The 71,339-nt window shown below is 36.0% G+C and overlaps 9 protein-coding genes and 1 pseudogene across 10 annotated transcripts; 5 read left to right on the top strand and 5 right to left on the bottom strand.

Moving 5' to 3' along the window:
* Window positions 1-5,129: 5,129 nt before the first annotated feature.
* Window positions 5,130-5,977, bottom strand: LOC141664703 (uncharacterized). The gene is made up of 2 exons (XM_074470657.1): window positions 5,754-5,977; window positions 5,130-5,517 (listed from the first exon to the last, which is right to left on the bottom strand). The coding sequence occupies exons 1-2, from the start codon at window positions 5,975-5,977 to the stop codon at window positions 5,130-5,132; spliced, it is 612 nt and encodes a 203-aa protein (XP_074326758.1).
* Window positions 5,978-34,312: 28,335 nt separating this feature from the next.
* On the top strand, window positions 34,313-36,461 carry LOC141664702 (BEL1-like homeodomain protein 11; annotated as a pseudogene).
* Window positions 36,462-36,993: 532 nt separating this feature from the next.
* On the bottom strand, window positions 36,994-38,439 carry LOC141664701 (protein FAR1-RELATED SEQUENCE 5-like). Its single transcript, XM_074470656.1, has 2 exons — window positions 38,095-38,439; window positions 36,994-37,863 (listed from the first exon to the last, which is right to left on the bottom strand). Exons 1-2 carry the CDS (start codon window positions 38,437-38,439, stop codon window positions 36,994-36,996), a joined length of 1,215 nt encoding a protein of 404 aa, XP_074326757.1.
* Window positions 38,440-38,448: 9 nt separating this feature from the next.
* LOC141664700 (protein FAR1-RELATED SEQUENCE 5-like) lies at window positions 38,449-39,384 on the bottom strand. Its single transcript, XM_074470655.1, has one exon. It carries the CDS (start codon window positions 39,382-39,384, stop codon window positions 38,449-38,451), a length of 936 nt encoding a protein of 311 aa, XP_074326756.1.
* A 6,105-nt stretch (window positions 39,385-45,489) lies between these two features.
* On the bottom strand, window positions 45,490-46,740 carry LOC141666510 (putative fasciclin-like arabinogalactan protein 20). Its single transcript, XM_074472558.1, has one exon. The coding sequence runs from the start codon at window positions 46,680-46,682 to the stop codon at window positions 45,630-45,632; it is 1,053 nt and encodes a 350-aa protein (XP_074328659.1). The 5' UTR covers window positions 46,683-46,740; the 3' UTR covers window positions 45,490-45,629.
* A 204-nt stretch (window positions 46,741-46,944) lies between these two features.
* LOC141666509 (ABC transporter G family member 7) lies at window positions 46,945-53,215 on the top strand. 2 transcript variants are annotated; one of them, XM_074472556.1, is made up of 12 exons: window positions 46,945-47,245; window positions 47,469-47,659; window positions 48,183-48,333; window positions 48,626-48,758; window positions 49,328-49,529; window positions 50,080-50,356; window positions 50,975-51,106; window positions 51,220-51,440; window positions 51,935-52,147; window positions 52,243-52,327; window positions 52,553-52,790; window positions 52,933-53,215. In XM_074472556.1, exons 1-12 carry the CDS (start codon window positions 47,012-47,014, stop codon window positions 52,941-52,943), a joined length of 2,088 nt encoding a protein of 695 aa, XP_074328657.1. In that variant the 5' UTR covers window positions 46,945-47,011; the 3' UTR covers window positions 52,944-53,215. The 2 variants fall into 2 exon arrangements, with proteins under 2 accessions (XP_074328657.1, XP_074328656.1); XM_074472555.1 differs by having other exon boundaries at window positions 52,553-53,215.
* A 3,587-nt stretch (window positions 53,216-56,802) lies between these two features.
* LOC141667129 (uncharacterized) lies at window positions 56,803-57,471 on the top strand. The gene has a single exon (XM_074473500.1). It carries the CDS (start codon window positions 56,901-56,903, stop codon window positions 57,342-57,344), a length of 444 nt encoding a protein of 147 aa, XP_074329601.1. The 5' UTR covers window positions 56,803-56,900; the 3' UTR covers window positions 57,345-57,471.
* A 1,133-nt stretch (window positions 57,472-58,604) lies between these two features.
* On the top strand, window positions 58,605-60,098 carry LOC141668522 (putative ribose-5-phosphate isomerase 2). Its single transcript, XM_074475421.1, has one exon. The coding sequence runs from the start codon at window positions 59,011-59,013 to the stop codon at window positions 59,794-59,796; it is 786 nt and encodes a 261-aa protein (XP_074331522.1). The 5' UTR covers window positions 58,605-59,010; the 3' UTR covers window positions 59,797-60,098.
* A 1,289-nt stretch (window positions 60,099-61,387) lies between these two features.
* LOC141663972 (sulfhydryl oxidase 2-like) lies at window positions 61,388-69,584 on the top strand. The gene is made up of 11 exons (XM_074469820.1): window positions 61,388-61,774; window positions 63,504-63,528; window positions 63,610-63,702; window positions 65,441-65,613; window positions 66,272-66,341; window positions 66,442-66,510; window positions 66,584-66,657; window positions 66,743-66,899; window positions 67,288-67,328; window positions 68,081-68,227; window positions 68,298-69,584. Exons 1-11 carry the CDS (start codon window positions 61,518-61,520, stop codon window positions 68,770-68,772), a joined length of 1,581 nt encoding a protein of 526 aa, XP_074325921.1. The 5' UTR covers window positions 61,388-61,517; the 3' UTR covers window positions 68,773-69,584.
* A 627-nt stretch (window positions 69,585-70,211) lies between these two features.
* LOC141664699 (uncharacterized) lies at window positions 70,212-70,736 on the bottom strand. The gene has a single exon (XM_074470654.1). The coding sequence runs from the start codon at window positions 70,734-70,736 to the stop codon at window positions 70,212-70,214; it is 525 nt and encodes a 174-aa protein (XP_074326755.1).
* Between the last annotated feature and the right edge of the window lie 603 nt (window positions 70,737-71,339).

The following is a 71,339-nucleotide window of genomic DNA, read 5'->3' as shown; positions in this document are numbered from 1 at the left end:
TCTCTCAAATCATAATCCTCGATCATGGCAGACTCGAGTTCTGACTCTAAGGATCATGTCCCTATAAGCGCTAGGATGAAAAGAGGAAAATTAAATCACAAAAGAACTCCAATTCTCAATACTATATCGACCATTGAAGATTGGTCTGATGATGAGATTGTCCCCACAACCAGCCAACAGCCCTCACGCGTAATTGTTCTCGATGAGGACGCGTCTCCTGCTCAAGAAACATCTCCAGCCAGGGACGCGTCTCCTGTTGAGGATGCGCCCTCACCTCATAGTGAGGGTGAATTTGGGAAGAGAATCCCTCAGCCTGACAAGTACCCCGTCTCCCCTCAACAGTCTGTCTCCCTATTGGAGCATTGGGAGTCAAGCGATGTAGAGCTCGATTTCGATTAGAAAGAGCTAGAAGACCTCCGTGAGACTGAGAAGAATGTTTGGAGGAAGAGGGAAAATAAATCGGCCTGTGTTGGCATGAAATCTACTGTAACAGATTTGGAGATTGGTTGGACGATGAAGTATTATGACATGGAAGGCATCTGGGCGCGTCCTCTTAGGATGATGAGACCCCACATCTTTAACATGGAGAATCTAAGGATCCCAAGAATGGTCCTCACTCCAAAGCTCATTTCCCTGGGTATGGGCGCGCCCTTGCACCCGTACATCAAGAAAATTCTGAAGTAGTATGATGTGGCTCCAGTCCAACTGTCCCCAAACTCATACAAACTAGCATAGGCCTTGTACATTATGTATCATAATTTAAGGTTGGGCGTGCCCTCCATGAAAGAATTCAGCTATTTCTTCAGTATTAGGAAGTCCATCCAAGGCTACCACTTCTTGGTTGTTAACAAATGGTTGAACAATAAAGGGTTTAATAAGGGCAAGATCAGCCATGAACGAGACTGGAAGGAGCCATTTTTCTACATCTATGATGTCAAAAGGGCTCGCGTTCGTTTTAACTTAGAGCCAAGTAAGTGCGACGTCTAGGACGCGTCCCCTTCTACATGACGCGTCTTCTCTTTTGTTATCCTTCCCTTTTTCCCTTTTGTAACCCTTATCTTTCTTCCATAGATAAAAGAACTCAGAAAGAGCTGACAGGAAGAAAGAAAAGGAGGGCAGAGAAGGTGTTGAAGTATGTTGAGAAGCATTTTAACCTTAAGGATATGATTATGGAGGCCAATCTCAAAAAGATTGGGGCTTTATCTGCAAGGGTTGGTTCCATTTGTAAATACCGTGAAAGGCATATGTCATAGCCTATTTGTTTATTCGAGGATTTTACTCAACTCAAATAAAAATGTAACAAGTAAATAGTGGATCTACCGTCAAAGAGATCTCTCAAAATAACATCTGTCAAAGGATTCAGAAACAATGTTCATCTACAGACTTGAGGAATTAATTCACTGGAAGAAGTTCAAGAAATTGATCAAGTCTCAGTGATATAAATCAAGATTGTGGATTTAATCAAGTGTCAGAGATCTTGTCAGGGTATCAGATAATTATAGGGTTTTAATCTGAAGAAAATCAAGTTATCAAAGTCAAGACATGAAGAAATGTCACGGAAGTTAGTCACTCATGAACCAGACAGTACATCGAGTGTCAACATTGAAGTGGTGGAATTGATTCATAATTTTCAGTGATTTTCAGAAGATTTTCAGAAGAGTGGTTGTTGTTCAAGAGTAGTATTAATTCTCTATTATTTAATTAAGTCATATAATTTAATTAAGAAAATAAATTATATCTCCAAAGATTAATTTATTGATTAATTGAATTAATTGATTAATTAATTCTGAATTAATATTATGAATTTTCAGATATGATTTTGAATTTATATTCAATATTAATTCAGCATGGCAATCAATTGAACCAGTATGACAATCAATTGTCATACTGAAAGTCATACTAGTTCAAATGGATTGTCATACCGAAAGTTCTACCAGCTATGGGATTGTCTTGCTAGTTCAAATGATTGTCTCACTGATTGTCTTGCTAGTTCAAATGATTGTCTCACCGATTCTCTTGCTAGTTCAACAGATTGTAATGCCGATTGTCTTGCTAGTTCAACAGATTGTCTCACTGATTGTCTTGCCAGTTCATTTGATCTCTGTTGATTGAATTATTAAAAGACAACAGCAACAGACATTCAACACACAGTGAATACACTTCATCTACTCAAGAACATAAGCAGCAGCCGCAGAAAATAAAAATACAACATTTCATCTCTTCACTACTGCAATTCAAGATCATATATTTCTAGCAATTAAAGTTAAATCTAAACCACTAGAAATCATTCTCTTGTTCTTGTGTAACTATCTAGCGGATCAAAATCCCTAGAACTTAATCTCAAATTGCTTCTAGCATTTGATCTTTTTATTACAAAAATAGAAAAAGTTAATGTTGAATTTATTCTAGATTTGTGATAATTTATTTGAGATTAATCCCTTGTAAACGATACCGTTGTTGTAACACCTTTCAAGTTTAATAATAGTTTCATTTAACTTAAATTTTGGTCAACCTTTTTATTCCGCATTAAATTCGATTAAACGGTATAGTTTGTATCCAACCCCCCCCCCTCTACAAACTTATTGGGACCTAACATACCGTGATTTTTACAATGGAAAACATGTCCTAACTGCTTCTGAGATAGCTAGAGGGCTCAACGCAACAGAATTTGTCCAACTGGACATTAGTAGACAAGTGGATTTAGAGCAAGGTAAGAATCATTAAGACGCGTCCTTCGTTTATGACGCGCCATGCATATGTTCGCCCTTTCTCTTAAATGCATAACTTTAACTTAATCTAACCTGCAGATGTTTCCCACATCCATGTTTTTGCTTTGGGTGCGCCTTACTATTAGGACGCGTCTTCTTATAATATTCATGACTGATGTTGTTAGTTTGTTACTTACTTTCCTCATAATCCATGTTATAGTTGATGTGTCCTTCAGGCCTTTACATGCACTTTACTTGACATATATATATGTATTGACAATTTATAAAAAAAATTCTCGGCGCGTCTTACTATCAGGACGCATCCTGGCATCCCATATAATATTATTGCATTACATAGTTTTCAAAAGGTATGTCATACCACACAGGACGCGTCTACATTACTTGGATAATAATTTTCCCATGTTTATGTCACATATATGACTTCTCTCCCAAAAGGATTTGCTATTGGGGCCATCAAAAAGCTGAGAGCCATAAAGCAAACTCCTGTTAAGCCTGATCCAAAGGTTAGAGACCCCATGCCTGCTGTCACTCCTCCCCCTCCACCAAGAATCATTGATACCACAATCTCAGACATCCCTGATAAGGAGGACACGCCCTCAAAGTGTCAGAAAATAGTGTCAGATGAGCAATCCTTTGTTCTCAGATATCTGGGAACGTCCTCGGCTGGAGACTTCACTGAAGATGAAGTTCGAGGGTGGACTTTCAGGACAGAAGAACAAACAGAGCAAGCCATGGTGAGAGCCGCAGTCGAGCTCCACTTGCATGCTAGACAAAGTGTAAACATGGCCGCTAGACTCAGGGCGCGTTTTGCTGTTACTGACACTGCTAAAAACTAGGCCGAAGACAAGATCAAACTTCTGGAAAAGAACATTACTTTGCTTATCCACGAGAAAGATGCTGAAATCAAGCGACTACAGGAAGACAGGACGCGTCTTGAGGGTGAGAAGGCACTGCTGGAAGGTAATGTTACCTCTGTGGAGAAGGCCATGGAGAGTGTTGTAGCCTTAAATTCCACCATGCAACTGGAGCTGGACACTTTAAACGATGACAGGTTACATGGATGGAAGGAAGAGAAAAAATTGGTTTACCAGAATGGCTTTGCAGCTGGGTTTGAAGAGTGGTTTTCTGGGTTCATAGCCAATGACCCAGAATACACTTTTTCCAAGTTTGATGAATACACCCAAAAGTGGATAAATGATTTCAAAATCAGGGCTGCAGATTCCATCAAAAACAAGAGAATCATCCTTGGCCTGGAAGAAGATGACGCGTCCCCGGCACCTTCTCCACTTCAGACTCAGCCTCCTCCTCCAGACAACCAAGACAAGCCCCAGGACGCGCCTCCTGCTTAGGGCGCGTCTTATGTCTATTCATGCAGTTTTTATCTGAACTACTTTAAGGGTGTGGGCCCTTTCAAGAATTGCAAATTGTAATGATTATCTCTGGACTTCGTTTGTTTGCACTTTTCATGAGATTTCTCTCCTTTAATTACCTTTATGCATGTTATGCTTATTTTCTTAATCTTGTTATGTCATGCATATGGGAGCGTCTTACGCTGAGGACGTGTTGCCTTTTCAATCTTACTATTCTCCCCTTCCTCATTACAAGCTAATAAGATTTTATGCAAGGGCGCGTCCTCGCTTCTGGACACATCTTCCTTATTAATTCATTTCCAACACCATAGACCGTAGGGCGTGTCCTTATACTTGGGTACGTCTAGATTATTCCATTTACTTAGGCTATTTTGAACTTTCTGGATGGTATATTCTTCTCTTAGCATGATAACATGTCATATATTTTTGCATTTAGGCAAAGCACAATATAGATGGGCGCGTTCTAGTTTCCTGACGCGTCTATCTTTTATTCCTGAAGATAATGATTTTGACATGTCAGGCTGGACGCGTCCTTAGTGAGGATGTGTCTTCATTTTTTGTTATAGAATGTTAAAATCAAAGAAACATAAAACTCAAGGAGCATCAACCAAGATCACTTAGGCGCGTCCTTAGACACAAGACGCGTCTTGCCTCCATCTTTACTTGAGTTTTATTTAGTTTCCCTTTTGCCAATCGTGTTCTTGTAAATGTAAGTAAAGGATTATTTATTAGGGCGCATCTTGTTATGAGGACGCGTCATATAACCAAGCAGATCCACAAGCAAACAACCATTGGAATTTTTCAAAGTTTTTATTAATAGTGCGCTCTGGTGTCAAAAGTGCACCAGTCCCACGGCTACTATGCTCTGTGGGGAATTTATTCGAAAAAATGATCTTTCAACTAGTTCTAAAGTAAGTAGTACATGCACTACCCCCCTAGGCTAGGAGGAATTTTATTGCTTCTAGTCTATAATCTGGGCACAACCCTAAGTATATAATAAAAAAGATATGTAAGGGGCCAAAGTCGCGCCTTACTGATAATACTTTCGGAGATGTTCTGCGTTCCACGCTCGCGGAACCAGCTTTCCTTCCAAATCCTCAAGGTGATAAGTCCCTTTCCACAAGATTGCTTTTATCTTGTATGGTCCTTCCCAATTAGCTCTAAACACTCCATGCTGGGGATTCTTAGTGTTTGGCATCACCTTCCTAAGCACCAAATCCCCTACCTTCAACAGTTGTCCCTTTTCCTTCTTGTTGTAATACCTTGCAGCACGCTGTTGATATACTACAAGCCTCAGCTGAGAATTTTCCCTTGTTTCTTCCAAAAGATCCAAATGAAGCCTTTGATTAACCTCTGCATCTTCCTCCGTGTAACGATCTCTACGAAGCGATCCTGAACCAACTTCCACGGGACCATAGCTTCATAGCCGTAAGTCAGCATAAACGGAGTTTCTTCCGTAGTAGATCATGGAGTAGTGTTGTAGGACCACATCACTTTTAAGAGTTCTTCAGACCAATTTCCCTTGCGCACTTCCAGTTTGGTCTTGAGAGTATGCTTTATTATTTTATTCACAGCCTCTGTCTTCCCATTGCTTTGAGGATGATAGACCGCTGCAAACTCCTTCTTGATTTTGAGATCCTCACATAACCATCACAACTCCTTGCTGTTAAAATGCTTTCCGTTGTCAGACACAAGCATGTAAGGGATTCCAAATCTACACATGATGGAGTTAAAGACAAAATCTCTGATTTTCTTTGCTCTGATAGTTGCCAATGGCATAGCTTCTGCCCATATAATAAAGTAATCAACCGCGACCACCGCATATTTGACATCCCCTTTAGCCTTGGGCAATTCTCCAATAAGATCTATTTCCCACATGGCAAATGATCAGGGGCTCACCATAGGTGTTAGGAGCGTTGCCGGCATAGATGAATAGTTTGTAAAGCGCTGACAGCGATCGCATGCTCTGACGAAATTCGCAGCATCTTCTTTCATCGTGGGCCAATAGTATCCTTGGCGTAAAACTTTCATTGTCAACGAGTTACCCCCCGAGTGATTACCACAAATTCCTTCATGTACCTCCCTTAGAATATAATTTCCTTCTTTTTTATCGACACATCTGAGCAGCGTTTGATTGAAGCCTCTCTTATACAGAACTTTATCGTATACCACATACCTTGCAGCCTGGTAGCGGAGTCGATGAGCCTTGAACTTATCCTTGGGGAGTGCTCCCTTGTGAATGTAGGCAAAAATGGGCGTCATCCATGTTTCCTTGGGAGCCTCATCTACTTGCATCGCCTCTACCTCCGGGATACTAAGAATTTCCTGGATTTCTAAAGGTATAGATCCCAACAACACATCCTCCTGCTAGGATCCCATTTTCGCCAGGGCATCTGCGTTGCTATTCTTCTCCCGCGGTACGCATTCCAGCCTAACCTCTTTCAATCTTTCAGTCAGGCGCTGCGTGCACCTTAGGTATAATTCCGTTCACGGTCCTCGAGCCTGAAACCCTCCATTGACCTGGTTTACCACCAGCTCCGAGTCGCTCTTTGCAATTAGATTCCGCACTCCCATTTCCAAAGTGATCTTGAGGCCATTGATCAATGCCTCATATTCCGCATCATTATTCGTTGCGTAAAATTTGAAATGGATTGCACTCATCAGATGATGGCCTTCCAGAGATACGAGCACTATGCCTACGCCTGCTCCTCCATTGTTAACCGCCCCATCCACATGCAAGATCCATCAGGTATATGGAAATTCCTCTAAATATTCCTCAGTATGAGGGGGATGCAACACTACCAAGTCAAACTGTCCCAATTCCACGGCCCATTTCAGCATTCTCCCCGATGATTCTGGCTTGTGAACGACTTGCCGCAGAGTGTATGTTGTACGAACTTCAATTCTATAAGCCTGGAAGTAGGGGCGAAGCTTCCTCAACGCGAGGATCAAGGCATAAACCAACTTCTCCATACTTGTATAGCGAGTTTCAACATCGTGCAATCACTTGCTCACATAATATATCGGTGACTGTTGCGCATCCTCTTCCCTTACCAGCACAGCGCTGATTGAATACTCAGAAACTGCAAGGTATAGGATTAGGGATTCTCCATCTAATGGTTTTGAAAACATAGGAGGGTTCCCCAGTTGTTCCTTGATCTTCCTAAAAGCTTCAGCACATTCTGGTGTCCATACAAAGTCCTTCCCTACCACTTTGATTTCCTTAAAGAATTCTTTGCACATGTCGGATGATTTAGAGACAAATCTGTTCAACATGGCGATCCTCCCAATTAGACTTTGCACCTGCTTCACATTGGTGGGAGATTTCATAACCAACAGTGTTTTAATCTTTGCAGGGTTAGCTTCAATTCCTCTGTGATTGACGATGAACCCCAGAAACTTTCCTGACTCTACTCCAAACACACACTTCTGCGGATTTAACCTCATGCGAAAGGTCCTTAGAATGTTGAACATTTCCATCAAATGCTTGACATGATCATTTGCCTTCTTGGATTTTACCAACATATCATCCACATATACCTCCATGGTTCTCCCAATCTAATTCTTGAACATCATGTTCACCAATCTTTGGTAGGTCGTGCCTGCGTTGATCAATCCAAATGGCATCTCTACGTAGCAGTATAGTCCTCTATCAATAATGAAGGATGTATGCTCCTGATCAGGACCGTACATGGGAATTTGGTTGTAATCGGAGTATGCATCCATAAATCTTAACAAGGCATGCCCTGCCATCGTGTCAACCAGCTGATCAATTCGTGGGAGCGGAAAGTTGTCCTTCGGTAAAGCCTTATTTAGATCTGTAAAATCTACACATGTCCTCCACTTCCCATTCGGTTTTTTCACAAGCACCGGATTCGCGAGCCACTCGGGGTAGTAAGATTTTTTAATCAACCCCACTTCCAACAACCGGTCCACTTCTTCCTTTAATGTTATCACCCTTTCCTCGCTCACCGGGCGACGCTTTTGTCGTATGCCCGTGTAATTAGGGAAGATGTTCAACCGATGACACATTACCCATGGGTCGATTCCCACCATGTCTGAATGACTCCATGCAAAGACATCGAGATTTTTAACCAAAAAACGGGTAAGTATTTCCCTCATTTCATCACTCAGCTGGGATCCCACCTTCAAAACCTTTCATGGGTCATCCTTGTCGACCGGAACAGATATTGTGTCTTCGACCGGCCCCGTTTTCTCGGCAGGCATAGGGATCGTGGGATCCAGATCAAAATCAAAGTCTCGGGGTTCCTCGACCTCCATTCTAGCATCCGAGGGCGCGTCCCCATGTGTGGGAGCATCTACCTCAGAATAAGGCATGGCTTTGTGCAATGCAGGTGTGGAGGGTGCGTCCTCCTTTCGAGGAGCATCAACCTCACTTCCATTTTCACTCTTCAAGGGCGCGTCCTCATTTCGAGGAGCGTCCACCTTGAGGCTACTTTCGAGACTTTGTAAAATCTCACTTCTGCCTTCCAACTTTTCTCCGTTAACCTCCCTTTGTGTGATCCCTTCTACATAGTTCACCACAACTTCTTCCACACTACGGATCCTCGAAGCATTCCTCAATATCAAAACAGGGGTCTCGGTAGCCTGAGTTTCTTCTTCCTCTGGACCTACCACAAAATAATGGGCATGAACCTCTCCACTTGGCTTTGTCTGAATGTCCTCTGCATCCTCAAATGGAAGACCTTTTCCCTCATATCTTCTTATACGAAACTCTTTAACAGCCTTGTGATAGCAGTCGCGTGATTCGTATTGCGACCCTCTCAGACTGCCCACTCTGTTAGGTGTTGGAAACTTTATTATCATCAAGTGATGTATCGAGGTTATCACCCTGAACGCTCGCAACCAAGGTCTTCCCATCAGCATGTTGTGCACGGAGTCCTGATCCAGCACTTTGAAGTCTATCATTTGAGTGACAGACAGAGCTCCTTCCCCAAGTGTAACTGGAAGCCTAACCGACCCCATAACTCTCACTGATTCCCCAGTGAAGTCATAGACGTGTGCATCTTCGAAATACATGTCGCTATCTGGGAAACCCAATTTTTTATACGTGCTGTAATACAGGATGTTAGCAGATCTCTCATTGTCCAAGAAAACTCGATGCACGTTCATTGCCCCAATAAGCATAGTAATCACCAGCGCATCATTATGGGGATGATGCACCCACATTGATTCTCTTTCCCTGAATGTAATATCAGCAGATTCCCCTTTAAATATTTTTGGAGGTCTGTCTTCCAAGCTATGAATGTTGGTGAGCGGCGGGTGTCGCGCCTCTCGTGCATTCCTTTTCAACGCTCGATTGCTATCGCCAACGAACAGATGTCCTCCGAAGATCACCCGAATACTTCCATCCCTTTGAAACTTAACCTCCGCCGCATTTTCGACATCCTTCGCAGGTCTTTCATCTTTTCCTTTATCATCATTTCCTCCGTGTCGCTTCACCTTATCAATCCACTCACCCAAATATCCGGCCTTGATCATTTTTTCAATTTCATCTTTTAGGTGACGACACTCGTGGGTGTCGTGGCCGGTAGACTCATGGTAGTCATAATGTTTTTTCTTGTCTCTACTCTGCCATGAGGTTAGATGGTCTGGTTTCTTGAATATTCCTCTATCCTTATTCACCTCGAAGATATGATCAATGGATGCTGCCGGCAGAGTGTAATTGTTTACCCTCCTTTCATAGTTTGACGGTGGGCTCCATTCTCTCCGCGTGTTCACATCTTTTACCCTATTAGGGCTTCAGGTACTCCGCCGGTAATCTGGGCTCGCATATATATATCTCCTCTTAGCTCGCACCTTGGAGTTATGAGTATTATTATTTTTCTTTATTTCGACGAGTGACTGTTCGATTGCTTTGAAGGACTTCGCCTGCGCAAGTACATCAGCTAATGACACAGGGTCCTTTTATTGCATGTGTATCCAGAAATCCGTTCCCACGCGCAGACCAGCTATAAGGAATATTTCCAGTGTCTCATCAGTTGCGCCCCTTACCAAAGTAGACTCTGCATTGAACCTTTTAAAGTATGAGGTCAAGCTTTCCCCTTCTTTCTGTTTCACATTGGCCAGCGTGGTAACTGGTGGCGTATACTTCATCGCAGCCTGGAACTGAGTTAGAAACAAGGTTTTCATCTGTTCCCAAGATGTGATCACCCCTGGACCAAGTTTTTGGAACCATTATTGAGCACCTTCTCTGAAGGTGGCTGCCAGGAGACGGCATCATGCCAAGACAGGTACTTGATATACATTCATCTCAATGTTGAAACGCACCAGGAATTCCACGGGGTCGGAGTTCCCATGAAAATGCAAGTCATTGGTTGTGTTCCTATATCCTGCAGGCAACTGCGCTTCCCTTACAACAGCAGCAAAAGGGGATGGAGCTTGCAAAGTCGTTGTTACCCTACCTCTTTCAAGGTGGTTGAGAAACCTCTTAAGATCATTCACATTGAACGTCCCTACCTCAGGAATGGTCTGGACATTGGGTTGTTCCCCTTGGTTACCCCTCGGGTGCACTGGTGGATCTTGCCGCCCCTCGCCCTGAGTCTGCGGCTGTGGTATGTTTCCATCTTGATTTTGAGCATTCCCTTGTGCATGAAGTTTGTTATTCCCAGTGGACTAACAATGAGATTTACAGAAGGGGGGTTGAATGTAAATCTCAAAACTTTTTCAAGTTTTGAGCAGTTTGTAAGGCTAAGTGTTTGAGTGATCAAATGTGTGTGAATTGCTTGGAGCTGATGCAGACAAATATATATTCAAACACAAATGTAATGAACACAAAGAACTTAAAAACTTTTCTGGTGGATTTGTTGTTCCACCAGAGATGTGTTATTTCAGAAAATCTGTGATTCAAAATTAAATCACAGCTGCTTCCTAGTACAAACTAGATGATTTTCTCTCTTGATATTTCTAAACAGCTCAGGGAAAATTCACATATAATTACTAGCTACTACTTGGTTTATATATCACCAAGTTTACAAGTGAAGACAAAGATAAAGTACAATAAGAAAATAGTTCTCCACTTGTTTCTATTCCATTTTTATCCAGTGTAATATGGAATTATCTGTTGACTTTCCATTTTGAACCAGACTAAAAATGGCTGCTTTTTCTGTTGTTCCTGAAATAGGCTATCACATCTCTGTCAATCCATGTGCCTCTGTCAGCTTTGTTAACTGTCACTATCAACTGCTATGAGACTGAGCATCCGTTGAAGCTTTCATCCGTTGATGGCTTTATCCGTTGATGCTCTAGCAGTTGAAGCTTTATCCGTTGAAGCACTTATCCGTTGATGGATATTATCCGTTGAAGCATTAGAGACATCCGTTGAAGCTTTGTTTCTTATCCGTTGAAGGTCTTCAATATCCGTTGACACTTTTTCGCTTATACAAAATTACAAGGCATGAAATATTTACAATTAGCCCTCCTATTTGTACATCCATTAGTAGTCAACATGACTGATTATTTCCTAACAACATCTAAGAATTACAGCTTGAAACTAGAGAGTAAAATATGCTACAATACCAAACTTATTGCTAAGTAAGGCTACTCCTTCAACGGATAGCCAAGATGGTCTTATCCGTTGAGGCTACAAACACTAGATTTCTACTTAAGTGTTTTGCTTAACTTATCATCAAACTAATACACATATTCCTAACAATCTCCCCCTATTTATGTCTACTAGAACTGTAGGCATAAATTTGGGTTTAGCTTGATGATAACAAAACACTTAACAAATATATAAACTGTAACAAAGCAGAAATTCAAAAGTGCTACAAAAGTGTATATGCTGAGATGAAGTTGAAGAAATACATTGTTTCCAAGGGTGCTCCTTTAGCCTGAGCAAATTACTTTCTTTTCCTTTGATCCCTGGTTTTCTTTCCTAACCTCCTGTCATTCTCCTCTATTTGAAGTTGAAGTTGTCTGTAGAATTCAGCTTCATCTTCTTCATTGATATCTAACTTAGACTGCATATCCTTGAGAGTTTCATTACTGGCAATCTTTAGCTGATCTTCAATTCTGAAAAATCTTCTGACTCCTTTGTTGTCTCTGAACTCCATCAACCAATGAGGTGATTTGTGAATTGTAATACCTCTCTCTTGAATGAGTAAAGTTCTAGGCAAGGCATTGGGCTCCCACCAAGTTTTCCTTATGTTGGCAATCTTATTGAGAATCTCAGTCCTGGCAGTCCTGGTAAAGCCAGAATCCTTTTGTATGGCTGAGTAGACTCTAATCAAGGTAGAGCAGCCTTCATTCAGAATTCTGTGAAGAGGCCATGTTCTTTCCCCAGCTCCTTTGTATTTGAACACTAGTCTTTCTAGTAGCTGTCTGTAGGCAGTTATTCCCCTTACATCCTCCAGCTCATCCAGATAGAGTTCAATGTCTGAAAATTCTTTTATGTCACAGATGTGAACATAATCATCTTTAGAGGTTTGAGGTTTAGGCTTAGGCTTCTGTGTGAATTTGATTGAGGCTTTAGAGGGTGTTGATTTGATTCTTCTTTTCTGCTTCTTTGATGGTGTAAAAGAGGTTAGGAAGGTGGGCAATTTGATGGTGCCCCAATCAATTGGTTCCTCCTTAGGAATGATTGGTTCACCATGAATGTTTATGAAGGGGTCAGGCACAATGGGTTCAGGAATAGAGGGTAGTGGTTTGGATATTGATTGGTTTTCTTCAGTCTCATCTACCATCTTTCTCTTTGCATTGACCTTCTTTCTATTCCCTTTCTGCCATTCTTCCTTACTTCTTTCCTCCATCTTAGTACCAACCATGTCCCCCATAGCTCTATCTTCACCTTTGTCTTCAATTTCTTTCTGTTCTTCAGCCTGACTTAACTTTAGCTATTTTTCAAGCTTTGCTTGTGCTCTTTTGTTAGCCTTTAGCTGTTTGGCTTCTTCCTTCAACCTCTTGGTTTCTTCCCTCTTGGCTATTGAGAATTTGGGATGTCCTTGCATCACATAGATGCTCTTTCCCTCTCTAAAGATAACAGCCATGTTCCTCCTTACAGCCTCATCCATGTTCTCTTTGAGCTTTATGATACTTCTACCCAAAAGCTTGTCTTCATCAGGCTTTGGAAGAGGAAAATCCACTCCTTTCATTTGAGCAAGGCTTAGAGGGTTCTTTATAGAGTCCTTGTTGAAGCTGTTGTTGGGCTTGAGAACCATAGGTTGCAGATCTTTGGAAGAAGTTTCTCCATCCTTATGCCTCCCTACTGGCTTGAGTTCCATAATAATTGATTCCACTTTTGTGCTATGCTTCACAGATTGTGATTGAGAAGTTGTATAACCAAATATTAGTTGCATCTTTTCATCAATCTTCTTCCTTTGCTCTTTGACTTGCAATTCAGCTGCTGCTATCTGGATTAGATCAATTCCATCTAGCTTTCCTTTGACTTAAATTGGTGGAGAAGTTGTGATGACAGGAACTAGCACTTGAGAAATCTGAACTGTTGTAGATGGCTCTCCTTCCCCTTCCCCTTTATTCTCCCCCTTTTTGTTATCATCAAGGGTAGGGGTCAATCCTTGTGCTTTTTCCAGCTGCATGAGTAGATTTGTTTGAGTTTGTTGATTCTGAAGAATGGTGACCATAGAGTCTTCAATGATTTGAACCCTATCTTCCAATCTGGCCAGCCTCTTGTCAGCATCAGATGCTTTCCTCAGTCTCCCCAACAAATCTTGCATAGTACCATAGGGTATAACTGAATCCAATTTCTCAGCATTGTAGGATTTCAGATCAGCAATGTCCTGCTTGAGCTCATCCACACTTAGATTTTGCTGGTAATGCTGCAACTGCAAGAGATGCAGAGATTCCAGATGAGCTTGAAGAATTGCCTTGGTACCAGCATCTTGAGTCTCCTGAAAGGCCTTCTGAATTGTCATGACTTGTCTGACCAAAGTGACACCAAATTCTCCTGGTGTTGGTGATTTGGCCAGTGCCCATTCAGGAAGAGCAGGAGCAGAACTTGGGCCTTCTACTCCCCCTAAGTTCATGCTCTCATTCAAAGAATTAGAGTCATCATCATTAGAATTTACTCCAAATTCTTCAGATGGCTCACCAGCTTGAGAAGGCAGCCTGTTGACAGCAGCTTTGTCTCTGAGAAGAGATTCTGAAGTGTGTACAATGTGTAGTGTCTGTTCTGCCTCCACATTGCCCTGAGCAGCCAAAAATTGAAAGGCTGAAACAGGGTGAGTAAAAGTGTCAGCATCCAAGGAAATGTTATCAATGATAGCTTTATAATGTTGCTGAAATTGTCTTTCCTTATCTGCTTCATCCACTTTCATTAACTCACTAGCAATGGCTGGATCCACCCTTATAGCTTCTGTACCTGCCTTTCTCTCAATTTCTCTCTGTTCTTGCATCAGGGGCTCCCCCTGGCTCACACACACCCTCACACCCTCACCTTCACCTTCTAAGGTGGCACTCCTCTCACTTACTTTTGCCATGCTGGAAGAAATAGCATGCATTTGGTGACTCTCAACCTCTCCTTTTGCCTGGGAGCAACCCAGCCTCTCACTCAAAAAATCACTCCCTTCCCTCAAGCCTAAAAGTGATTGTACAGTTGCCATGTCCTCTACAGTTGGAATTGTTTCTGTTAAGTGTGTAGAGGCCATCAACGGATAGGGAGTATCCGTTGAAGTGGAAACTGATGGTATCAACGGATAACTGCTGTTAAGCTTATCCGTTGAAGAACAACCATTTGTCAACGGATGAGAGATATCCGTTGAAGAAGGAAAAGATGTAAATATAGAAAGTGACATAATTGTTGAATCTGTGTGGATTGATTTTAAGTGTGGTGACACAGATTCTGCAACTACATCTGAAAGAATTGGCTGATGATCCAACAAATCATCTAAAAGATGATGATCACCAGGTTTTGAGTGGGGCTCCTCCCTGAGTTTTAATGAGGGAGAATCAGGAATTGATGTGAATATCATATCCACATCCAGAGAGGGTGTTGGAGAGTTTGATGAATGGTATGTTTCTATATTGAGAGAATGGGGCTGTGATTCCACATTTGTTGGAATCACATCAAGCTGAATTTGAGAAGGCACAGATACAGGTGGATGTATCTGTGCTGTGTGTGTCCCTTGTGTGGAAACTAGGGTCTTGGCCTTCTACTTCCTTGAAAAGGCTTTAAATGGTGAATGTGTGGCTTCAGTGTCCCTCCCTCTTTTGTTCTGTGTCCCTGGTTGGGGACTATTTTCAATAGTTACAACCTTTTGGGAGGATGCAACTAGGGATGTGTTGGACTCCTTTTGAACCACCACAGTCTTTTGAGAGACTGTGGCTTGGCTGATTTGGGTACCACTCACCTCTCCCACCTTATCCTGGGGGGCTTTTTGATGTTCACCCCTCCCCTCACCACTCACACCCTGTTCACTCCCTTCAGGGTTTATGGTAGTTGTTACAACTGTTGTCTTTTGAGAAACAACAGAGGTAGGTTTCTTTGACTTGACTTTGGAAACTTTAGATTTGGTGGCTTTGGTAGGAGCCTGTTTGGACAAAGACACAGGTTCCATAGCCACACTAGAAGGCAAAGAAACATTGGGGTTGGAAATAGTAGGAGTTATAGAAACATTTACCTCACTTACCGGTGGTGCATTCATGATTGGCAAGTATACCAATGGCACCTGGCTGTTGAGGTTCATTCTCAAAAGGTCTGCAAGGACCCTTTTCTCTTGTGCCCAGCATTTGAGTTTATTATTCTCATTGGATATAACCAAACCTTCAGCAACATGGTTAGCCAATAACATAAAGAATCTAGCATAGTAGATGTTATGTGGTCTATTAGCTTTGTTACCTAATCTGGAACCTAATTCTAGCATAACATAGTTGCTAAAATTAAAGTACCTATCAGAAACTAGCATATAGAGCATATTAACAAGAGATGAAGTGATAGCATCAAAATTGCTAATCTTCCCAGAGAAAACCTTAATAAAGGTATCTTTAAGAAAACTCCATTCTTTCCTAAGGCCTTTCCTTCTAATACTACCTAAACTAGCAGAATCAAAAGCATAGCCTATGGAATCTAGCATTGCAGAGACATCTTTATCAGTATGTGGTGTCATGGCATTATTCTCAGGCAACTTAAAGCAAGATTGTATATCATCACAATTAATGCAATAGTCCTTACCTTTGAGAGAGAAGGCAATAGTCATATCTGTGGAGTTGAACTCTGCAGTTGTCCAAATTTCCTCAATCACTTCACAGTAGATGGTTGGGGCTTCCAGCATTGCATAGCTCAGTTTGCAGTTCTTGATGAAGTCCATCATCTTGTGATAATCAGAATGGGCTTCATTCTTTTCAACTAAGACTATGAAATTATTCTTTTCATAAACAAATCCTGTTTGAGACATAATTTTGACTACTGGTGCCATTGTTGTGAGTAGAGATTGCAGAGAAAAACTTGAGAATTAAGAGAGAAAGAGAATGATAATTGCAAGAAAGCGTAAAGTGAAAATAAGAATTCAATTGGGCTTTTATACTTTCTTGAATTAAAACATAAATAAAATAATTAAATGATACTTTTAAGTAAGTGACAGCCGTTCAGGAATAAATAAAACTGTAGAAATTCTGAAAACTACCGTAAATACAAATACATACAACACTGTATATCTGTATCAACGGTTGAGTAAAAGAATCAACGGCTGTGACTCACTGACGTGACACATCAACGGATAAGGTAAATAGTTATCTGTTGATGAACAACACCATTTTATCCGTTGAAGGATAAAATTACCAGAAATGTATTTGTCTTTCAACGGATGACGAATATCCGTTGATAGAGCAATTTTGGCTTTCAACGGATAGGGAATATCCGTTGACAGGATAAGTCTTGATTAAAGCCAACTTTGTTCTTGCAGCAAATTCATTTCAGGCTACAAGACAGATTACATAGATGACATAGATTATGAATAGTTAAGCATACCTAACTCACTTACTAATCTTGTGAATGTTGATTCATCAAGTGGCTTGGTAAATATGTCTGCAATCTGCTTTTCACTTGGAACAAAATGAAGTTCCACTGTACCTTTCATCACATGTTCCCTAATGAAGTGGTACTTGATATCAATGTGCTTGGTTCTTGAGTGCTGCACTGGATTTTCAGTAATGGCAATGGCACTTGTGTTGTCACAAAATATTGGAATTTTGTCAACAGTTATACCATAGTCAAATAACTGGTTCCTCATCCATAGTATTTGTGCACAGCAACTACCAGCTGCAATGTACTCAGCTTCAGCTGTTGATGTGGAAACAGAATTCTGCTTCTTGCTGAACCATGATACAAGCTTGTTCCCTAGAAATTGACAGGTGCCTGTTGTGCTTTTCCTGTCTATTTTGCAACCTGCATAATCTGCATCTGAGTAGCCAATTAGATCAAAACCAGACTCTCTAGGGTACCAAATTCCTAGATTTGGAGTCCCCTTGAGATATCTGAAAATTCTTTTAATAGCCACTAAGTGAGATTCTTTAGGGTCAGCTTGAAATCTAGCACAGAGACAAGTAGAAAACATAATATCAGGTCTACTAGCAGTTAAATATAAAAGTGAGCCAACCATACCTCTATAACTTGTAATATCCACAGACTTTTCAGCCTTGTTTAATTCAAGCTTAGTGGCAGTGGCCATGGGAGTTTTTGCAGGTGAACAATCCATTAAGTCAAACTTCTTTAAAAGATCATAAATATATTTAGTTTGACTAATAAAAATTCCACCACTAACTTGTCTAACTTGTAAACCAAGAAAGTAAGTTAGCTCTCCCATCATGCTCATTTCATATTTACTTTGCATTAATTTAGCAAACTTTTTACAAAGTTTATCATCTGTAGATCCAAATATAATATCATCTACATAAATTTGTACAAGTATCTTAGAGCCATTAACATTTCTAAAGAAGAGAGTTTTGTCAACAATACCTCTTGTGAAGTGATTATCTAGAAGGAACTTTGATAAAGTCTCATACCAGGCTCTAGGTGCTTGCTTTAGTCCATAGAGTGCTTTCAACAAATAATACACATGGTCTGGAAAATTTGGATCTTCAAAACCTGGAGGTTGGCTTACATAAACTTCTTCTTCCAATTCTCCATTTAGAAATGCACTCTTGACATCCATCTGATAGACTTTGAAATTGGCATTAGCTGCATAGGCTAGAAAGATTCTGATGGCTTCAAGTCTGGCAACTGGAGCAAATGTTTCATCAAAATCTATTCCCTCTTGTTGAGAGTAGCCTTTAGCAACCAATCTGGCTTTATTTCTTATGACAATGCCATTTTCATCCATCTTGTTTCTGAATACCCATTTTGTGTCAATAGAACTCTTGTTCTTTGGCTTGGGTACCAGCTTCCATACTTTGTTCCTCTCAAATTGGTTTAGCTCCTCTTGCATTGCTAAAATCCAATATGGATCCAAAAGAGCTTCTTCCACTCGCTTAGGTTCCTCCTGTGATAGAAAGCTACTATACAGACATTCATCTTGAGTAGCCCTTCTAGTTTGTACTTTTGATGTAGCATCACCAATGATTAGTTCAAAAGGGTGATTCTTGGTCCATTTCCTTTGAGGTGGTAGATTAGCCCTTGATGAGGTTGCCTCAGTATTGTCATGATGTGAGATAGAATGTTGATTTGTTGAAACTCCCCCTGAGTTGCTGATCCTTTGAAAGGAATTGGGAGTTCTATCAATTGATGAGGTGAATTGATTATCCGTTGACAGACTGTGATCAACGGATGCTTCGTTATGAACTTCAATGGATGATGCACTTTGTCTTTCAACGGATGCTGCATTGCTTCTTTCAACGGAAGCTGAATTATGACTTTCAACGGATGCAGCATTCTGTGCATTATCCAAAGGCAGACTCGGGTTTCTTCTTGAGATGCCTTCTTCATCATTCTCATCTTCACTATCATCACAATATATCTCAATATTGTCAAATTTGAGTCCTTCATGATGTCCCTCATCTGTTAGTCCATCAATCTTTTTATCATCAAACACAACATGTACAGATTCCATGACAATATTGGTTCTTAGATTGTAGACCCTATATGATTTTCTAGCAGAATAACCAATAAATATTCCTTCATCAGCCTTTGCATCAAACTTTCCTTTGTGATCAGATTGATTCCTTAAGATGTAGCATTTGCAACCAAAGACATGTAGAAAGTTTAAAGTTGGTTTTCTTCTCTTGAATAATTGATAGGGAGTCATGCATTTTGCTTGATTGATTAGAGAAATATTCTGAGTGTAACATGCACAGTTAACAGCCTCAGCCCAAAAATAAGTTGGGAGTTTTGACTCCTCAAGCATTGTCCTTGCAGCTTCAATTGGTGATTTGTTCTTCCTTTCCACCACACCATTTTGTTGTGGAGTTCTTGGAGTTGAGAACTCATGCATGATCCTATTTTCTTCACAGAACATCTTCATGGTTGAATTCTTGAACTCAGTTCCATTGTCACTCCTAATATTCCTTACTTTGAAATCAGGATGATTGTTGACTTGCTTGATATGATTGATGATGATTTCACTAGCTTCATCCTTTGATCCAAGAAAATAAACCCATGAAAACTTTGAGAAATCATCTACAATCACTAGGCAGTATCTTTTCCTTGAAATTGACAATACATTGACTGGTCCAAAAAGATCCATGTATAGAAGTTGCAGTGGTTCATCAATTGCAGATTCAAGCTTCTTACTGAATGATACTTTCTTTTGCTTTCCTTTCTGACAAGCATCACACAGTCCATCCCTTGTGAATTCCACTAGAGGCATTCCTCTAACTAAGTCCTTTTTGACTAGATCATTCATTGTCTTGAAATTCAAATGGGACAGCTTCTTGTGCCATAGCCAACTTTCAACTGGACTTGCTTTGCTGAGAAGACAAGTAATGGATTCTGCATCTGTAGAGTTGAAATCAGCTAAGTACACATTCCCTTTTCTAACTCCAGTTAGAACCACTTTATTGTCCTTTTTACTTGTGACAATACAGGCTTCAGAATTGAAGGAAATAGTATTCCCTCTGTCACATAGTTGACTGATGCTCAATAAATTGTGTTTGAGACCATCAACCAATGCAACCTCATCAATGATGACATTTTCTCTTGAAATCAAGCCATATCCCATAGTGAATCCTTTGCTGTTATCTCCAAAGGTTATGCTAGGGCCAGCTCTCTCCTTAAACTCTGTGAGCAGGGTGAAATCTCCTGTCATGTGTCTTGAACAACCACTGTCCAAGTACCATAGATTCCTTCTTTGTCCCTGCACATAACAAAGTCAATCATGTTGATTTTGGTACCCAAGTTTCCTTGGGTCCACCCTTGTTAGTCTTTTTCCTAGACTTCATTCCTCCTGCATCTTTTGACTTAGGTAACTTTGGGTCAACCTTGGTCTCAGATGTGGTTGGTTGAAGTGTAGGGTTAGTCACAGAATCATTTAACACATTTGATTGAATTTGATAAGGCATATGTTGTGCAAGCATGTTATTCCACATAGGCATACTGTATGGCATTTGAGGCATACTAAATACAGTAAAATAAGGATTGTTACTGTATGGCATGTTTGTAAAATGTGCATGGGGATTCTGGTGAGACATAACAGGCATAGCATGCAGAGATGACATAGACATGTTAGGTATGGAGGGATTTGAAGGCATGGGAGTATTTTTAACAGATTTGCAATTATCAGATAGGTGATTAACACTTTTACAATGCACACAGCTTTTTCTAGGAGCATACCTATCAGGTGTGTAATTGTTGTATTTATTAATCCCTACCTTCCCATTTCTTTTAGATTTTCTTTTAGTTTCCTTCTTATCCTCAACCAACTTAAGTCGATCTTTTAGCTGATCTAAAGTCATATATCCTATATTCACCTTACTAACATCTCTGGATGTGCTAGCTCCTTCTTTGACAAAGTTCTTGAGAGTTGAATCATTCTTTTTATTTAGATTTTTATTTTTAAAAGAACTTGCCTGTTTTAATTGATGAGCCTTCAACGGATGCTCCTTTTCTTCCTTCAACGGATAACTTTCATCATCCGTTGATTCCACATCCGTTGACAATCCATCAATTAATTCTAATTTCTTTTTGTTTTTCTTCCAGGCATCCTCACGGAATGATTCAATTCCCTGGACCTTTGCAATCTGAACACTGACATCTCTAGATGTTTTCCAGGCCTTGATTACCTCTTGCTCAATTTCTAACTGTTTAGAAAGAATTTCCACTTTCTTAACAGCTTCTGCTAGTTCACTCTCAACAGTCAGGCATTTAAGTTTTATCTTTTCAAGCTCAATTACCTGATCCTCTAACACAGCATTCCTATCACTTAAAAACACATTATTCTCCTTGATCCTAGTGTTTTCTTTTGCTAGAGATTTAAGGGAAACACGCAAATGATATAATTCATTGGTCATATCATTTAAGGCTTCATTGCATTTATGTTTAGAGAGCTGAGAGAGATCAGTAGTAGTTACCTGGTTGCTTGATGAACTAGTTTCATTTTCATCAGAATTAGCCATCAGGGCTAGGTTGACATATTCCACATCATCATCTTCGTTTGCCCCATCTGCTGCCCAATCATCTTGAGTGAGAAATGCTCTTTCCTTTTATTTGAGCAAATCAAAATACTTCTTTTTGTAATCAACTTGCTCAAATTTCTTTTTCTCAGAATTTGGCTTCCTACACTCACTTGCAAAGTGTCCACTAATGCCACAGTTGTAACATTTGAACTTTGATTTGTCCGCCATGTTTTTGTTTGGCTTAGTGAACTTGTGTTTTTCCTGAACTTCATCTTTGCAAACCTCCTGGACAGAAAGGCCAAATGTTCTTCAATATCATCAGATTCATCCTGACTGGAATTGTCTTCATCCTCAGCAACTTGCTCGTTACCCTTGCTTGATTCTGATTTGTTTGTACCAACTTTGAGACTTGGCATTGTCTTCTCCTCATTCCTGGCTTCCATCTTCTCACAGTCAGCTACAAGAGCAACTGTTCCTCCTTTTCTCTTTCCCTTTTCCAACAGCTCATCCTGCTCCATTTCAAGTTCATAAGTCTTCAAAATTCCATATAATCTTTCAAGTGTGAAGTTCTTATAATCTTGAGAGTTTCTCAAAGAGACAGTCATGGGCTTCCATTCCTTTGGCAGAGACCTAAGAAATTTTAAGTTGGAATCCTTGACTTGGTACACTCTACCATACAGCTTCAATCCATTCAACAGTTTCTGAAACCTGTTGAAGGTATCATTTAATGATTCACCTTCTTCAAAGTGAAAATATTCATACTGTTGAATAAGAAGCTGCATTTTGTTCTCTCCGACCTGCTCAGTACCTTCACAGATAATTTGTACAGTGTCTCAAACTTCCTTTGCAGTTTGGCAATTGATGACATTGTCAAACATATCTTGATCTAAGCCATTAAACAAAATGTTCATGGCTCTCTTATCCTTGCGGATTTCTTCCATGTCTTCAATAGTCCATTCTGCTCTTGGCTTGGGAATAGACTGTCTAACAGCAACTGTTGCAGTAGCAGCTGTGGCTACCTTGTGAGGGATGTGAGGACCATTTTCAATACAGTTGATGTAGCTTTCATCTTGAGAAAGAAGATGTAAATGCATCTTCACTTTCCAGTGATGATAATTATTCTTTTCCAAGACTGGAATCTTTACACCAATATCCTTCCTATTCATGATGGTAACAGGAGAGTTCTTCTGTGCACTCATGATATTAGCAGAATAGATCTTTAAACTCTTTATATGTTAAGAGCTTGCTCTGATACCAATTGTTATTCCCAGTGGACTAACAATGAGATTTACAGAAGGGGGGTTGAATGTAAATCTCAAAACTTTTTCAAGTTTTGAGCAGTTTGTAAGGCTAAGTGTTTGAGTGATCAAATGTGTGTGAATTGCTTGGAGCTGATGCAGACAGATATATATTCAAACACAAATGTAATGAACACAAAGAACTTAAAAACTTTTCTGGTGGATTTGTTGTTCCACCAGAGATGTGTTATTTCAGAAAATCTGTGATTCAAAATTAAATCACAGCTGCTTCCTAGTACAAACTAGATGATTTTCTCTCTTGATATTTCTAAACAGCTCAGGGAAAATTCACATCTAATTACTAGCTACTACTTGGTTTATATATCACCAAGTTTACAAGTGAAGACAAAGATAAAGTACAATAAGAAAATAGTTCTCCACTTGTTTCTATTCCATTTTTATCCAGTGTAATATGGAATTATCTGTTGACTTTCCTTTTGAACCAGACTAAAAATGGCTGCTTTTTCTGCTGTTCCTGAAATAGGCTACCACATCTCTGTCAATCCATGTGCCTCTGTCAGCTTTGTTAACTGTCACTATCAACTGCTATGAGACTGAGCATTCGTTGAAGCTTTCATCCGTTGATGGCTTTATCCGTTGATACTCTAGCAGTTGAAGCTTTATCCGTTGAAGCACTTATCCATTGATGGATATTATCCGTTGAAGCATTATAGACATCCGTTGAAGCTTTGTTTCTTATCCGTTGAAGGTCTTCAATATCCGTTGACACTTCTTCACTTATACAAAATTACAAGGCATGAAATATTTACAATTAGCCTTCCTATTTGTACATCCATTAGTAGTCAACATGACTGATTATTTCCTAACAACATCTAAAAATTACAGCTTGAAACTAGAGAGTGAAATGTGCTACAATACCAAACTTATTGCTAAGTAAGGCTACTCCTTCAACGGATAGCGAAGATGGTCTTATCCGTTGAGGCTACAAACACTAGATTTCTACTTAAGTGTTTTGCTTAACTTATCATCAAACTAATACACATATTCCTAACAAAGTTCCTCCTGACCGCGCTGTGGTATCTCATCATTGTTTTGCAACCTTTCTTGACCTCGTGCGTCATCCCGGTCATGAGGACGCGTTTTGGTTCCATTGCCCGTAACACTGTGGGAAGCTACAGGAACAATGACGAGGGGTTCCCCAATAGAGGGCGTGCCATCTCTTCTTTCATTGTATGGCGCCCTTCCATGATGGTATCCCATCATTTCTCGTCCATTCTCCTGATAGCCTCGGCCATAATTTCCAAACCTTCCTCGCGGAGGGGCACGCTCGTGCTCGCGGTGCCGCACCCTATCATCCCTTGGGTATGTAGGGCCACACGCGTTGTATCACGGGGCCTCGTCTCTTCAGCGTTTCTTTTTTTCTGTCATTCCACCAGCAGCATTCTCAAATCATCATCTCCCAACCTTATGCCAAGCCTTCTCTTCAAGGTCGAAAAATCTATTATTTCCTCATCTGGGTTCTGAATCTTCCGCACGACGACGCTCGTCCATCATACGCCCAGACCTATGTAGATGTGGTACATCCTGATTGACGGGACGAGGCCTCGCTCTACCGTCCGTGTCCTCATCGACAATCTCCACAATGGGTTCTACATCATCAGAATATTCCAAGCGCCGCGGAGTGATTCGCGGGTTTTCTCCGCTAGCCTGGGCATCTCCCTCAACTACGGGTGCTTTTTCCACGGCGTGGCCGTGACGGGGAAAACGACGACCCCTCCTCGTCTTGCGACGCTCCACCGTATTCAGCCTCGACTGAAAACTATTAAGTGTATCCCCATGCGGTACAACTGTTCTAGGATATGAGCGTTCCTGATGAGAACTGGAGGTGTTCCTCCCACATCTGGAGCTCTCGGGGGATCTGCTATGTTTCTGGGCACGTAGGGTTCATGGCGAGTGTAGCCTCTCTCGCCTTCTCCTTCAGATCTACTATCATTTCCATCATAAGAACTTCCATCATGATTATAAGACATCTTTTCCTCCCAAGATTACGATCTTAAACAACAGCCCCCCTTCTAGCGCCAATTTGTTGACGGGGGAATCTGGTAACAACAAAGATTGAGGTTTCTCGCCGGAATTAAGATCTATGACGGTGGTTCTTCGCCGGAAAATCTAGCAGTGTGTGGTAGTTTGTGGTTGTTTCAGACTGAGATTGATCAGAGTAAGTGTTGGCTCCCTTATCAGCTCTCAACTTTTTACCCCTCTCAATGTGCCTATGTACCCTTTATATAGGGATCAAGCCTGACGTTGTTCTTGGAGAACAACAAATCTAATGGGCTTAGACTTCTTATTCCTAGGCCTGGTAGAAGCCCATCCAGAATCCATCTTCCGCTAGCTTAGCAATGTCCAACTATGAGGCCCAAACGCAAAGGCCCAAGGCTCGTCCGTAATCGTAGAACTTCACGGATAATGCATCCTTCATAAAACCATCCTTCATAAAACACCCCCTCAAAGTTGGGCGCGTCCTGTATTTATTGACGCGTCCTCACCTTTTACAATGCAATACCGAGCTTGACAGTACTTAGTCCGCGTTTGACCCGTATTGATCTCATACCAAATTTTGGGTATAACATTATTGAACCGGACTAAAATAAAAGAAAATTTTGAAAGAAAATTTATTTGGTCGATATAATGTCATCAAGTTAAAACAAAATAATATATATTATTCATTTAGGTCTAAAACAAAATAATATACACCACGGGCTAAAATTAAATTAAACAAAAAATTAATTATATTTACCCGGATTTAGTTGATATAATGGGCCTCAAGCTAAAATAAAGATTTGATAACTCATGCTAAAATAAAATAATAAATACTACCGATCTGACTAAAAAATATATTATTGAACCGAGATAAAAAAAATTGAATGGTAATTTGCTGATGGGTATAATGTCAATATGCTAAAACAAAATAAAATATATATTTATTCATTTTAAAATATTATAATATTTTTTTTCTATCGTAGGGAACCCGCAGCCGCTACCCTTCGAGTGTGCACTGGGTAAACCCCACGGGTTCACACAGTAGCCTGCAAACCACGTGAACCAAGTTAAACCGCATTTAAGCGACAGACTCTGGCTAAGAGTGCCCACCCGAGCTATCTTAAAGTAAACATGAGGCATAATCATAAATTCTCCTCCCGTGTGATTCGAACCTGTGACCAAGAGGATAATTATCCCCTTTTAACCAAGTAAGCCAACCCTTGCGGGCAAATATTATACTCCCTCTGTCCCTCCCAATTGTTATCGTTTTTGGCAAATATTATACTCCATGTGTCCCTCCCAATTGTTATCCCATTTTTAACCAAATAAGTCAACACATTTTAAGATGAAGATAAAGTATAGTTATTTAACTTTTTTTAAAAATTTTATTTTTCTCAAAAAAAGTTTAAACATTCTATTTTCATTCAGAAAAAGAAACTTTTTAAAAAAAATTATAGAACTATACTTTCGATTCATCTTAAATTACGTGTCGGACACTCTCCTATAAACGATAACAATTGGAAGGGACGGAGGGAGTAATATTTACCTAGAGTTAAAATGAAATTTAAAACAACTAATGGTATTAGCCGGATCTGTCAGATATAACGACCTGGGGTTAAAAAAGAATAATATATATTATTGAACTTCTCTAAAACCAGAAATAAATTCAAATTAAAGATAATTCTTATATTATTGATTCAAGATAAAATAAAATCAAAGAATCTAACTAATTTGATGGTAGGTATAATATAGGCTTAAAAGAGTAGGATAACTAGGATCCAAACTAGCCGAAATATTAAAATTTGATAGTTGATTTGTATGTACAATATATGAGTTTATATAGTTATGGGTTTTCTTTAATTTCTATCATATACATATTATTTTAATAAAACGAAAATAGGGATGATTCATTTGTTAGTATAATAGAGTCAGACTAAAATAATGAATATGTACTATTCAAATAAATAAATTTTTTAAAACTAAATTATCACTTCCTTATACACCTATGTATGTATTTATAATTATTATAAAATTATATTATAATTTCAAATAAATATTATTTATAATTTTTCTTCAAATTAAATTCAAAAAATTATATAATATTAAAAAAAACCGTGCATCGCACGGGTTTTAGGGTAGTACTATCTATACAATAATATTATAAGCGAAACATGGTTTCGTTTGGTCGGTTAATTAACACCTTCTAAAAAAGTATGATACTACCTTCCAAAATAAAGTTTAAACAAATATAATTTTATTAAAAAATTAAATCAAGTATCTAATATAACTACAAACTCTATGAATTATTATCCAACTTAATATCTAATTATACTATAACTTCTTTCTTATCTCTTTTGTAGGAAACCAAGCATTTTCAAAATTAATTTTGATAATTCAAATTATAATATAACAATATAATTAATAAATCAAGAAAAAAAATAAAAAAAATTGAAAAATTAATATCAACCTAACGCTTATCATTTTTCATTAAAAAATAAAAATAAAATTCTACGTTACATGTACGCTGACTCAATGTATGGATCTCCCTCTCAACAAAAACACTTTTCTTTCATCCTGACTAAAAATATATATATATAATTAATTTAAAAAATGCCATATAGACAAACTTTAAATCCATTCGTCAAAGTTCCCAGAGTCGGCACACTTCACGTTGTTGTCACATTACTAACTACTAAAAACCTACTCCATTGGTCATTTATATCAAAAAACATATTTGGATCTCAATATTAATAAATAAATTTGAAAAAAAAAATAAGATTAATTAAATATATTAAAATTAATATCATAAATTTCAAAAACTTATTTATTTTGTTTTATAATTTACCATTTATAATAAAAAGTAAATATAATAATAATAGTAACATGATAAGAAATATTAAAATTAAATCATACATCGCACATGTTATTTGCTATTTTAAACGTAATAGATTATTTTGGTTAATACTTCCTAAAACATAGTCAATACGACTTTCAAAAATATTATTAATATTAAAAATAAGAAAAAATATGTATCCTTGACTCTTCTAAAATTAATTCAAAATATAATTCTCTCCGAGTCGGAGATCAAATAATCCCATAATCAATTAATTCTTAATAGTTAATACACATTAGATGAATACAAATACTAATTTAAATTAAAAATACATGAAATTGCAAAAAAAAATATAAAACTTGTATTCTCTTAAGGTCTTATATATGCCAACATGAAATAGGATTCCTTATGTTGAAATAGGAGTTTTTTATGTTTAAGAAACACCTATAACTAAAAAATGGATGTTTTCGAAATAGAAAGAAAATTTGAATTTATGATTTATACACTAAAATTTTAGTTATAAGAATTTATTGTGTAAGTATTAAAATATGAGTAGTCATGTCACATTTTTACTACTTTTCGATTTTAATAATATAGTATTCATATGTGATTGTATTATTAAATTTTAAAAGAAATATATGAGAATCGTTATATTCAGTATGAACAATATTCTAAATTTTAATATTTTAAATATCCAAATTTGAACTCATCAAAAGTATAATATTATATTTAATTTAATTATCTTTTGTAATTTTTTTATTTTTTTAAAAAATATTATATAAATAATAATAGTATGTTATAATCAGCTCGTGCATCGCATGGGCTATAGGCTAGTATTATAATAAACGAAATTGTAAAAGTTTAGTAGTCGGTCGGTGGTTACTTGCTGAAATTACTTGATTACCCTCAACTAATTATTCTTGGATAATTTAAATTCTAATGGGTTAATTGTATAACTACCCAACTTAACTATTGGGCTTTTAAATATACGGCCCATCTTTTCTCATATTGCAAGCGTACGGTTTATGGTTTCTTCTTTTTAAAAATACATCTGTTGCTTCTTCTCAGCTTCTCTCTCAACAGCTTCTCTCTCAACAGCTTCTCTCTCAACGCTCGCTCTTCTGCGCTTAATTGGCCTCGCAGGGACAGTTTGATATTGATTTCGAGTTGAATTGGATGGCGACAAGCGGCAACGGACAGCGACAAGTGGCAACGACGGAGATTTGTAAGCGAATTTATGTGTTTAATGTATGTATATATGAAGAATTGAAATTGATATAGAGATAATAAATTGAGATGATAAATTTTGTTGTAGAAGAGCAGTGTGTATATATGCTTATTTGTTTATATTCGGTATTTATATATTCATGATTGTAGTATATGTTGATTTTTTAGAGTTGTGCTTGAATTGAATATACAATCACCGACAAAAGCATATGATTAGGAACAAATACATATAAACATTCATAAAAGTTGCAAATAAGATAGCAAAAGTTGCAGCTGGTAAAGAGTAGTTGAATAAATACTAATAAAATTCAGTTACGTATCGATCTTATGCAGTCATGAGTGTTTGTTTGAGTGTAGTTTTGTATTTTGGCAAGTGAATGCGTATTTTTGATATGATGTTTGTTATTTTATGATGTTTTTCATGCTTTATTAGATTAAGTATTTACTATTTTGTGACATTCCGTAGAGGAGGTCCCGTAGAGGCTCACATTTTTGAATATTTGTTATGTTTATGAGTAGTAGGTTTATAAGTACCTTTGGCTGAGATATGCTCCCGATCCCACATGTATTTCTACACCGATTTATTCTAGTATATGTTGCATATACTCTAGGTACTTGCACACACGAGACCATTCTGAAATATGTGAATGATATGTTGAGGATCTTGGTCAGTTGGTATATAAAAGTCGTGATACATTGCAGGGCACTTTGAAAAAATGGACGAAAGAACCATGGCAGAATTGACTCTCTCTCAGTGCATTAGTGGGATACTCATTTGGGATATTGCAAATCCTATATATTTCAGGGTAGTAAGGCATCTACAAAGGCCATTTAACATGAATTTGGATATTATAGAAATTCAAATTCATTTTAACAATAATCTCCGAAGAGCTCTAAGAATCCACAAATGCTGGATAAATTTCACATTCTGGATGACTTTTACACCTTCAGATGAGGGTTTTAGATCTAGATTTAGGTTTCACGTAATGGATTATCTTGATCAATTAGGAGTTATTTCAATTACTAATGTAATTAGGGCAGCTCGATATTTTTATGCTAGATATGAAAGACATGTTGTACAAGTTGTGCAAAAAGAATCAATACAATTTGTGCTTTATTGAATTTCAATATTGAATTTGCTGATTTTGTTCATTTACTGAATTATTATGAATAGAGTCGATATGATATTTATTAATTTCATTATATTACGTGGAACTGGCCCCGCAGGGGCACCTATATCAATACTCAGATTAAAATATATATATAAGTTACAAGAGTTGCAACCATGTTTGCAATCTTTGTAACAAATGTTACAGAAGTTGCAAACATGGTTGCAGAAATGGCAAATACTATTTATACATCAATATTATCTGTAACTGAGACAATTGTCAAATTTCGATTTTATATTTGGTTGCAGAAAAATGGAAAACATTGATGTTATAGTCCAACACAACAATGAATGGGATGAAAACAGAAACTACATCAACTTTGAGGTATGTGGATTATTGATTTCCAATGATTGTAACAACCACAACTTGGTCGCAATGATATACAATGAGCTGAAGTTGGAATCTGGTTTAGTTGGGATTAGAATAGAGTATCAAGCACGAGATGGATATCCTCCTTTTAAGATAACAGATGATGGTCAACTCATGTTCTATATAGAGCTAAAAAAAGAAATTTGATTTCACAAAGTTCCCTTTATGCCTAACCAATGAAATGAAAAGCATCCAACCATTTTCTACAACAAGTGATGAGGTGTGTTTTGAGGCTACACAATCAGAAGATGTTGCTTCAAATATCATTAATGAGCAGTCTGTTGGTACTGTTTCGGATGTGGTTGCGGACTATGTTGAGTTTACAGAACTGATTGTTGGGCAGATTGTTGTAGTTGATGAAGTTGTGGACAACTGCATTGAACAAAACCAGTTGAACAGGGAGGTGGCCATCAGCAACAAAAATCATAAGTACATAGCATTTTGATCAGATTTATATTGATAAAGAGAAACTGAAGATTGTTTTGGCCCACTATGAAATTGATAACAACTTCCAATATTTTGTGCAGAAGTCTTGTAAAAAAGAGTATTTCGTTTCTTGTGTTGACAAAAGTTACAACTGGATGTTACGAGCATCAAGGAATGGAAAAACAAGTTGTTTTATTATCCAAAAGTTACATGATATCCATACATATGATTTTGAAATTAGGTTTAAAGACCAACGACAAGCAAGCTCATCATTCATAGCGGATATGATTAAAAGCAAGTTTTCAAATATTAAAACAAAGTACACGGTTATGGATATCATGAGGGACATGAAGGACGATCATAAATTACAAGTCAACTATGGAAAAGCTTGGAGATCTAAAGAAAAAGCTTTGGAACTGATGAGAGGAACTGTAACTGAATCATATTATGAACTATTCCCTTATCTATACATATTGCATACTTCAAATCCAGGATCAGTAGTGATCGTAAAATAAGATGAAGATGGATCTTTTAGGTACAGTTTTATGGCACTGTATGCCTCGATGAAAGGCTGGATAAATTGCATATATGTGGTCATTGTCGATGGCACGTTCTTGAAATCGGCACATGGAGGTACATTATTGGTTGCAACAACTCAAGATGCAGGGGGTAGAATATTTCCTTTGGCATTTTCCGTAGTGGACTCAGAAAATGATTTGGCATAGGAATGGTTCTTTGACAAGTTCAGGCAAGCTTATAATGTAAGAGAAGACATGAAAATAATCTCTGATCATCATGAAAGCATCATAAAGGTAGCAAGCAAAGTATATCCTGAAGTACCACATGGATTTAACATCTTTCATCTCTTTAGCAACATAAAAAGTAAGTTTAAGAAGAACTCAAACAAGATAAAGGATGATTTCTTTAATGCTGCCAATGCATACATTGTCAATAAATTTGAGTACCACATGAACCGACTTGTAAAGATTGACGGCAGGATTCGACCATTTTTAGAGCAAGTTGGGTATGACAAATGGTCAAGGGTTTTCTCAATAAATAATAGATACTCGAACTTAACATCTAACGTTGCAGAATTTTTGAATGTTGTAATCACAGAGATAAGGGAGTTGCCGATATGCACAATGTTAGAGTCTTTGCGTGCTTTTGTATAAAAGTGGAGTTGGACTAACAGGAAAATAGAAAATGACACCTCAACAAAATTGACAAACAAGTATGAGCAGATACTAAAGAACAATTACTTCTACTCAGCAAATATGAAGGTACTTATGTGACTATTTTAATATTTCTACTTTAACTAGTTCTATAAGTTGCAAACATGGTTGCAACCATGTTTGCAGGAGTTGCAAAAAAGGTTGCAACCTTTGTTGTTCAAATGAAATTAAAAAAAACACACATTATATTCTTCATTGAAATGATGTCTAATCAATAGGTGAACCCATCAAATGAATCGGTGTTCGAAATTTGTAATGTTGACAAAAAATGGACAATCAATTTGGTCACCAAAAGTTGTACATGCAATAGGTGATTCTCAATATTATTTTAATTAAATATCATAAATACATGTTCTTCGTTTATCTTTATATTATATATATGTTGTTTTAAAACAGGTTTTAGATGGATCAACTTCCATGTGTACATGCAATTGCTGTCTTGCAGAAAGTAAATCACGATCCTTATGATTACTGTTCATCATATTACACTAAACAAACAATGGTTGCTGCTTATAAAGAATTGGTGTATCATGTTGGCAAGAAAGACACATGAAAAGTACCAGAAGAGATCAATGTAAGGATAATGTACCCACCGAAAGGTAGAATCAGTTCAGGGAGACCCAAAAAGATAAGGCACAAGGCTGCATGGGAGACAAATATGCCAACTCAACAATTCAACTGCAGGAAATGTGGTCAATGTGGACATAATAGAAGAACCTATAGAAACCCATCATCTAAATAAAAAAACTTAGTTCTTTACAAAGCAAGTTGCAAATATTGTTGCAAATACCTTTGCAAATTTTAAATTGCTAAATTGATTAAGATAAAAATACTAATGGAGCCGATATGACTTGTATTTACAAATTTTCAAGTTCTTTTAACTCTGAGTAGAATTACATGTTCATTAAGTTGCAAAAAGGTTGCGTATTTTTTTAAATGGAAAAACTATATGTCGGATATAGCATATGTGGTTTGCAACTTCTGCAACCATGGTTGCAACTTCTGCAAACTATGGTTGCAACTTCTGCAAACAAGATTGTAATATGACTTAGTTGACAATTTTTTTTTTTGAAATCTTACTATTAAGATGGTTGCCCCTGCGGGGCCTATTGTACATAAAATCATCAAGTGTTTTAATAATGAATATATATTAAATAAATTATTGTACTCTATTTAAAATCATAAAATCTCAAAATAATGAACATTATCAACATTGATAATTGCATAAAGTTTTAATTATCGAATTCATCAAACCAAAAGAAATACAAAGTACTGTCAGCAACCTTGATTCTCTACTACCTAATGTCATTAAATAAAGAATACAAGTCATTCTTTCACATCCTTTGTCTCCACATCTTTCGTCTTTCTCTTTCTCTCATATGCCTTTGTTGATGGAGGCTTTTTTGATGGAGCCTCTATTGGTGGAGCCTTTGAAGTGTTATCTGACTCACTCTCATAGCCGTATATTTGTTTTGACATTCCATATGAATAAAACAATAGGGAAAGCCTGATGCTCACATCTAGTGCACCTTTAGAAAAGTCCGCATAGTAGCATAATACTCGGCATATGAAGTTGTTCTCAGCCCTAGCATAACGCTTCTTGTCAACTGAACCAAAACACCTAAGCCCGGTGATAAGAGCAAATTCTTTGATACCAAAACACAGCTTCATTCCGCCAACACCAATCCAAATCTCAAGAGGGTTCGGCTGCTTTATTTGCCTAAGTAAAAGATTGTGGATGAGCTGGTATTGTATCTTGAATGATGATAGTCAGGTAAAATTTCCAAAGCGGAAGCAAAAAGAGATAACTGGTGTGATGATAATGTGTCCCATATATCTGTAATAAGTTTGTACTTTTTGTTGGTACTGACCTTCGCTATTTTGTGATCTTTAACTGGAATAACATAATCCATCCCCTGTAGTTGAAAACAAGACATGTGTCAGCAATATGTAAGCCTTTACAAATATTTAATTAAAAGCTACAACCATGTTTGCAACCTTTGCAAGCATTTCTGTAGAAGTTGCAAACATGGTTGCAACCATGTTTGCAGAAGTTGCAAACATGGTTTAAAGGTTGGAACTGATATAAATTGCAAACATGGTTTAAAGGTTGGAACTGATATAAATAGATAGTTTTTATGAGTGCCCCTGTGGGGCCTACAAAGATAACACAAGAAAGGAAAAATAGGAATAGGTAAGTACCTCATTAACAGGAATTGGATCATCGTGAATGGCTAACTTGGACCTCTTATCTTTGACTACGGTCTTAGATTTTTGAGTTATCTTGTATTTTGAAGGCGTAGTTATATTGGATGTTGAGCCCGGGGAAGCCTCATCAATGGAAACCTGATCACTTTGGATAGTTGGCCTAACCTTCTTAGTATTCAAGGTTGCCTTAAATTTTTTTTATTTATCTTTTGCTTTGGTGGCAAATCTGATTTGGACGTCGAACTTGGGGTTGACGACAACCTTGTGTGAACCATGTTTACAACTGCCAAAATATATGTAACAATTATATGTTTAGACAAAAACTAAACAACACTGATGCACGTAGTAAATTCAAAGAATCTAGCAAACATAGTATGTATAAAACTGATGTACGCCCCTGCGGGGCCTAGAGTATGTAGTATAAAACTGATGAAGATCGGTAAATCAGGTGTAATTGTCGACTTATTACAAGCCTACATAATCTTTACAGACAAGCCTACATAATGACAACTAACAAAAAAATCACAAACAATATTACGGCTAATCTACAAACCGAGGTTGCTATTTTGTGCAATATGCAGACTATATTTTAACTAGGTATAATTTGTTTGGCATTAACTATAGTTCTACATAGAAACTGATACACATATATTATCTTCAAACTTTCCATGATTTATGTTCATCAGCACTTAACAACATTCCAATAAAACACAAACATTAGGGCAGTAAGTATAATGATAGTTAACAAAACAATTATAAATGAAATGAGCAACTACTTGAATAATCACAAAACAATTTCATAATCACAAACCTTCCAATACTTCAATCTATATTGTGTGTGTGTGTTAGAGGGAGAGTGAGAGAGGGAACGGGAGAAAGAGAAAAAAAATAGCAAAATAGAGATAGAGACAGAGAGAAAGAGAGCGAGAGAGAGATAGAGACAGAGAGAAAGAGAGCGAGAGAGAGAAAGAGATAGAGAACCCTAAAATTAATATAACTGTAGTATAGAAATGAAACTGTAAATAGGAGGTAGTAAAATTATAAATGAAAGTATAATATATATAAATATATATATATGAGAAAAAGGGATATAAGATTAACCTGAGATAAGCATAAATGATATATCAGGTTAAAATGACAAAACCACCCGCGTTGCACTCATCTTTTCAAAATAACTCCTTTTATTAAAAAGAAAAATAAAAAACACTGCATCTCCAGTTGTTTTAAAACTCTGCATATCGAATTATATGGAACAGGGTCTTATATGATTGATGTAGGGGATTCAAAATATCTGAAACCAACTCAGTCCCTTCTTGAAGAAGCTATTAGTGTTGGTGGAAAATTAGTCCAAGTGAGCAATGAGGAATATATCAAAAAAATTATCTCCCACTGACAAAAAAGGGTCCATGGGGGTTTCTTCTGAACTAAGATCAGACTTGCTCAACAATGTGTTATCCTCGCGGAAACCACAACTTGAAGCTAAACTATGAAAACTCATTTCTTTGTTGGAGGAGGTTTGTGTTGAAGCACCAAGAAACTACCGATTTTTATTTATTATATATTTTAACATAAGTTTATTTAGAATGTTAGTTTTTAACATAAGTTCGTGCGTTTAATGATTCTGTCATTTAAGTTGTTTCTTTACTAGTTGCTTTTTCTTGTGGTATTTTACAGGTTGAGAGGACATTTGAGCAATATTATCATCATATGGAAGAGGTGGTTTCTTCATTTGAGGTGATAGCTGGTTTAGGTTCAGGCAAGTCAAGACATGATGATAATATGTATATCATCAAGACATGATGATACACTGCTCTTGCACTTCAAGCAATGTCAAGACATTTTTGCAGCTTAAAAGATGCCATCATTTATCAAATCTGTGTTATAAGAAGAAAACATATGCCAAAACTCAACTCGAGTTTGTCATAACTTTGCTTGAATGATCAAGAAAATCGTCTATCACTGCAACAGCTTGGAATGATTCATAGCACGCGCCAAACTTGGAGGCCAATAAGAGGATTGCCTGAAAATTCAGTCACAATCCTGCGGTCGTGGCTTTTCGAACATTTCCTCCATCCGTAAGTTGTTTCTACATTTCTTCTACTGATGTTAATACTTTATTAACCAACTAATATGTCTTTGGCATCATGTTTTGTTGCCCAAAACTCCTCTCACTTTGCCATTTAATCATTGTATGTGCTACTGGCGACCACCACCGCAAACTCTTTTTTCTTTTCTATTTTTGGTGCATTTTAACTAGCTATTGGATCATGTTTATCTTTTGGCTTTCGGAAGTCTAAATTTCTGTTAATTATTTTCTGTAGACAGAATACATAGATTAAAATGATATCTTCTGTTTATCTTCTTGAAAGTAATAGTTATGTATGATTTTCACTAGTTTGTAGAAGAGTTACTGGTTGCGCCATCCTAGGTTTAGAAACAAGATGCCTTATGTACCTGTCAATTTCTTCAAAACACTGCCATCAAAGACTGATATGCTTATTTCATAATCATATAAATATTTTAACAGCCTTATTAGTAGAGTGTAATTGAACATTTAGTTAACAAATAGATTTTGGAAGAACATCATATATATATCAAAAGATTACATGAACTAGTCAGTTTTTTTACAAGTACTCCGGTAGTGTCCTTTTTCACCACACAAACTACAGTTTCTTTTCTGTTTTAGATCTTGACTTTCCAGCATTCCAGTAGGAATACGTGATGCATTTCTTGGCCTACCTTTAGTCTTGCATTTGGCAGGATCACGAATAGTAAAATTTAAGATGGCTGATTGAGAACATTCCCCTGCAATATTAGTTTCAACATTGTCGCTCAACGGTGGTGACATTTGTATCTTTTCAATCTCTTCAATTTTTTTCCACCACTTATGTGCTTCTTTCACCACTGATTCATATAGGTCCTTCCAACATATTGCTTTTTCATATAGTTTGTTAAGATCACCTCGTAATGTCCAGGCTTCTAACGGTGTTACCACATTTGAATTACAAGTGTCACCATATTCAGCTTCAGCTTCATTGTGGCCAAAACCAGTAGATGAAGTTCTATATCTTACATTCAAGGTCCATCTTGGTAAAATATATTCATCTGGTATAACTTTTAAACGTAACTTATGTTTCATTATATATAATATATGCTTGCAAGGAATTCCCCAGGTCTCAAACTTGGCACAAGAGCACTTACAAAATTTTGTAGAAACGTCCACATTAACAATGTGTGCCCTTCCCTTCTCCTTGAAGTCTACCTCATATGTGGTAAGAACACCTTCTTTCACTCCCTTGTTATGTTGGCAGTGCAGAATTTGACTAAATTCATCCTTAAATATTTTAAAAATATTTCTAGAATAAACTCGTCCAGCATGAGCCTCTAAAGAATGCAACTCTGTGAAATCAAGAGTTGTTGTCATCGAAACCAAATCTTCCTTCTCTTCCGTATCACGTCGACTTTTTATTGCTTTCTCATACTGCTCAATAAATTATGATAAAGAAGTGTTGTTATTAACGTATCCATCAAAAAATGAATTAATGCTCTCACTTCTTTGAGAAGATTTCATACCCATGATAAAATTGAACAGGTGTATGGTTAGTTTTAGATTAGTTAAGCTATGCGTCAAAAATAAAATAACAATAAGACTATTATCTACAAAAAAAAATTAAATACCTGCAAAAAATGTGTTTCTCAAATACGCCTTCACCCAGTGACGTCTTTTTTCGTACATACTTTTAATCCATTTCCAAGACTTTATCATATTCTTTTGAGTCTCACTCAACTGCCCTTGATAAACTGGCTTGTATTTCTCACATAACATGATCCAGAATTTCTCGGATTCTTCAATAGATTTAGATTTCTTACACCAGTTATTATAATCTTCATTGAAAGTGGGATATGCACAATGTAGTGAAAGAATGTGTTCACACTCATGAAGTCCAAGATGCCATTTACAGTACCGATGATGTGTACGTGGAAACATCCTAGCAATGGCATTACAGATTGCAGAGTCCTGGTCAGTAATGATTACTTCAGGGGCCTGATTCCCCATGCACTTTAGTCATTGGTCAAATAACCAAATAAATGTTTCTTCTTGTTCATCTGAAAGTAATGCACAACCCAATAAGATAGACTGTTTATGATGGTTAACACCTGTGAAAGGTGCAAATGGCATTAAGAAGTTATTTGTCTTGTATATGACATCAAACACTATCACGTCACAAAATTTCATGTAAGATTTTCTGGCTCTAGCATCACACCAAAAAATACTTCTACAACTTTGTGTATCATCAAGTTGAATGGCATAATAAAATTCTGAATCCCTCGCTTTCCGCTCCAAAAAATTTTGTATCACAATCATGCACTCCTTACCAATGTTGTTCTTCCTTCTAATTTTCAAATAATCTGAACATTGTTGAGGTGTGATGATATCGGTACCACTACTATTTGTACTATTAATTATCTGAGATATCTTGGCAGGTCCAATACCACAACTACGATAATTGTCCATTAGTTTCTTGCACGCAGGTTCTTGATGAGACTTATTATGGGAACGCAATTTCTTTTTCTTGTTGGGACTATTCAGTAGGTCGTGTGAATGACTATTAATAAATTTCTTGATCTCCCAAGACCCAATTTTATTTAGAATAATTTCCATTAAAGCTTTACAACCACATCTACTTTCTCGCCGACGTTTTACATCTTTCTCATTATTCTCCTCCTTTTTTTTAAAACCCTCCATATTGCACATAAATGTTCTTCTTGTAATAACATCACTATTTCTAGACTTGTAGGTGGAGTATCTTCGAATTGCAAACCCGTCCGTCAAAGCAAAATGATTGTAAAAATTGTAGGCCTCTTCATGGGTCTGAAATTGTAAACCCTCACGAGATACATGTGATGCCTTTATACTATCTTCAACGTTGAAATCATCATCATCATGTATAATTTCTAAATCATCGAATGAATGCCTTGATGTTTGTTGATCACTGGTCATTCCTTTGTGAATTATTAAACAAGGATTATATGCTTGTATTGTATATATAAGTCACGTATAAAAGAAGGATAGTGTATATGAAAAAATGGGGCTAGTGTATTGTTTTTATGGAACGTGGGTTTTAAGGTTGTTACAAAACACATCATGCGGTGTCGTGTTAACCTGATATAATATGTATACTTACATCATCTTAATCTTATATCCCTTTTTCTCAATATATATTATTGATATTGAAGTAAACTTATTCTATCAATTTAATTCTATTTAATATTGAACTCTTTATTATTATTAATTGGAATTAAAGTCAACTTCTTCTATCAATTTTAAATTATAAATCATATTTAGTCTATATTATTCTAATTAATATTTCAGACTAAAATTAATTTAAGCAAGCTAAATATAATTAGTTGAATTTGGTTGATATAATGTGTCTCGGGTTAAGAAAAAAATAATAAATATTATTGATTCGGCTAAACAAATTATACTATTGAATTAGGATAAACAAAATAAAATATATTAGTCATCCAAGATAAAAAATATACAGTTGATCCAAACTAACACGAATTTATAATTAAAATATAATTTGACAAACTAAAACAAAATTATATAGACTAATTATCTAGGCTAAAATAAAATTATATTATTGACTTAGACATAAAAAATAAAAATAATTAGTTTGATTTAGTCGTATTTATAGGCCTCGTGTTAAAATAAAATAATGTAAACTACTGGTACGTGATAAATAAAATAAATATCAGATTAAATATAATTCATATCCTATTGATATGAACCAAAAATTAGCTTTAACTAAACATAATAATTATTATTTTTTAAATCTCGCATAAAATGATCAATAAAACAAGAATCAGTTTCAAATAGCTCTTATGATTTATCCATATCCCGTCTAAAATAATATTTTTGATAAGATTGATACTCTAAAACAACTATAAAATCGCTATAATAATATATATTTTTTCCCGGTAAGGAGGCTATTATCTTAAGTAGTTTTAACTGTTTTTAAAAAATTATGAACATATACTATGTATTAATATAATTATCATGAAGTAATATTATTTTAAAAAAGGGAAAATAAACAAAATAATGAACAAATTTAAGAATTCAATTCAATTTTTTAAAAAAATTATATAATATTAAAAAAGATTATGTATCCATAAATTGCACTTATTTTGAGCAAGTAAAATATAGTGACACACTAACTGTTATCTTAGTTTTGTATTTTTGACATCAAATGCTACTTAATAATTGTTTAAATTAAGACAACATATTAACTTGGTAAAAAATATAAAATTTATAAAAGTGTACTATTTTATTTAAGAAATAGGTTGAACAAATCATATAAAATGTATTTATTAGCTAATTTCTTTATTATCTCCTAATAATAATTAATCAATTTTAAATAAATTCTTTTCAAACCACTTTACTCATTAATAACTTTTTATCAGTAAAACCGGTAATCTCTCCTAAAAAGTAAAAAACACATGGGGTCCAGAGATGTCACATCAGCTCCTGAAAATTGCATTGACTCGAAACTTCTGGCCTGCATTTCTCATTATCACGTGATATTCACTACTACATGCATTGGAACTCCGATTCTGTTACTCATTTACGGGAGCTAGGTTGTTTGTTTCCACTTTCCTGTATGTAATTATTTATTTATATTCGGTGTTAAATTTAGTTGTTGTATGTAATGTCTAGAAACTTCTCTCTCACCTGTGTACTCAACATATCAATTAGGTTCAAACTGAGTGAAAAGGAAGCCTTTTTGCAAATAATTGAATGTATTGTTATATATGGTATGTATTATAGTTTTATTTATGGCAAAATATGAATATAAGCTGTGAGTTTCAATATCCCTTAGACATGCTTTCTCTTTTGTTGTTAGACAAAGCAAAATCAGTCCAATAATTCAAAAACATTCTAAAATATTAATATGCTTCTTATTCCATGTTTCATCTACAACAGCCAATACACTGGACATAATGCAAATATAAGAAGATTTGGACCGGAATTAAACCAGATCACAGGTTCAAGATTGGACTAAAAATTGTCTTATATTGTAGTATGTGTATAGATCCTTTGGCTTCTAATCCAATCTTTGACATTGAGAGTGAAAGTGTCCAACATATCTGCTCATTTAATCCATCACCTTGTATTTTTATCTTATAGGCATATAGCAAGTGCCAAATAGCATATGAACCAATAAACCAGCGTCCATCATAGTTGTATAAGGGCTATAAAAATGAAGAATATCAAACCAGTGATATAAGTTTCCTGGATGTAAATTGACCACGGAAACAAAAAATCTAATTGTTTTTTTCATAAAAGATAAACTAAGTGAATCATATGCAACATGAGCAGATTGACTTTAGTTTATAAATTTCAACAAGTTTCTTGAGCCTTTGACAATCATGACATTTCTTAGCCATTTCAATAGTGTTTTCCCTAACTATACAACCGATCACCAATCTGCCGCAAAAAAATGAACATTACATGTTTCCATTTATTTTATTATCGACCACGTGACTTTACTATTGACCTCACAATAAATCATATACACGTAATCCCTCGAAAAAAACCAAATATACTAAAGGCTAAGGCTACTAGATTCATGTAAATCAACATCATACTATAGGAACATCTAAGGCGCCAAAATTTCTGATCGCATGACCTGGAAATACAATACGTTCATCTAGTACATTGGTCACCATGTAAAATCTTCGACCGATACAACATGAATGTATTAAACTATTGATAATAGATTGAGTAAGAAATTGATCAACACTTGACATGCGAGATCAGTATCAGAGCTTCTAACCAACCAAAAGGAGCATGAAATCCTCAGATTCAAATTGTGTATGTCTTATAGAACCCATATAAGCTTTTATTTTGCTCATCTCGAAACACCCGTGCTAAGTCTTTGAGTAATTTTACCCTTTAAAGCATATATATATAAAAAGGCTATGCTTGAGAGAACTTGCTGCAACTTATGTGCCCGGCTACAAAAACACTCTCAATATGTACCCTTCATCAAGAAAACAATTCAGCAAACACCAAATACTCATAATCCCCAAAGAACCCCTTATGCCTAGGCATCATTCTGAGCATCAGTCAATTTAGTGATAAAGGCTATCTATTCCCTTATATTATTCTAACACAAGAAGGCCCTCTCCAGGATCTTATATTATTCTAACACTATCTAACAACCTGTGACAATGAAGTTTGTAAAATTACCAACAAATCTAATGGTGAAATTGTTCACTGTTTAAAGACAGAGTAATATACTATTATCTATGAAGCCAGCTTGGCTGATTCTTCAAACGGATCAATAAAATGTTTATACAGCAAGGCATCCAATGAAGAAAGCTGGTATATTGATAGCTTGAAGTAGAGGGAAAAGGTAGAATGGTTAGGACACATTTTCCCAGTATAAATGGCTGTTAAATATTTAGGGAAAAGGGTCCGCAAAATATACTTACAAGTTGTACACGTATTCCCTTTCTGGCGAAGTTACCCGAATTTCTCATTGTAGAAGCATTTGGTGGTATCAATTGCCTTCATTTCTGAGTGCAGAGGCATTGTTCCATTTTTTCAAATCTAGAATTACGTTTTTGAACATCAGATTGTTAAAGTCCTCACCTGCACTGCAAATTGTCTGCATACATAAAATTTCAGATACATGTAATAATGATATGCTTTACACAAATTAATAGGCCTCAGAGCTCATACCTATATTCACTTCCAACAACCTATTTATTTTTAAAGAGATGAGCATTTTATATGGGGGGATCGCAGTATGATGGCATTATGATCCTATCGGATGATTTTTCAACAATACATTGCGTGTGTGTGTCTATATATATAACGTTGGATCTTCGAATTTTCAACTTCAATCTTATGAAGATTAGGGAAGAATTGCTTCATATAAATGCAACTGTCGATTGGATATCAGCCCATAAGTGCAATATGAACAAAACCAAGAATGAGCAACCTCGATAGGCTTGCATCAAACAACTCACCCATGAATCCTGATACTCTTTGATTTTGTTTCTGCACGCTGCTTTTGTGCCTGACAACCTCGATTTAAGTTTCTGCAAATAAGTCTTGCATTCATGTAGAGATCTTCGAATTGACTTCCTTCCGTGAAACACAAAACACCCATAGGTTAACTAACTAACCATGATATCAAGTGTTTGAGTTTGAGAGCCTATTGCTCCCCTACTAGTAGATATCGTGGTTCATATCTTATTAGCTAAAGTTTACTAGGCTTCACAATTCACAGGAACCGCATGCAGTAGAAGAATCATCAAGAATAGCCTAATTGGTAGCTTCCTGGTTCTTTTTCCCTGTTACGGAGTCCCAACATGCCAGTAACCGAAGATCTATGTTACACGTTGAAATTCAAAATGACAACATTTGCACATTGCTTAATATATTTAGTAAATAGTCTACTAATGTCGTATATAATGTTGTCTTTAATATCAATTTGCTAGGGACTCTAAGAATCCCACTGAACTCAGTACACAAGCTGGTACTTCGCCTGAAAAGAAATTAGTTAAGTTATATCTCAAGCTGGAACTTCTACTAAAAAAGAAAGCTGCGAACCTAGTGTAGTGTACCTTCATTCTGAAAATATAAACCTATATGACAAATGGTCTGCTCCTGTATCTTATACTAGTGTAAGGTGTAAAAGCACCAGTACTTCAGTTCACCTAGCACACGAGACAGGGGTCTGTTAGTTTGGTTTACTGTTTAGTTTTCAAGATCATCGTGTCTGGGAAGGCAACTCCCACTTGCAGTTTGCTAGATCAATAAAAATTCCAGATAATTCTGTATATGAATATTTAAAGTCACTTGATACCCTACCTTATTTTTCTATGCCGACTATCAAGTTCAAGTGCATATTGGTTTCCCCTTGAGTTCACATAACTCAGGTCTCAATACTCACAAACTGACACTTGAGACTTGCACATTTCTGAAACAAAAAACTTAACAACCGTAACAAATCACAATGATGTCTATGTATTACAAGAAACTAGTCGAAATTAGAGACAGTAGATTATGTTGGTTCTTTGGTTCCTCGAATATTATACATAGTACCTACTACACCTGCTGGACACAACTCAACACATAAATATATAACAATTCCTAATATAAGTGCAGGCTGATACGCTGACCACTGTGCAAAATACAAGACTGCATGGTGAAATACTGAAATTTATGCTCACATCCTAGAGGAGAACAATTGGTATTTATATTGTGTTTTATGAATAGAGGCAAATGTGGAAGCTTATGAAGGTGACCGGTCAGATGCGAAATTAGTCTAGCTAGCATAGCCTAACAGTGGAGAGAGTGAGATAATAAGACTAATATAACTTAGGATCTTCCAGTTGCTTATAGTTGCATTAGATTGGCTGAACGAGTATCAAAGTCTTTTGGGTAATCAATTAAACAAACCAGGCTCCAAGCAATCTTAACATATCAACTATTCAAAAATCACGATCAAGTCAAAGATCAGAACACCATATAATTAAAAGAGCACCTTAACCCAAATATTTGCACATGAAAAACTATAGAGATATCAGATGGAAAAGGCAAGACAAAGGTGTAACCTCTGGATAGCCGAATAACTTTGTTGCAGTTAGCCTCTTCCTTGCCTGCTTCATTATCCTCACGCTCACTGTTGCAAATTGCAATTATTATCAAAAGAATATGACAAAACATCTTCAACAAACTCAAAGCCAGTCTCTTCTTATTGACCATCATTAAGTAATTCAAATTAGCTTATACAGCAGCAATGGAGCATATAACAATTCTTCATGCTCAAATTACATAACAAAATTACCATGTAGCAGAACTGTTAATTACCTCATAACAATCACACCCTTCATACTCTGGTCCTGATTATGAAATTGAATAAAAGTGTGCTTTTTTACCATTCCTCTCAAGCTGCATTGACTCAGTGCCCACCCCACCACTCTCCGTAGAAGTACACAAATTATAGGAAAAATGAATCAATGTAGAAACCAAAAGCAGAAGAACAGTAAACTATCGTATTGTAGTAAATAAAATAAGTTGAAACACGAAAGCAGATTCTCAGATTTCATAGAAATTTCACTGAACATAGCAGCTATACAGCCTAAGCATACAACATTAACATCAAAAACAACAAATCTACATGTTCATTATCAGTAATAGCAACTACAAATAAACTTCTTATGAACAAATCAAGGTTTAGCTTTGCTAGACGCAATCGAGGCCCTAGGGAACTTTTCATTGCCACCATTATCATCAGGATCACTTCCATCATGCTCTGGAGTTCTCGGCAATGGAAGTACCTCAGGAAGACCATGAACAACAAGCCAATCACTGTAATACATATCCGGAAACGTGACTTGAACTCCATTCACCACAAAAAGATCATTAGCCTTTGTCACATTCATACCAAATCCCTGCAAGTAAGTCTGTAACACTGTTCCCTGATTCACATTCACCATATCAATCCAAGACAGCTTACACGGAACAACGTGTCGCAAAAATAGCGAAGAGTACTCAGGTATATCCCCAGCCAAATTAACCATCACTTCATCAACCGGAGCGAAAACAGTCAATTTAGGTTGACCAATAAACCCTAGCAATTGCAAATCTAGAAACGATGCCATCATCGAATAGCCTCTAGCTCTCAGTGTCTCCGAAGCTTCCCCAAACATAAAGCCTTTCGACGACGTTTTCGGAAAATCATTCACCGCCACACATCCTGCATCAAAGCTAGGGTTTCTAATTTGAACAGCACTACTAAACGCCGGATTAAAAAAGCTCTCAATTCCGAAAATCACTAATGATCCGTCATCGTAAATAGGCCACCGACTAAGCTTAACATCATTCAGCGAGATTTGATCATCGGAGGAGAAGGAAGTGACGGTGAGTGATTTTCCGGCGAATAGAGTCGGAACTTTGGTGCCGTACGGGAGAGATTTGAGACTTTCTACAGATAAAGCGAGAGGAGAGAAATGAAATCGGAGAAGCGAAAGAGAAGGCTGACCGAACCGGGCGAAACTGTAGTCCGGCGGTGCGAACACGGTGGCGGAACGGCACTGAGATGTTAAAACCGCCTCGGAGGTGACTTGGAGAGTGAGAGACATCACCACATAGCCGGCGTTTGCGAGCGTCTCGACGGCGTTGAGAATCGATTCGGTTGGGAGAGATGTGGAGAGAGATAAGAGAGAGAAAATCATGACAGAGAAAGTGATTAGTTGCAGTATTGAAGCTCTCGCCGCCATTGTTGCTCTGGTGAAATGGGGAGTGTGTGTTGTGTGTGTTTATAACTAACTATTTGACTAAAATTTATATTTGGCGGGAAGTCGGTTAGATATCGGAGCCTATTAAATGATCTTAAATCGACCCGACCCGGACCGTTATCTTATCTTTAAATCGGAACACGTGTCAACTTTCTTTTGAGTTTTGAGCAAGTACAGTCAAAGTTGAGAGGCTCTAAACGATGTCGTTTAAAGGACTGTTAAAAACTTCCCCTTTTAAAGGACATTTTAGTTGTAATTTGAGCTTTAGATACACTTACTGATTAAGTGTAGCTGTATTAGCAGTGAAAGATATGGTTGTAATTGGCGGGAAAGGCGGCGTAGCTCAGATTCTGACGGCCGTCGCGGCGGCTTTGTTGCTCCGTTTGTTCTCCGGTCCTGGACCGGCGGTGTTGCCGGAAGATGAGATTGTGGATGACGGAGGAGAAGATGACTCCGGCGATGCTCCGGTACCTGGAAAGGTCTCTCCGGTGACTATTTTGTGGAAAAACATCACTTGCTCTCTCTCCGATAAATCGAATAAATCAGTAAGTCTCTTCTCCTAATTACTAACATATTGTACGCACAATGACTAATGTATATATGTAGTTTTTAGTATTTCAAATTGAGATTTGTAGATTGGATATATAATGATAGTATTAAGGCTAGATTATTTTAAATCTATAGCTCTAAATAAATAAAATAGGATAAGGTAATTAGTGTTTAGTTAGTATACTGAGTAGTTTATTTTATGTGTTTCCAAATTGTTAGGTAAGATTCTTGCTAAAAAATGTGAATGGAGAAGCAAAACCAGGAAGATTGCTTGCGATTATGGGACCGTCAGGATCGGGGAAGACTACCTTGCTCAATGTTTTGGCAGGTCAGACAGTGTCCTCACCGAGGTTGCATTTGTCTGGCCTTTTAGAGGTTAATGGAAGGCCTGTGGCGAATAAAGCTTATAAGTATGTTTTGGATAAACATTTTGTGTATTATGATCCATGTTGCTTGTTTGTAGTACTTGTTAGTTTAAGAGCAACTCCAACAGAGTCCTTATGCGTTCTTTAAAAATAATATAAATAAATAGGATCCTAGTTATTTAAGACATTTTAGGGTAGAACAACTCCAACAACAATCCCTATTTTGGTTCCTTAATATTATTATAATAATAAATTCAAATTCTGTTCAAATTTTTTAAAGAAGAGAGAGAAAAAGATGTGAGAAAAGGAGGATGAAAAAGGAGGGAAATGAATATTTAATTAATGAAAATAAGATAAGGAATGGTTATGCATTCCTTATCTTTAAGGAAGCAAAAGTGAATATTAAGTTTTTAGGGAATTACTAGGATGCTGTTGGAGTGCCAATTTTGATTCAATCCTTTAAAATTTTAGGTAATGATCCATTATAAATAAGTTGTTGGAGTTGCTCAAAGGTTTTAAATTCTTCTTTTCCGTCTTTGGTTAAGGTAGGATGTGTTTGCTTTCGCAGATATGCTTTTGTGAGACAAGAGGACCTTTTCTTCTCTCAGTTGACAGTTCGAGAAACATTGTCTCTTGCAGCTGAACTCCAGCTTCGGGAGATCTCGTCGGTAGAAGATAGAGATGAATATGTGAACAGTCTCATATTCAAAACAGGTTTGGTAAGGCTGATTTGATTATTTGATGCTGATTTGATCATTTGATGCTTTCTGTTTCTACGAATAATTGCAGTTAAGAACCTACCATCGTGGCATAGTAACTAACCTCTTTTTAGGTTAACTACCTTCTACTTTGCCGTTTTTTTGTCAATAATTAAAATATTCATTTAGTAACACGTTTCTGTTTAAATCATGTAATAAGAAGCGGACACTAAAGCTACTCTTCCTCTTTAGAAACAATAATGAAATCTGTGGTTTCTTTTCTTTCTTGTGCTACTTTATGCACTTCCTAAAGGTCAGTTGTGCTGATTCCCGTGTTGGGGATGCAAAAGTTCGTGGAATCAGTGGCGGTGAGAAGAAACGCTTATCAATGGCATGTGAGCTTATTGCAAGCCCTTCAGTCATATTCGCAGATGAACCGACGACAGGTCTGTGTGCTTTTTTGACTCCACTATTCATATTAATGTTATGGACGTTGTGTTTAATTGATGTTAAGAATCCCAAGTCAAAGGTGGTGTTATCTGTTTGACCTGGCTCATCACCCATGTAAAAAAATTCTATATAAATTAGGAAAATGAGGCATATATGTATTATATTCTTCTTCACAAAATATAGCCATAATAAAATCCGTAAAAAATCTACATTTTTGAGTCAGCACTAACCAGAATACCATTTTGGTCTAGAATAGAAACAAGTAAGTCTTTTGAACCAGCAGTCTAAAAATAACCCTGAAACATGAACTCTATTTCTCTTATATATGCTAATAACTTTGTATAACCGGCGTATAAGCATTTAGTTGTAGGTGCAGAAGTTCGGTTTCCTTTTAAAAGAAAATGCTAAATAGCCTTTAATTAAGTTGTTTGGCTTGATTTATTTTTAAAAAAAAATTGTTTGACTGGATTAAAATTTTGGATATAGAAAGGCTGGGCTTGAGTTTGATTTGTTTCTACATATATTCACTAAAAATTCAAAGAAATTTGGTGGATTGTGCTTTCAGGTCTTGATGCCTTCCAAGCAGAAAAAGTAATGGAAACGCTCCGGCAGCTGGCACAAGACGGACACACTGTTATTTGCTCTATTCACCAGCCTAGAGGTTCAGTTTACGCGAAGTTTGATGACATTGTGTTGCTTACAGATGGCACATTAGTTTATGCTGGTCCTGCACGTGAAGAACCACTAGCATATTTCTCAAAACTTGGGTAGTTATCTACACTACTGTATATACATAATTATGTAAAAGAGTGATATCTTTCTATGTGCTTATCTTTCGACCGTGCCTTTTCATTTTTCTGGCAGTCTAAGTACATTTGTTTGAATTATGTGTATAATTTAGAGTTCATTTTAAAGTTTTTTAATGGTAAAAGTTAAAGCTAAAAATGATGAACAAACCTGCATAAGTTTGAAAAAAAATCCCCCGCATGCTTTTTTCAAGTACCTTATTGAAAATCCCTCCCTTGTGAATACTATTTACCTCTCTTGTTCGTAGAATATACAGGTCTTCCAGCAAGATTCTTATTGAAAATTAACTATATTAAGCTTTTTGTCGCGTTTCTATCATTTCCGGTATTGTTATATCTGAAGAGTTGCTGATCGAGACACTTTCCGTGTTAATGTTCTGGTTAGGAAGCAAAGAAATGTGTTTTGATATTTATACTGTCTTTGTGTTGTTAATTTCCACCAATTATTTAAAGCCTTTTATAAGTGGATTGTTTCTGCAACCTGTTGATCTGCTCATCTTTGAATTAACAGGTACAGTTGCCCAGATCATGTTAATCCTGCTGAATTCGTAGCTGATCTTATATCCGTAGACTATAGTTCTGCTGAAAGTGTCTACTCTTCCCAGAAAAGGATAGATGGCCTAGTGGAAGCATTCTCGCAACAAACGTCGTTGATGTTATATGCTACTCCGATTACTGTTTCAGACACCTCTAAAAAGAATGTGGTTGCAGGGAAAAAAACTGTTGTTCAAAGGAAAAGCAGCTGGTGGAGGCAGTTTTGGTTGCTCCTGAGACGTGCATGGATGCAGGTACCACCTCTTGCCTCTAGAACTCATCGATTTGCACAAATTTTCAGTTTTGTAAGGTTTCCTCAACTAAAAGTCAATGCCAATGGAATGTGATATTTCTTAGATTTGGAATAAGGAAACAATAAACCAAGCCTATTCATTGGGTGAGAGCAGAACTTAGGTCAAATTTCTATGTACAGTACTTTCAATTGAATTTGTCATCAACTTTTTTTGAAATATTTAGGTGTTATGTTTGAGCTTTAAGACTGCTGGGATCCACCTTTACTATTAATGGTATACTTTATGCTCAGTGTCCCACCTTTTCTGTTGATGGTTTCCTTGCATACTTATCTACAGGCCTGCAGTTACTAGCGGAACTAGGATTTTAGATCACCAAAGGTGCTTATATAACATGGTTTAAAATTTTATACAGGTGTTCAGCAAAAACAGTAAACTGTTTGTTTGTTGGAATTGGTATAGAATTACACAAGATACCATAGTTAAGCCTACACTTCTGAGGTATAAAAATAAAAAAATGGAACCAATGTTTATCGTTAATTAATGATCTGTCAATAAAGTTAGAGTACCTTTAATCTTGTATATACCCTAATCAATATCTTTCTTTAATTTGATGACTAGGCTTCTCGCGATGGGCCAACCAATAAAGTTCGAACAAGAATGTCAATTGCATCAGCTATGATATTTGGGTCGGTATTCTGGAGAATGGGAATGTCACAGACGTCAATTCTAGATAGAATGGGACTACTTCAGGTTAAGTTGTTTTATGAATTGGCCTTCATATGGTAGATGGCTGTCAACTAAATTGTTTCTGTCAAATATTGGAGTTTCATTTTGGTTTGGTTATATCTTTTAATTGCGTTTAGGTTGCTGCAATAAACACAGCAATGGCTGCACTCACAAAAACTGTTGGCGTGTTTCCGAAGGAACGTGCAATTGTTGATAGGGAGCGTACAAAGGGGTCATATGCGTTAGGACCATACTTGCTTTCTAAGCTGCTAGCAGAGATCCCAATTGGAGCGGCATTTCCGTTACTGTTTGGTAGCATCATGTATCCCATGACCCGTCTCCATCCCACTCTGTCAAGGTACTTCTTACTTGCTTGATGATTGTAATTAACTATTTTGTGTTTTTATCCCAAGCACAGTGCTAGTTTATTTTAAATTGAAAGCGCGTGCAGCTAGCGTTTTTAATTTGAAGAACAGTCCACGATTTCATACATAAATTGTTAATCAAGTAAGAGTAGTAAATAAAACTGATAAAATGGTAAAAAAATGGAAGATTACATAAAACTACATAATTAATTGTATTGACTATGCTTGTCTAAAAGGGTTGATCAGATTTGTTAAGACCAAAATACAGTTTTTAAAATATGATGACTGCCCCCCTAACTTGTGTATGCAACCATTCCTAAAAATTACTGAAAAATTGTTGTTAACAAATTTTGAGGTGTGATGCCTTAAGCTGTATGTCAGACAACAAAATGGAATTGTCAATAATAGTCTCTGGTTAAACTTTGGATTTGTGTACCTTCATACACATAGCTTGTTTTAAACAGCACTTCAAGTTCTTGATTTTCAGATTTGGGAAGTTCTGTGGAATCGTAACCATGGAGTCCTTTTCGGCATCTGCAATGGGTCTGACTGTGGGGGCTATGGTCCCAACCACAGAAGCAGCATTAGCCTTGGGTCCTTCGCTTATGACAGTTTTCATTGTATTCGGAGGTTATTATGTCAATGCAGAGAACACACCAATTATCTTCCGGTGGATTCCCCGTGCTTCGTTGATAAGATGGTAACTACAGTTCTGAATATTATGCATTAGCTACGCAAGGAAATAAAATATCCTTCTATGGCTCTAAATAATTTGTTTTCTGGCTGTTCCTTCAGGGCATTTCAAGGGCTTTGCATAAACGAATTCAGTGGCCTTGAATTTGACTGTCAGCATTCGTTTGATATACAATCTGGCGAGCAGGTGAGCAAGAATGAATTTCTCCCACAATAACATAAGCATGCTAGATAAGAAAGCATATAGAAAGCAGTATCCTGTCATGCAATGAGTTGAATTTACTTTGTGATATATATACCTAGACTAGTTGCGCTGTCAAATTTTTTTGCCTTTCAGATATGAATTAACCTGGCACATATCAAGTACATGAATAGTTCATAGATGCTCCTTCAATTTTCATTTTTTCTGCAGCAACTGGATAGGTTATCATTTGGAGGCAGTAATATAAAAGAGACATTTGTGGCCCAAAGTAAAATACTGTTGTTTTGGTATTGCACAACCTATCTTCTTCTCGAGAAAAATAAACCTAAATATCAAAAGCTTGAACCACCATCACTCGATCAAGTAAAACCATCAGCAGAGCTCGAGCTTTTTGAAAATGGTCCTGAGGTTGAAGACCAGCAAACGGAGTCCTCTCCATTAGAGCAAGGTAAACCAAACCAGGAGTATGAATCACCTTCTACTGAACAACTTAATCTGTTTGAGCTAGACGGTTTCTGATTAACTTGATTAACGGGGAATTGGTGGTGTCTAAACGAGATGTCCACTTTTTATCTATTTATTCCATACAGGTGCTATATAAAGGAGATACATGCATATACAATAAAGGAAGGCCTCATGTCAGGTCATTGAGCTAGTTAGATGAGAAAGCATGATGGGCTGTTGTATTGATGATTGTTGTGTTAGTAAACATGGTTGCCTCAGCCTTCTTTATTGTGGATGGCTTGCCATGTCCTAGTACAAGGTCTTGAATTCTTTTAGCCATTTAAATTTGATTTCATAAGTAGACATGTCTTCACTTAGTTTTGTTTACAGCATTATAAAGCATCCATCAATCAGTTTTATTTTCTTTTATTTTTATTTCTAGTGAACGAATTTTATTACTATTGCTTTAATAAGAATGAAAGCTAAATATACATCGAGTAGAAGACAAATTATAGAGTACATACATTAATAGGTGCCTGCTGTATCTTTTATGGGTGATGAAGTTATTGATCAGGTAGTTTAGCTGGTGACCATATGGATGATATTTCTCATCTGCTTCCAGAAGTTGGCCTACTTCCCTAAGAAATCGTCGTGCCTTGTATATTTAATTAACATAGCACTCTACTTCAATTAATTAATGAAGGCTGCTAATGTTAAAGAGTAACATATACTAGTATTAGAATATTACTAGGTCAAAAACGAATCTCCAATATTAAGGCACCGCCCCTCCTTAAAGTCAAGCCAGTTTAAAATGTCACGTCAAGAAGTCTTGCAACTTCAATTAGCATCTAGATCAATTGTTTTAATCACCTCCGGTGGCAATAGCCAAATAGTACTATGTTTTTTCATCTGAATAACTTGGCTTTTTTTAGAGGTTCAGCAGTGTTTTAGTATGTTCCTATATTAACTCTTAGTGATCTGAGATATAATTTTAAATTTCAAGTCTAACAATGATTCTTATCTTCTTTATTATTATTATATTAATAAATTGAAAATATATGAACAAAAAGTGGAATAAGAGAGAGATAAATATAAAAAAGAAGAGAGGGAAATGAATTTTTTATTGCTAAAAATGTTATAAAGGAGCAGTAGAAGTTCCTTAAAAATAAATAATGAAGCTCATGTCTTACGCACATTTTTTGGAGAGAAAAAAAAAAGAAATGTAAAGAATACATTTCTTCAGCTTGTTCCCGAACAACTTTTATGAAAGAAAGGAAAAGAAAGCTGCAGATTTGGGAAGAAATTTTCTTTATTTTTGTCTCCAATATCTTCTTCCCACTTTTGGAAAGATTAGAAGAGAAAGGAAAATTGGTTATTTTCTATTCTTTTCTTTTCTACCCTAGATTCGGGAACACAACGTTAGTGATACAAAGAAGTATCAAGACATTGGTAGAGTGCTATTTTTTGTTAAAATCCTTAGAACATCTCCAAGAGATTCGTAACTCGCTCTTTATAAATAATATAAATTATTGACTCTTAGTGATTTAATATGTACCCATCTCCAATAATACTCTTTAAATTAACTCCTTGATCTATATTTTATTATTAAAAATATTTTGAATTCATAAAAAAACAAAAGTAAATGGTAAAAAAAAGATAGTGGGGTTAAGAATATATAATATAATAGTAATAGTTAAGAGTGTAAATATGCTGTTAAAGCATTATGCACTACATTTTTTTATCAAATTTCACCAATTTTTAACTTTTCGCATTTCAATAAAAATGCATTTATCTACCTTTTCAATTACCAACTATATTCGTATTACATACTTATTTAATATTATACCACTTCGTCCAAACCTAATTGTCCTAATTTTTAAAAAAAAATAAATATAATGATATATGTCATGAGCAGTGTTTAAAAAATTGATCAACTCGAGTGAGTACCGGGAAATCAGAGATTATCAGATTCAGATTTAAGCGAGTACTCGGATGCTGAAAATTAGTCAATTACTCGAATTTTGGAGACGCAACTGAATATATTCGATTTTTGAGTTTCACAAAATATTGGTCATTAGTATGATTTATTATATACTTAATGATTTGTATGTATCTATAAAGTGAAATGTAAATATTTATCTAAAAATATCCAAAAAGTTTTTAATGATTAATTAATTATATAATATACATAAAAAATGTAACCTTAACAATTTTTTTTATTAAAGTATATGTAACACGGGCATAATGCTTGTATAATAGTAAGAGCATATGCACCCATCGGGGCATCAATTCATCAATTCATCAATTGAATCAATGGAGTTGGTTACTATTCATGCTAAATTCACTTTTTTCCTTAATTTTTATACACCCACATAACTCCATCAATTCATCAATTACTATTCATTAAATAAATAATTATACTATATATCATAAATTTAATTTCATTTCTATTATTTAATGGTCCCACAAATAATATCCAATAACATATTGTTGGATAATTTTAGATTTTAGTGTGAGTCAAGAGCAATTTTTGAACGAGGCTCGGCACGAGGATTTTCGGGAGTGCCACACCAATTTTGCGCATAATCCTCATGAATTCGCCCCCATAAATTATTCTTGTTTGAGTATCGACCAGTAATTGGATCAACAGATTGTCGAGCCCAAGAAATACATAATTGTAATTTTTCGGAGGGTAGCCAGTTAGTACCCATTTTCTTAAATATGTATATGTATTTATATAAAACAGAAAATATATAAAAAAATATAAGTGTGTAAAAATTTATGTCACAAATGAATCTAAAATTTTGTAATTTATAGGCTACAAAATATGACCGTTAAATGAAAAAATAGAGCTGTTGGAAATTTATAACCGTTGTATAGCCGTTAGAACACCAGAAAGCTATGTACAAAGCAAGTAAAAAAGAAGGAAAAGAGAAAAGTAGTTGTGGAGCCCACTAATCAATGGCATCAGCTGGTCCATCAAATATTGATGGTGGGGGTGATGGATTGATGCTCCATCAATAATTGATGGAGAGAAAAAAGAGGCGCTGCATTATATATTTACACTGAAGCATTGATACATCTGCTGAATTGATTTTCTGATGGCTCCCGTGCATATGCTCTAATAGTTAAGAGTGTAAATATACTGTTAAAAGTTGAGCAGAGAGCCACTAAAAGCAGAGAGCCACTAAAAATCTGTTGCAGCATCAATTTTGTTTTCCCTGCTCAAATTTTTAGTGCTTTTATAATTGAACTTATGAGATTATATAATTTTTAGTGCTTTTATAATTGAACTTAAGAGATTATATAATTTTTAGTGCTCTTATAATTGAACTTAAAAACTTATATAAGTGAGCTATCTGTTGAACTTGTTGTTAAATCATTGCTTTAAATCAAATCATTTTATTAATCAAATAATCAGTGAACAGGATTTAGATAATTCTTTAACCAACGGTGGTGAAAGTTGGACACCATAATCATATAGTAAGCCAATTGGCAACATTAGTGTGATAATAATCTATGTAGTTCGAACCTGAACGGCACAATTTTAATGGTAAATATAATATTTGGGAAACCACTAATACAGTAAGTTGTTTAATAACATAATAATTGAGCTAAGTATTAATTCTGGCACTTGAGAAATGTCAGAATAAAGAAAATTTGAACGTTATTTCTAAATTGTGCCCAAACGCACACAATAAGAACTAACTCTCATGAGTTTGGTATATTTTTATTGATGGAGTTATTGTAAATGCAGGGGGTCCATTAATATTTATGATTACAGAACCAATCAAAATGCATTAAACTAATAGAAAACCCGAAATTTGAAATACTAATAAATAAATTGTCTGCCTATCTGCCCGGGACCATCTGACAACTGAGATTTAAACGCGCAAAACTAGCCGTTAAAAACACGGTATTCCGAAGCTCCCACAACCAAATAGTCGGCACCACATGCTGTGGGAGCTGCCCACTTCCCTTCCTCAAAAGTTCCTATATAAAGACAACGATCATTCTTTTCATTGCAAACCAAATCAATTCTATTTCCTACATAAATCTACAACGCAACGATCAATTTTGTTCACACTGCTTAACAAAATCAAGTTCTATTACAATGGCATTATCATCATCAACTTCAACATTTTCACTTGCTCAATCTTCATCCCCTAGTTTAAATTCCAGGAGAAAATTACCGACAATAAAAAAAAATTCGTGTTTAAAAAGATCATCCTCGGGAGCCTACGACAGCCAAAATTACAGCGGACACCGAATGGTGGACGAGAATTTAATCGTTTTACGGAAGCGAATACATGAAATGAAGATCATAGAGAGGAACTACGAGCCACCAGCTGAATGGATGGACTGGGAAAAGAGGTATTATGCAAGTTATGATGCATACATATGTGAAGCCATGGGGTTCTTGCAATCTCAGTTAATGAATACAAGACCAAGTTTAGCTATGGGGATCGTGGCTTTGGTTGCTCTTAGCGTGCCCACATCTACTGCTGTGCTCGTGTCACGTTTTTTTGACATTGTCAATGCAGGAATACATATGTAGTAGTGTTTATTATTTTCAGACAAATTGATAGACGCATAGATTATGTAGATAGTCAACAGTATGTTTCTTATCTTACAATTGTTTTTGCCATCTGGTACTTGAACCAATAATAGCAGCATATTAAAGAGCTTTTGTTTTTCATTAGTTATGCAAACTAGTGCACATTAATTTGCGTTCATAGCATATACTTGCCGGTTCATTTCAAACTTTTCTTTGAAACATACTCTTACACCCGTCTTCTCAAAATTCGAATTTTCACGTTTCGTAAAAAAAATTTGAAAAATACAACTCAATCAAGTGGTTGGGTATTTAACAATAGAACCCTTTTCCATGTAACCAATTATCTTTACATATTTGGATGCAAATAATTTTTTAGTATCAATTCCTTTGAGTTGGAACTGTGTTCTAAAAATCGTCGGTTCGATTCGGCGAAATTATGGAGTAATGAGTATTCATAGTGTATTTGAAAAGAGTATTCGGTCAAAAACTCAGATAATAATATACTGATTTTTAATTTTAATATTTATTTAACTTAAAGTATTATATAAATAAATGATATACAAGATAATTAATTATGTTTTCGAGTATCTCCAAATAGTACTCTATATAAAACTCAAAATTTTAAATGACCGATAACTTTTAATTTAGTATGAATTTAACATATAATATTTTATAAATGATATGCAATATAATTAATTATTATTTTCTTATTTTGGCTAGTATTTTACAATAATTTTAACATTAAAAATATTTGAAAGTTGTATTTATTTGTTACAAACTAGTACACATTTGCGAGTTTTTTTTTTGGAACATTACTTTTTTTAAAAAAAAATCTTCTAAAACCGAGTTTTTTTCAAGTAATCCGAATTTTGCCCGAGTTTGACCCGAGTCACCGAGTTATGGTCGAGTATACCAAAATCGGATCGGAAATAGGTCCGAGTCCAAGTACCGCCAGAGTTTTAGAAGTGGAAGCGGTACTAGGAAGTAGGAACCCCTGACCATGGTCCTCATCTTCAATGGATTTGTTCAATGGATGTTACTAGGCCCAAATCTATTTTGGATGGGAACAATGTCTTCCAGAAGCCCAATATTCAAGCGTGTCTATTGGGTTGGGCCTACCACAAGACACATTGGGACTAATAAAATAATGTGTATAGGGTTTCTAAATTTATATTTTCGAGGATTCTCGCGCCCACCACAACCAATCACCAAAAAACACATACACACACATACGTCTCTTTCCTCTCTTCTCCTCCAGTCCTTTACAGAGAGAGATTCTCTCCCACACCCTCTTTCCTATAATGTACATACATACAAATAAAATGTATGTATAAATGCTTCCACCCCTAATGCAAAAACCTCCCAAAAGCCACCCTATCTCCCTCTAAAACCCTCCCTACATTTTTTGTTTTCTTTTTTTCCCCTCCACCCCCTCTGAATAAAGCTTTGTCCACCCATTTTTTCAGATAATTTTTTGTCTTTTTTTGTTATTTTTCCCAAAAAGATTTGATTTTTTTCATCTTTATATACCCCCTTTAAACCTCTTACAGTTTTGTACACCTCACAACCCTAATCTCTCCCATTCAATTCTTCTCTTAAACCCTAATTTACATTTTTTTTTCTTTTTAATTTTTTTGATATAAAGATTCAATTTTTATAGCATAGAATGGCTCTTGCTCACCCTAATTTCATTGGGTCAGAAGTGGATTCTTCGATAATGGTGTCTTCAGAATCCCCAATTAATTTGACCCAAGATGAATTAAAGAAAATTGCAGCTTACAAAGCTGTCGAATTTGTCGAATCGGGTATGGTTTTAGGGTTGGGTACCGGGTCAACAGCTTGTCATGCTGTTGCTAAAATTGGGGAGCTTTTGCAACAGGGCAAGCTCAAGAATATTATTGGAATTCCCACTTCAAAAAAGACTCATGAACAAGCTGTTTCTGTTGGCATTCCTCTGTCGGATCTTGATTCGTATCCGGTTATCGATCTTGCTATCGATGGAGCGGATGAGGTTGACCCGTGTTTGAATTTGGTTAAAGGGAGAGGTGGCTCTCTCTTGAGGGAAAAAATGGTTGAAGGTGCTTGTAAGAAATTTGTGGTGATTGTCGATGAAACGAAGTTGGTTAATTATTTGGGGGAGAGTAAATTGGCAATGCCGGTTGAGATTGTGCCTTTTTGTTGGAAATTTACTGCTCAGAGGCTTGAATTGATGTTTGAGGAGGCGGGTTGTGTTGCCAAGCTAAGAAAGTTTAGTGAGAATGGCGAAATTTATGTTACTGATAATGGAAATTATATTGTTGATTTGTATTTGAAGAAAGATATTGGTGACTTGAAAGTTGCTAGTGATGAAATTTTGAGGCTTGCTGGTGTTGTTGAGCATGGAATGTTTCTTGATATGGCTACTACACTGATTGTGGCTGGTAAGCTTGGTGTTACCGTGAGAAATAAGTAGTTTCAGTGTTGGATGGAAGTAATTTTAATGTATGATTAGTAGCTAACAGATTTATATGTGTTGGAAATCGAAATGTTTTAGGGAATGAAGGGAAGGGGAATCCTGGTTAGCTATAAATTTTGATATCGGCAATTGGTGCTGTTACTTGTTGCATCAAATTTTGAATTGTCCTAATCTCATTTTTTAGTAGGTAGATTATTGTTTCTCGCAATTACGAGAAGAACCATTTACATGCTTGTGATTGTACTCTAGAGAATTGATTTTTATAATCAATATAGAATCAAATCTTATTCTTATTATAATTATCTTTGTCAATATAAAGCTGAATGTGTATTTCAAGTCCAGATTGAATAGCTAGAAAAGTACTTGCAGAGATTGTGTCAAAATTCTACGTGTGCATCATTATATATCTTTTCTCTGGTTTAGATGACACCGTTCAGAATTATCTATTTTCGTTATTTAGAAATAGCATGTGTTTAATGAATACTGAGCCTGCAAACTTTTAAATGTCAATGCTTAACATTGTCCGGTGATTTTGAAGGAAAAAAGACTGTAGACACAACTGTGACCAGCTTGCTTTTGTAGATTTACTGTAATATTTTGATTACTTCATCCCGGTTATCAAACACAGAATATCTCTATATCAGAGAACCAACTCAAAACTGTAAAATGAAGGCTTTGCCCTGATTGATCTCTATGGGCGTTGTCGACTAGATTTTCATTTAGAAATAGTGGTAGATGAAGTAGTAAAGATGTTAACAAAGTTTATGTAGCATCTAGAACCAGCAATGGGATGACCGAGATGTAGGAGTCGTACAAGTTATACTTATAAGTTAGCCCATGCCTCATTTTAATCTGGTGCCAACACCGTTTATATATTACGGTATAGGTGAGAGAGTTTTGTCTTTCTATTCACCCATTACTCAGTCATAATAATGAGATTAAGTGGTGCAATTTCTTGCTAGGCTACCGCAAAAATCGCCTATACCGTACCGTAAAATGCGAATTTTAATTTTTTATGATGTGGTTGTGGTTTGAGTTTTTGATAAATCGCACGGTACGGTGCGGTTTGATATTTGACATTTTAACATTGCGATTCAAATCGCACCGCACCGCAATTTTTATATATATATATATATTTAAAAATATGTAGGAGTATATTTTTATCTTATAAAGCGTATAATTATTGTAAAAAAATTCTAAAAGAATTGCAAACTCTGAATTCCAATTCCATTTTTTTCATTTTCTTATAGTTCGATATTTTATACAATTTTTGAATTATTTCAATTTTTTCCAAGACTTTCATTTCATCCACAGTGTTAACTACAGAGTAAATATGAAACTATAAAATTTAGTATGCAAAAATATGCATACAGAACAGATTACAGTCTATCTGTAAGGATATACAGAGATATCAGCATCCAGATTGAGATGGTACACATTCATTATTTTATACTAATAAAGTCAATTTAAAAGCTTCAATCTCAATCCGTCATTATTATGAATAAATCCCGGAAACGTAATACGCACCCGTCCTACTTTTAATTATTTATTAAAACAAATAAATACTACTATATATTTTGTTAAAGAAAAAAGAATAAGCTACCCAAGAACCAAATCACACCAACTGATTCAACAAACCAACTGATCCAAGAAACCAAAAACAGAAACAAACACATTCTTACATCCTCGTATACATACAAACATATCATTCTCATTCGATGTATTCATTTACCATGTTTGTGTTTCTGCTACTTTTAAGCTTTGAAGCTACATCAATCTCGTCAGTTTCATTTAGATCTCGGTCACTTCTTCGAGCTATAAATACAAAAACACACAAAAATACAAATACAAACATTACAAATGCAGGAGATCACCCTCATTTTGATTATGCTGTTGATCTCAACTCCACCAATTTCGATGTTGTTTTCAGAAAAACACCTGCCCATTTCGCCATTGTTGAATTCTTTGCTCACTGGTATTTATTCTTTTTTCTTATATATGTTTTTCATATTCTTTAATGTGTGTTATTGTTTTTCTAGGTTCAATGTGTATTAATGGAGATCTTTTTTAGTTATTTTTTAATTTGTGCATGCATTTTAGAATAATTGCTTATCTATTGTAACTTATTTTGTTTTGTTGGTTTGGGACAGTTCAGCTATTTTTATCTTGGATGTTAGATGAGTGTGTCCGTGTGTGTTGTTATTTAAAGTTCTTTACATTAAAATAATGGATCATATGGTTTTCATTGTTAGAGATGTTGTCTTTGCATTTTTTCGAAATTTAGTGTTTACCAAAAGTTTGAGTGGTTGAGCCTGATGAGCATAACTATTTCAGCTACCGGTCGTCTTTATGTGAATAAAAAGCAAATTTGTTTAGCGGAACTTAGGACACTGTTGCTACTATTTGCGATGATTAAAAGCACTAAGAAAATCGCAATGCCTTCGTCTCTATACCTAGTTGTCAAACGGATAATTCGGAATATGCATATATCCGTATCTGTATTTGAAATTGTCAGATTCATATACGGATAATATTCGCTTTATTTCGGATACGGAGAATATCTACTTTTCTCGGATACGAATACAAATAATTCGGACGAATATCAAATTTTTAAAATATTTTTTACAGCCCCTTTAATGATTTTTCGAAACAATTTTGTTCCCGTTCAGATGAAAAACTATGTGAACGACATACTAATTATATCTATCTTTCATGCTCAAATGATATTTTTATTTATGTATATAATAATTTTACAATTATATAAAATTTATATAAATATACTATTTAATGAATATACACACACAAACACTATAAGCTAATAGAATAAATTTTAAATTGTATATATTTTTATTATTTAAATTTCATATTTATTTAATTTCGGATTCGAATACTCCGGATTTAGATATGGATAATATCCGTTTTATTTTGGATACGGATAATATCTGTTTTTTCGGACGGATATCAAATTTTTCAAAAAAAAATCACAGCATGTGCGAAAGAAGAGGGCAAAGCATACTCTATTATTTTTGTGCCTATATGTATAATATTTTCAAACTATTATCCTCAGTTTGGTTAGGGGAAAAGGGATGGGGAATTGTTAATAAGATGATGGAGGTAGAGGGGAGGATAATGGGAGTGCAATTTTTTTATGATGAGATCTGTGAACACAATGAATTAGATGGAGAACGGAGCACTCTTTCTCAAATTATTGGGTTCGAGCTGTAGTTCAATTTACTGGGGATGCAATGGAGGAAAGAATTAATGTTATGAATGTTCACCAAAAAATATTATAAATCTATTCCGTTCCCCCCAATTTCATTCACTCTAAGCATAAGACCACATTAATGTCATTTTGCAATGTGATTGGACAAGAGTAGCATAACCAGGGGATATGCTGAAACAACAATTGCAAGGACATGGTATCTTGAAACTGAACTGTACGGGGAATGGAATTTACCTTAAAACAACGTTGGCTAAGAATCAATTGAAGTATCATCAAAAACTTTTAAGAGGCAATGTTAAGTGGCTGTGTAGCTGAATTTCTTAAGGAACATATGATTACAAACTATGCAATGTAGTTATCAGAATTTAAAATTTTATTGTATGTACTTGACCTTTTGGTCATTTACCTCTAAATATGCTGTTTATATCTTTAACTATATTTTCCGGTCAACTCTTTTTACATGTTACTTTTGGTTTTGTAGGTGTCCAGCTTGCCGAAACTATAAAGTATGTATAAGCGCATCTTTCAGACTGATACGATGCAGTTTTATTTCTATATTTTTTATTGTTCTTGTTAAATTACTGCAGCCCCAGTATGAAAAAGTTGCCAAGCTTTTCAATGGACCAAACGCAGTGCATCCAGGGATAATATTGGTGACCAGGGTTGACTGTGCAGAAAAGGTATTGCTATAATTTCTTTATTTAATTTTCTTTCATAGGACTATGCCAACATACCATTTTTTGTCACTATTGGTTCTTACTCAACATTAGGCACACATATCGTTTCTGATTCAGATTTTGTATTTTTATTCTCGATGTTACAAGTTTGAAAAAATATATGTAGTGAACATGACTTGCACCTTATATTTAATAATCATCTTCTTCTTTTTTCTAATTTCTTGATCTTATTGATTTAAAACGTATACCAAAATACTGCCCACTGGAGAACCCAAATATGAGTATATTCTTTAATATCTTTAAAATGCATATACAGTTATAATTTACTCTGCCTTTTAAAATGAGCTGTTGGATCCCTAAAACAACATGCATATCTGTGTGTGTGTTAATTGCACAATTTTAAATACTCACACACCTATGCCTTCAGAGGCTTGAACCCTCGATCATTATTGGGTATCAAATAAGCTACAATGCTAGGAGGATCAGAAGAATGACAAACTTGTAAACAACTCGCCATCTTGGTGATTTTGACTGCTTAAACTGCTTAGACTGTAAGATGCATTAGCTGAGAGGTAGGTTTCTTTGAGTTGAATTAATTTTCTACGGGGATACAACAAACTTATGATATTTTTAAATATTAAAGATTTATGGCGCTCACTCTATTGCTCCATGTCCTGCTTGAAGTTCAATTTCATCTCTAAGATGGATCATCCAGTAAAGTAGTTGGTAATGGCTAATTCCTTGAAATGTAACTGTATAATTATTCAAGAGTAATATGTTAAATTTAAAGTGCTTGTCTGGTAGTATTAGAGAACCAACAAGGACTTTCGAATTAGATGCCATAAAAGAGTATTTAAAGTGTTATGGAATACTTTTTATACTTCAAGAACTCTATTATTATGTAGTTGATTCTTGTCACTCACCTCCCCCCCCCCAAAAAAAAAGCAAGCAAGGTTCCTCAATATCATCTCCATCTGCAAATTAACAGAAGATTATACTAATTAATTAAATATTTAATGAGAAGATTATCAGATAAATGTTTCCTTTGCACAGATAGTGGGGTTAGGGTACATTGCTTCCAAGTTTCCAACTATGTCTTGTGTTTGACACCTCTTAGATCTTATTTTCTTGTTGAAAGTGTAATAAACTTCATTTCTATCCCCGTTCAGACTAGGTCTTCTCTATATTAATTATACCTACTATGGCACTAGCTGCATGTTTCACAAAATGAATTGTTTTCTTTAAGCACCATTTTTTATTTTATATTAGGGCAAGTACAAGTAATACATAAACATATAAAAAAAATTGCCCAAGCAAGAACGAAAATACAGTTGGCCTGTGCGAACTGTATACTCCTTGATATAAAAAACGTTGAAATAATTAGGAGTGAAGTTGATTTGGTCAAAAAGATTAATTCTGGAAAAAATGTTGTTTTGGCTTCAGTAGTTTTTTCTTTTATTACAAATGATAACTTTAATTCAATTACCTTTTCCATCATCTATATGCCTCTCTCCTTCTCTGTTCCTAACCCATAATAATAGCTAGAGATGGAGGGTGGAATCCTCCCTTCTATACCGCACACTTAAACATGCCCACTAAGTTCCTATTGATGTATTTTTTTTATTCCTTGCTTTTACTATCCATCATTTTTTTCAGTGTAGAATCTTGAGTTCTGTTACTTCTTAAAATTATTTTCTACAATAGTGATCAGTCCTCCCTTTCTAAATGTTTGGCAGCACAGATAAATACCAAACTTTGCGATAAATTCTCTGTTGATCGTTTCCCCATGCTTTTTTGGGGCCCTCCTTCTCACTTCAGTTCCTTCTCAAAAACGGAGAATAGTACAATACTCTTTATTGATGATAGAAAGACAGCAGATCGAGTACTACATTGGATTAATAAGCAAATGGGGAGGTAAGTAATTATCTATGTTATTTGTCATACTTTACTGCATATTTTCCAACATAGAAGTAGGAAGGAATCTTGATTGTCAGAAAAGGAAGTTTGTAAAACATAATATATTACTTGTCATGAAAGCAATATTTTGCTCATTATTGCATGCATATGAAATGTAAGTTGCTCCTAAGCTAATTAATTTAACAAAGATAAGTACAAAGTTAAAAATTCACAGTTTATCCCTGATCTGAGGCTACTTCAAGTACCTATAAGTGAGATTCGAAGGGCGGAGGATGAGGGGAGGGTGTGAGGTGTATAAGGTGGAGAAATATACAGTTTAAGCTGCAACCTAAGGCTATTTTAAGTACCTATAAGTTAGATTCAGAGAGGGGGGGTGAGGGAGGGTGTGAAGATGTATATGGTGGAAAAAATATGATGTGCATGTTACTATTTAGAGGGATGAAAACATATAAGCTTTACAATGTCTTCTTCTTTCTTTTTTTTTTTTTAAGTTTAGAATTACTAACATCAACTACCAGATATGACAGTAACAACGCTTCTTAGACCTTGGGGGTTATTTTAAGTTATTTCACCATTCTGGCAGTTTACGTCGCAGGTTATCTAATATAGTTGTTTAATTGCACTCAATGTTTTATCTTTTGTCTCTTAATGACAGCTCATACAGCTTAGATGATGAGAAACACGGAAATGAGCTTGTTCGGTCAGATATCTTGGATCCCAAAGAGGTCAGTAATAATTAAAGACTTCATATTTATTTAAAACATTACATTGCCCCTTTTAACATGGGTGAGGATATTAACTTTTCAATCACCCGCCTTGGAAAAGATTGCACGTGCTGCACATGATATTGAGGAAGCAACATCCATGGCCTTTGACTTGATCTTGGAACACAAGGTTTGTACATTTGCTGCTTTCCTATCATAATATATCATGTTCAGTTACTTACTGTACTCGGGCAATTTTACAGATGATAAAATCGAAGACTCGGGGGTCTTTTTTAGAATTTCTTCAACTTATTGTGGCTCATCATCCTTCTAGGAGGTTAGTACAACCCGTGTTGTGTCCATAATTAAGTCGCAACATTTTGCAATATACTTTATTGTTTGGCTCTGGATTTTTTGTCCAGATGCCGGAAAGGAAGCGCTGATATACTTGTGAACTTTGACGATTTGTGCCCATCAGATATCTTGTCTGGAACAGAACAAGAATGTATGACTAGTAGTGGAAAGAGCATTATGCGTAAATTTCAAATTTGTGGCGGCGAAGTTTCTCGTGGAAATTGGGTGGGTCTAAACTGCTTGGTGCGATATCATTATGAATTAATAAGTTTCCCTATCAATAATAATTGAAATTTTTCTGGAAAAGTTATTTGTGTTATTTCCAACTTCCAGTGTAACTAATCTACTTTGGTTTTGCAGCAAGAAAGTAATATTAATCATTTGGGTTAATCGCTTTTAATAATATCACGAATATAATTTAACAAATCAACATTACCATGATTAGAAAATCTTTTAGCAGCATAATACACAAGTGTAGCTGACCCCAAATCTTTTAGCATATTTAAAGGCTTTGCAGTATACAAAGTATGTAGTCATTGTCAATGTACTCACTATATATACTTTGTATAATTTTCTTGAAATTAACAAAAATTACTGCAAATTTCCATTGCAGAAGTTTTGTCGTGGTAGCAGGAATGACACCAGAGGATTTAGGTAAACAACATAAGCTTATCTTTATGATTCATAATGGTTCCTTTGTCGATGTCAATTATATCAATCCATCAAACTGTTACTTTTGGATTTCCCCATCTAGACGTAACCATAGACCTTAACTACTTCTGATTTAATGTATATCTGCTGTCAGTAAAAGTACAGAAGTGGTTTCTATTGTAGGCATTTCTATAAACTTTCTATTTAGTGTTCAAGAAATTGCATATCCTTGATGGAATGTACATTTTCCGCAACAAATAACTGCAACAATGAGAAACATAACTGTTTATCTTCAGGGAAACACCCGATATATATGTATTTAACTACTAGTTAATAGAGCCAAAGACCCTGGTAGCCTTTCGAGACGGCATGTGCTAGTTCCATCCTAGACATGAGCCTGAAACATGACATTATTAAACTGGAATACATTATTAGCACTTGGGAGGTACATGATGTGGATGTAGATGTACTTTGCATGTAGTGCAGTGATAGTTCACGAATTAAAGAACCCTGCAACTTTGACCGCTACAAATTATATTTTTATAAATATCACTAAATCAAAATGACAGCAATGTGACTTTTTTGGTATTTTTCACAATTCTGGAAGTTGGTTATGAGTTATGCCTAATGAATTCTAGAGCTAGTTTATCCCTTTCGCTCAACCAAAACTGCGATTGTTTGAAGTTATTACAAATTAAAAGTAATGGAATTTGCATCTTTATCCGATTCTCAAAGGCTATATCTGTTTTCTGCAGTTGTGGGTTATGGGTTTTACTACATTCACTTTCTGTTAGAATTGAGAATAGAGAGAGCCAGTTGGCATTTACAACTACATGTGAGTTTATTCACAATTTCTTCATCTGTGATGAGTGTCGCCAACATTTCTATGACATGTGTTCAAGGTAATATTGCAAGTACAAGATTTTTAGTTGATCTCTTGTTCAAATGGTCTGACTTTATATAACATTGCAGTGTTTCTAGTCCTTTCAACAAAACCCGTGATTATGCACTCTGGTTGTGGACTGCGCATAACAAAGTTAACGAGAGACTAAAGAAAGAAGAAGCCTCTTTAGGAACTGGTGATCCTAAATTCCCAAAGATACTATGGCCTCCAAAACAGCTTTGCCCTTCTTGCTATTTTGTTCGGAGCCACAAAAGTGGCGCAGACAGTCAGATCGACTGGGACCATAATGAGGTTTTCAGATTCTTGGCTAACTATTATGGGAAGACACTCCTGTACAATGACAAGGAGCTTCTTGATGATGCAGGAAGAAATAAGGCAGTTGTCGAAGAATTAGAAACTTCAACTGATGCAGTAGTACCTTTGGGGGCTGCATTTGCAATTGCTTTAGCTTGTTGTACATTTGGAGCACTTGCTTGCTTATGGCGTTCAAAACAGAAGACTTGGAAGTACTTTTACCAACTACACTCCTTAAAAAACATATAATTTTTTATGAGAGTCGTAATCTCTTATAATAGAGTAGAACAAGAAAACATATCTTGTCCAACTTTTTTCAGGAGGAAAAAGAATGGGATAAAAATATAGTGGGAGTGATTGATGTGAGAATACTAAGAAAGGGGGTTGCAGTTTTGCTAGAAGGTGGTAAAATAGCATTCTTGTTTTTTCTCTTCCCTATACGTTTCAAAGGAAGGAGAAGCTGAAGTTGAGATTATTAAATGGAAATACCTTACATTTTGCAACGAATTTAGTGGGAAAGCAGGTGAAAATTAAGTCCCCCTTATTAAGCTTATGGCAATACACAATCCGTGACTAGTTCGAGGTCTCTTCAATACTATTTATGGCTTAACCATTATTAGACAGGATTGAGTTTACAGATTTATATATTAGTTTCAAGTTTGAACAGATTTTTTCTCTTCTTTTTACATGTTTCTTTAACAAACTTTGTGGAAGGGCTCGTGTCTAGCAATATTAATTGCGCATAAGCTGAGATTTATATCTGATGAAGTCCATTGGATCACAAGCTCGCCAACAATGAGATATGCTACAAGGAAGATGGGGAAATATTTAATAACATGTACATGTGAAAGTTCTAATACTGATCAATGTTAAAACTGTTGAGAACCTTGTAGACTTGGTTTCTTTGCCACCAATCCATATGTTATTAACTAATTGAGACATCAGGATTATAAATCGTTCCTCTCACAGTTCACATTTCTCCTTGTAGCTTTTCTTATGATGTTACTACTTTCCTCTTCAACTGTAATTTGTCGTTATGTTCACTGTTCAGTCACCCAATCATCTGCATAACATAGCTTACTGTCACTGTGAATTGAGACGTTTTGCAAGAGTATTTCTACAATAGATAGTTTTTTTTTTGTATCCCTCACATATGTAATGCAAGTATGGAAATGGTCCTTGTTAATTGTATATGCAATGATAAACTTGCGTATCTGGAGGATGCCTCTGAAGTTGTTATGTGGTCAAATGATTAGGTGACAGTTAAATTTCAATAGTGCTAAATAGGTGTGCAGTTTCTCTATAACTGAGAGTATTGGTTCCTTCGTCTTCTGGAACGCAAGTTTACTTTTATAACATGCTACCCTATAGTGTGGATTAGTTTGTATCTTGTCAGATTTGGTTGCACACATGAACTTATCACATGCAACATAACAAATTACTAGTATTTGTTTTTAGGTGAAGACCTTAAACATACATTCTGTTAAACAAAGACACTCTGTCATAGCAATTAACTCCCCCCTTGCATTTCTTCGTTTAAATTGACGGGAGAAGTATGATGCTATTGTTATAGTTAGTTGTCTGAGACGGATAATTACACGAAATCTGATCTTTGCAACATGTAATTCTTTTTACAGAAATAGTGGGGATGGACTTAAATTACACCCTGGGAAACAACTGAACGTTTGTTACCTTGAACGCACTGGCTCTTCTGTAATAGTATCCAACAAGGGTTTTCTAGACCTTGACATGGATAATCTGTACTTAAACTCCCCTGCATATAACCCCTCAATTTCTTCAAAGCTAATTCTTGAACCTTCAGTCTCACCTTCTGACGATGCAACAGCTGCAGATTCTGGCAAAACCCTGACCTTGTTATTGATAGCCCCGGAAATGTTAGTTTCTGTAGGATTAGCAACCATGAAGAGCCTGGCCATATCATCCGTGGTCGCCACTGACTTGAGCCTCCTCATTGGAAACATAATGTAAACATTGCCAAACTCCAAATCTTCATCAGCTGACAGAGGTGTAAACCTTTTACCAATATTCAGTGACTTTGTGTTGACGAGAAACGAGCTAGGGGACTCGAGCATGAGTTCAGCCACCTTCACTGGACGGCGAAACTGATGCACTTCACCTCCAGGGAAAATGACCTTAGAAGCTTTGGCTGTAGGGGAAATGAGTGAACTGCATAAAGAGGCATAGTTTCCCATAGTTTTTGTAAAATGTAGTATTCTTGGATGATAGGAAATGAATTAGTGGTCTTGTTTATATAGAGGTTAAACAGTATTGATGGTCTAAATCATATTTTAGTAGTGAATTGGTGATTAGATTGTTAATTACTACTAATTTAAGCTGATTAGTTTATGATAAGATGAAAAACAAGTTTGAGAAAGGTAGGGGAAAAAGAAAGGAAGTTGAGTAGGCAAGGCAGGTTTTAATTAAATAGTTGCAACACTCTTAACACACAGCCTGTAAGAAACTTATTACTAATTTTAAAACTTGTTGAAAATATTTTAAATGTTCTTACACTGGTACACATGATAATTACCTGTATCCGCGTGAGTAGAAAGCTGGGAAATTTTAATGTTTTTGTATCATAATTGCAGGAAAAGGGAAGTATATATGATTAAATAGGAAGATATTGATTCTTTCTTTCTTTTGTATCAAGAATTAATCTTCAATATCTATGTTTTAATTATCTGGCTTAATTTACTTGTATGTTCCATGCTAATGTAGATAACGTATCATAGTAGTTCATAGTCGAGGTACTCGAGGACCATATTAGAAGTATGCGTACGATTGTTTCTGGCTGT

Source organism: Apium graveolens, chromosome 6 (genome assembly GCF_009905375.1).
Source record: "Apium graveolens cultivar Ventura chromosome 6, ASM990537v1, whole genome shotgun sequence".
NCBI lineage: Eukaryota > Viridiplantae > Streptophyta > Magnoliopsida > Apiales > Apiaceae > Apium > Apium graveolens.
This window is presented reverse-complemented; position numbering and strand designations above follow the sequence as displayed.

Bases quoted from the DNA above. Each gene is read 5' to 3' on its own strand.
- LOC141667129 (XM_074473500.1), top strand. From the start codon at position 56,901: ATGGCATTATCATCATCAACTTCAACATTTTCACTTGCTCAATCTTCA.
- LOC141666509 (XM_074472555.1), top strand. From the start codon at position 47,012: ATGGTTGTAATTGGCGGGAAAGGCGGCGTAGCTCAGATTCTGACGGCC. The intron at 49,530-50,079 runs GTAGTTATCTAC...TTGAATTAACAG, and splicing joins GCATATTTCTCAAAACTTGG to GTACAGTTGCCCAGATCATG. The intron at 52,148-52,242 runs GTAACTACAGTT...CTGTTCCTTCAG, and splicing joins CGTGCTTCGTTGATAAGATG to GGCATTTCAAGGGCTTTGCA.
- LOC141664700 (XM_074470655.1), bottom strand. From the start codon at position 39,384: ATGACCAGTGATCAACAAACATCAAGGCATTCATTCGATGATTTAGAA.
- LOC141668522 (XM_074475421.1), top strand. From the start codon at position 59,011: ATGGCTCTTGCTCACCCTAATTTCATTGGGTCAGAAGTGGATTCTTCG.
- LOC141666510 (XM_074472558.1), bottom strand. From the start codon at position 46,682: ATGGCGGCGAGAGCTTCAATACTGCAACTAATCACTTTCTCTGTCATG.
- LOC141664701 (XM_074470656.1), bottom strand. From the start codon at position 38,439: ATGGGGAATCAGGCCCCTGAAGTAATCATTACTGACCAGGACTCTGCA. The intron at 37,864-38,094 runs GTGAAGGCGTAT...TTTATTGAGCAG, and splicing joins ACGAAAAAAGACGTCACTGG to TATGAGAAAGCAATAAAAAG.
- LOC141664699 (XM_074470654.1), bottom strand. From the start codon at position 70,736: ATGGGAAACTATGCCTCTTTATGCAGTTCACTCATTTCCCCTACAGCC.
- LOC141664703 (XM_074470657.1), bottom strand. From the start codon at position 5,977: ATGTGGGAAATAGATCTTATTGGAGAATTGCCCAAGGCTAAAGGGGAT. The intron at 5,518-5,753 runs GTGATGGTTATG...ACGGCTATGAAG, and splicing joins CATTTTAACAGCAAGGAGTT to CTATGGTCCCGTGGAAGTTG.
- LOC141663972 (XM_074469820.1), top strand. From the start codon at position 61,518: ATGTATTCATTTACCATGTTTGTGTTTCTGCTACTTTTAAGCTTTGAA. The intron at 61,775-63,503 runs GTATTTATTCTT...TTGGTTTTGTAG, and splicing joins GTTGAATTCTTTGCTCACTG to GTGTCCAGCTTGCCGAAACT. The intron at 66,342-66,441 runs GTCAGTAATAAT...GCCTTGGAAAAG, and splicing joins ATATCTTGGATCCCAAAGAG to ATTGCACGTGCTGCACATGA.